At 41.7% G+C, this 72,089-nt stretch overlaps 2 protein-coding genes across 2 annotated transcripts in view; both read right to left on the bottom strand.

Annotated features, from left to right (window-relative positions):
• Nucleotides 1-1,617, bottom strand: part of LOC311241587 (actin, cytoplasmic 1-like) — a 5,492-nt gene extending 3,875 nt beyond the window's left edge. The window contains exons 1-2 of the mRNA XM_084330459.1: nucleotides 1,492-1,617; nucleotides 980-1,219 (exon numbers count right to left, since the gene is read on the bottom strand). Of these exons, the coding sequence (XP_084186585.1) occupies nucleotides 980-1,219; nucleotides 1,492-1,614 (363 nt within the window). The 5' untranslated portion in view covers nucleotides 1,615-1,617. The remainder of the gene's footprint in view (nucleotides 1-979; nucleotides 1,220-1,491) is intronic.
• Nucleotides 1,618-22,589: 20,972 nt separating this feature from the next.
• On the bottom strand, nucleotides 22,590-61,607 carry LOC311241705 (tetraspanin-8-like). Its single transcript, XM_084330584.1, has 9 exons — nucleotides 61,532-61,607; nucleotides 57,739-57,858; nucleotides 31,539-31,601; nucleotides 30,038-30,157; nucleotides 29,796-29,870; nucleotides 29,587-29,682; nucleotides 27,159-27,281; nucleotides 26,792-26,875; nucleotides 22,590-22,801 (listed from the first exon to the last, which is right to left on the bottom strand). The coding sequence occupies exons 2-9, from the start codon at nucleotides 57,793-57,795 to the stop codon at nucleotides 22,730-22,732; spliced, it is 690 nt and encodes a 229-aa protein (XP_084186710.1). The 5' UTR covers nucleotides 57,796-57,858; nucleotides 61,532-61,607; the 3' UTR covers nucleotides 22,590-22,729.
• Nucleotides 61,608-72,089: the final 10,482 nt, after the last annotated feature.

The raw sequence follows: 72,089 nt of genomic DNA, 5'->3' as shown, positions 1-72,089 counted from the left end.
CGTGCGTGTGCGCGCGCGCGTGCGCGCGGCGTCATTATCCTGCGTGCCGGCTCAGTCCATAATAACAACGCAACACTGGGTACAGGGATGATGGTAGACATCTTGAAGCAGGCAGGGACCACTGACTCCGCCAGGGATCGATTAAATATGGCGGTGAACACAGGGGCTAGTTGCACGAGGGTTTGCTAAACATTTTAAATAATTTTAATAAAAGTCAACTTCAGCTAAAACTGCTTTTCAAAATGGCTGCCTTTCTGCATTGTGACATGAGTGGTGTGCCAAGCAATGCAAAGAAAATGCAGAAGGAGGAAGGCAGCCATTTTGAAGGAAAGCAGTTTTTAGCTGAAGTTGACAAGTTTATTAAAATTATTTAAAATGTTTATTAGCAACAGCAAGATTTCAAACCCCTAGTACCGAAAGGGGCTAATGAGCTCTAATACTATGGTGCTGGTCTACAGGTTGAACTATCATCATTCTTTATGGCCACAAGTGCAGAGAAAAGCAGCACACAGTCAATAGAAGACCTGTAGTTTCCAGAGAAAGACTGATAGATCATCTTATAGGAGGGGCTCCTGGAGAAGAGGCGGGAGAAGTAAGAATAGAAGGAGGAGGGGAGCTCCAGTAGCTCACCACGTACCGCGAGTGCTATTTCAGCGCCGTGGACAACCGCGCTCGCGCGGATCTGGGGCTGAGCGCGTTCGAATCCCGGACGGCAGCCGTGCCTTTCCCAGAGTGTCTACCCCCCCATCTGAACCCTTTCAGCCTGCTTCTGTCGGTCGAACTTGACCAAGTATGAATGAGAAGAAAAAGCGATAAACGCTAAAAGAACCAGGTGACTGGTCAAAGTTTTAAAAGAATAGAAGGAGGAAGAGGAAAACCAAGAAGGAAATGGCCTATAGTTCTGAACTAACATCTAACAAAAGATAGTATGAAACTTTAAACGTCAGCCATAATGAACATGCGTGTGGTGGGTTTATACCTGGGTCATCTTCTCCCTGTTGGCTTTGGGGTTAAGGGGGGCCTCTGTGAGCAGGACGGGATGCTCCTCGGGGGAGACTCTCAGCTCGTTGTAGAAGGTGTGATGCCAGATCTTCTCCATGTCGTCCCAGTTGGAGACAATACCGTGCTCAATGGGGTACTTGAGGGTGAGGATACCCCTCTTGCTCTGGGCCTCGTCACCGACATAGCTGTCCTTCTGACCCATACCGACCATCACTCCCTGGGCAAAGAAAAGAGTGATATGGTTAGATTTTATGTTTATATAGCCATATACCACCATTGAGCCAAGATTAGAGATCATTTAAAGTCACTGAAAAGTGAAATCCAGTACTGTATGTCATTATGTCCCAAATAACAATTAGCTCGACAGTGGTGGAAAGCATTATGTCGAGTAATGTGAGAATTAGCATAATACCACGATTTTAAAATGTAGCTAGTGCCAATACAACCTTTTGTTTAAGCTAACATTGGTAACAGCCCGGGTTTTCTCACCTGATGTCTGGGGCGGCCGACAATGGAGGGGAAGACAGCACGAGGCGCGTCGTCTCCGGCGAATCCGGATTTGCACATACCGGATCCATTGTCAACAACCAGTGCGGCGATTTCGTCTTCCATGGCTGAGCTGTAAAAAGTAAGACAACCGTTTAAGTCAAAGGCTACTTCTTTTATGTGGCGTGAAGAGTCAAATCCACATCCGAACAGCGCCCCTATGACGCAGCAAGTTCTCACTTCCTGTTGCCGACAACTGCAGTTCACGCGCTAAACCACAAGGTTTCCGTAATTTGCTTCCTTTAGCCAACAATAGCCAGATTCCATTTCCCCTTGTCTGTCTTTTTGGGCGTATGATTGTGAGTTGTTACTACATAATTTCCTATATGTTTTTAATGTTTGCTTTTATGTTGTTTGCAACACTGTATTGCTGCTATCCTAGCCATGGCTAGCTAAAAAAGGAGATCTTGTAATCTCAATGGGAATCGCCTGGTTAAATAAAGGTTAAATTAGTACGATTATATTGCAGCCGTTACGGAGTCCTATGTGGCTAATTTGGTTGATCGTGATGATGATGCATTAAATAGCCATACCCTCTATAGGATCTTATTCATCTACTGCACATGCTATTGCTCGTCTTGTACAGTATGTGGCACCATCAGACCAGCTAGGGCATGACGTGTCTCGGAGGAGAAGTGCTGATCTAGACCTGGGCATGTCTGGTATGCAGGGGTGTAAAGTACTTGAAGGGGGTGTAAAGTACTTGAGTAATTGTACTTTGTTACAATACTGTTTGGGGGGATTTGTACTTTACTCAAGTATTATTAGGTTTGTATATTTGTACTTTTACTCAATTACATTTCAGAGAAAAAAATATATACTTTTTACTCCTTACATTTAAAATGCAGACCACAAAGTACAAATCTCGCAGGTTCAACCATTTTAATTGTTAACGTTATTAACTTATTAATTCTGCCGCTGCACTTAATTTAAAAACAGCCAATCAAATCCCCATCAATGGAAAATTAACCCGCCCATACCCATGCTGATTGGTCCTTGTGTGAGCGTATGCTTGGTGTGACAGCCACACACTTTGCCGCACATCAGCACTAATGTCGGTAACCACTACACTCCCTCACTACACTCCCTTTCTTTTCATTTTGTCCTTATGCATTGTTAACATCCATAATACCCATACACAAATCAAATAATGACACCACACATCATTATTGTTTCATATACCATACTTCCATCTTTATTTGCATTATGATATATTACAAGGTCCTAAGTTAAGGGCGGTTAGGTGGTCGAGCGGAGATTGCGCTCGTCACCAGCCCCGGAGCTGTGAGCTTGGTTCGCCTGTTCGAATCCAGCTCACAGCTCCGGGGTTGTCACCAGCTTGGCTGGCCGTCTGCACTGATACAATTGGCTGTATCAGAGGGTGGGAGAAGCTGGCGGGGTGGGTCCGGGTCGTTGTAAACAGCGACTCCTAGTTCGGTCGGGGCGCCTGCTAAGCGCGGATTGGACGTGAGGGGGATAGTGTGGTCCTCCCACACGCTACGCCCTCTCAATGAGAATCCGCGCTGCCAGGTGAAAAGAAGCGGTGATTGGCTGGACGTGTGTCGGAGGAAGCACGTGGTAGCCTCCACTCTCCCAAATGATCTGACTGTGGGGGGTAAAGCGCAGCGACCAGGAAGGGACTGGGAATTGGCATACGACTAACATTGGGATGGGAGAAAATCGGAGGAAAATGGAGGGGAAAAAAAAAAAAAAAAAAAAAAAAAAAAGGTCCTAAGTTAGTGCACACTTAGTTTACATTGTTTTGTTTATCATAATTGTTCATTTATCATTAGTTTGTATTTGCTTATGCTGTTTCTTTGTCTTACATCATCATGTTTGTTTGGTGTTCCGGGCGGTGCTCTGCTCTTCCTGGTGGCAACTCGCAAAGGACCAGTAATTGGAAGAGGCTAGATTTAAATACCAGCAGGAGAGGCTTGCCGGGAGATACCAACTCCCTGAGAAGAGGGGGGGGGGGGGGGGGTAATTAGACAATGATGTTCTACTATGATTTGTGTATGTTTTAGCTTGACTCAGTTATTGTAACCCTACATAAATACATAGTATTCTTCAAACTAACTGTTAATTATAAATGTAATTTATTATTGATGATTTGTCTTTCCCGATGTGTCTGTATTGGTTTGGCCAACCCGTATAAATACCTCCCTCTTGTCTCAGTCTGTAGGTCAGTTTTGTTTGGTTCAATTGATATTTGTGTTAGGTATTTTTAATTTGTTCTGTTTAAGTTGACCTGAGTTCTGCTGGGCCCAAGAACAGCTTTTTATAGTTTGGTAATGGTTATTTGTTATTGTTGCACTTTTTTGTGTTTTTTTTGTTCCCTGTATTTATATTTTTGGGAAAAATAAACCTCCTTTTGAGCACTCTACCTACGACTCCTCATGTCTAAGCTGTTTGGTCCCTCACACTTGGTTTCATTCCAGCCGTGCCTAAACACCAGATCACATTTGTGCCTCCCTCCCCAGTGATATGGACCCAAATGCAATTTGCATACAGGCCAAACAGGTCCACTGATGATGCGGTCTCCCAAGTACTGCACAGCACCCTCTCTCACCTAGACCGCCAGAAGGGGGGCTATGTGAGACTGTTGTTCATTGACTACAGCTCAGCGTTCAACACCATAGTCCCCACCAGACTGGTGGACAAGCTGATCGAGCTGGGTCTGAGCTCCACTCTGAGAGCCTGGATACTGGACTTTCTGTGTGAGAGGCCCCAGGCGGTCAGGGTGGGGGGTCAGACCTCCAACACCATCACCCTGAGCATCGGGTCCCCCCAGGGCTGTGTTCTGAGCCCCCTGCTGTACTCACTATACACACATGACTGTGTGGCCAAGTTCAGCTCCAACTCCATAGTGAAGTTTGCGGACGACACAGTGGTGGTGGGGCTGATCTCGGACAACGACGAGAAGGCCTACCGGGAGGAGGTTGAGGTACTAGAACACTGGTGCCAGGACAACAGCCTGCTCCTGAACATTGGTAAAACCAAGGAGCTGATTGTGGATTTTAGGAGAAGCCAGCAGGGGACACACACACCACTGAGGATAAACGGGGCCACCGTGGACAGGGTGAGCAGCTTCAAGTACCTGGGGGTCCACATCTCAGAGGATCTGACATGGACAAAGCAGCGCCTCTACCACCTGAGACAGTTAAGGAAGTTCAGAGTATCTGGGAAGATACTCCAGTCCTTCTACTCCGGAGCTGTAGAGAGCATCTTGACTGGAAACATCACTGCCTGGTATGGAAACAGCACGGCACAGGACAGGAAGGCCCTACTCTAGATGATCAACTTTTCTTTATTAGTTTATAATATTAAACTTTCTATTTAAGAAACCCTGTGTTAATATCTCAGTTGCCGCTTGTGCATTTTCCTTTAGTGTCCACATGGGGGCAGAGCTCGTCTTTTCTATAGTATAAAGGTCACAAGATCCTGTTTGTTCTCAAGAGACCTGTCACTAATACAGGAAGTAACCAAGCGAGAACGTCGGAGCAGACAGCGAACTATATAGAGTACCAGGACCTTACTTCAGTAATTAACACCCCTTGGTAAAGCGGAATAAGTTTTCACTGTAACTGCCCCCCGGCATGGTGATGAAATAAAGATGCGGTTATGTTTCGTACAGGTGCTTTTATTCATTTTCTCTTTTCTTTTGCATTTTAGCATAGCAGCACTGTAGCTTTTCTTTAGTAGTCGTCGTTGCACCGTGGTTTTACAGGTGCAACCAAATTTACTAATTTGTAAATGTTATACAAATATAGTTATAAATTATTTAATAATAATTTACGAATGTATATAAATGATTTGTTCATGATTAGTTCATTATCTACAAATACCTTATAAATGTATTATAACAGGGTGTTATTATAAAGTGCTACCCATTTATTTTAAATTACATTACATTTACATGTATACTGTCTTTGGCCCTTTGAGGGCACCCATAATGCTGACATGGCCCTCTGTGAAAATGAGTTTGACACCCCTTGTCTACACCATCAGCCATTATACAGGAGGAGAGGAGGAGGAGAAAGGCACAGATCTAGTGAAACGTACAATTAGCATGTTTTATTTGCTTGTTGGAAGGACTCTGTTGGCATCAGCTCTCTATTAAACCATGGACTCTGCATTAGCTCTCTATTAAACCATGGACTCTGCATTAGCTCTCTATTAAACCATGGACTCTGCATTAGCTCTCTATTAAACCATGGACTCTGCATTAGCTCTCTATTAAACCATGGAATGAGGGACCCTGATGGAAACAAGACAAACGTCTTTTTCAGGTCTGCATCCCCTTAACAATTGTGAGTATTGAGCCGTACTATATTGTACCCATTCTGCAATCTGTTAAATAAAGTTTTCATTCATCTGTTAAATAAAGTTTTCATTCATTCATTCATTCATTCATTCATTCATTCATTCATTCATTCAAGAATGGAACCACGTGACAAGTACATTTTTCAATGTAAAAGCCATGCACGATCTAACGTTAACGAATATGTATAACGTTATGAATAAATACATGCATACAGATCTATACCAGGGTAACGTTATGATACATACATTTTGTTTTGTGCATTTCATTTAGACATGATATTTTATGTGAAGTAATAGCCTAATAAGGGAGCATGTCTATGTTCGCCGGGTCCTATGTTCCCCGCTTGATTGAAAATTTTAGACCACCAGCCCTGATTCCAAACTCTAACTTTAACCAACTTCGAAAGAGGGCCTAAGCTTAACCAGTTCGAAACAAGGCGGACATTAATAATTAATAAAATAATAAAAATGTATAAGATTTTCAATCAATTAATCAATAAAGCGGGGAACATAGGACCCGGGGAACATAGGGATGATCCCCCTAATAATATGGAAATAGCCTGTGTGGTCTGTCCCAAATAGTGTTGTCTAAACGCATGTTATACAGATGATTCAACAGAAGGTTTTGTAGATACAGTACTATGAGGGCAGACGTTCCACTCTACTGGTTAAAATTACTTACTTGTGAGTAGTACGTTCGTTGATAATGAACAATTATGTAGACAGCCACTCCAGTGTAAAACAAAGATATCCAAATGGATGGTCCAAAGATGCACACTGACCTGGCTGAGAGAATTGCTGAATACTGTATATAGATACACAAATGTTCTAGAAGGTTCGGTCATGACATCACCACAAATGTTCTAGAATGTTCGATGTTCTAGAATGTGCGGCTATGACATCATCACAAATGTTCTAGAATGTTCGACCATGACATCATACTGTGACATCACAAATGTTCTAGAATGTTCTATTATGACAATTATATAATACAATAACCTAAATATAGCTTTGGCTCCAGGAACAAGTACTGAATTCTGCCATCCGGACACATGCAATTTGAAATATGATTATAGAATATACTTCCCTGTCAAGGCTAGTTTCAGATGTTAATGTCGCTCAGTTTTGGAGATATGGGGTTTGCAGCTTGCCATGTGCAGTAACTTCAAATACAATGTTGTTTTCCCTCCAGCTTTCATAACTTAACCTAGCCATTTTATTTGGATCATCATCATTCCAATATATTCAGGTGTTAAATTTAATTTTCAAAGTGGCTAGGTTAAGTTATGAAAGCTGGAGAGAAAACAACATTGTATTTGAAGTTACTGCACTTTGTCTGTACATAATTGTATAATTATTATAATTATATAAGGAAATCGTGCAGCAGAGTGCAGTATCTGCTTTTTTGGGGTTAATTAAAATAATTATGTCATATTTTTGTATGCCTAAAGATTACTTCATTAATACATGTTAAATCTGGGTACTATCATCTATCTACCTATAACACATTTTGGATGGCAAGTCAAAAAACTTTAAAGCCATTTTTCTCAGTTTCACTGTTTGGAAGTTACTGCGGTCTGCCTTGACAGGGCAGTATAGAATATCAGGCATAAAATGGTTATGCGATTAAAATGTGATTAGATTAATTAATTACAAATCCTGTAATTAATTAGATTCATTTTTTTAATCGCCTGACAGCACTAGTTTAAATATCAACATCATCTGTCCACCCTCAGTACATTTACTATCAATATAATATACTCGTCTGATGACTTCATCATATCTTTTCAAACGCGCACACACACAGAGGGAGAATCCCCCCCCCCCTCCTTCCCAGTCCTCCTTCCCAGTCCCCACTCTGCTGTGTCGCTCTGAACAGGGTTTTAGCTTGTTAGCTTATGCTAACGGGACGTTAATTCCGGTCTTAAACACGACGTGGTCATAAAGGAATGGCAAGGATTGCAAAGCATGTTATATGCATTTGACCCGTTGCGGAATAAAACGGCAGGGATTTGTTTTGGGTCGCGAAAACACTATACTTGCTCTGTTGCAATGTGCGTGTTCCAGACGCTACTGCTACTGACTGAGACGCTACTGCTGTGTGGAGATGCATCCTATTGGCTGTGTGCTGTAGAGCGGATATGAGTCACGACACCACGGATTTTCAAAATAAGAGTATCATAATGAACTGAACGTTGCTAGCTGTCGGAGCCTAGTTATTATAGCTGGAGCTGCGCTTGGGCAGAAATGAGACCCGCTACAGGATTTCCAAAATAAGACTGTTGTCATTCTATATTTTTAAAGAAACATTCCCAGGCATCTCGCGGCACCCCTGGCAGCTCTCAACCCCTGTTGAGAACCGCTGCTCTATTCTATTATCAAACATTTAGAACTTTATTAGCCACTTATTTTTTGCCGGCGGGACATTTACTGAGGACCAGCACACTGTGGATATAATGATTTAACAAATCTATCTGTCCAGGAGGAGCAAGGAGGATTATTGGCCAGGTAAGAAGCTTGGATGCTAAGTTACTAACGTTATGGCTAGCTTGGATGCTAACTAACGTGATTGGTTGATTGATTGAAAACTTTATTAACAGATTGCAGAATGGGTACAATACAGTACAGCTCAATACACACAATTGTTAAGGGGATGCAGACCAGAGAAAGACTTTCGTCTTGTTTACATCAGGGTCCCCCATTTTCAATTCATAACATTCAAAGGGGCTATCTCTCTCTCTGATTCATAATCAAACCAGACCTCCTGCAGGCAACCACTGTGTGTGTGTGTGTATATATATTTGTGTTGTGTGTGTGTAATATTCAGAAAGAGAGGGAGAGAGAGAGCGAGGGAGGGAGAAATATATTATATATATTATTTGGCTTAAATATGAAAAGAATTCTACAGTCCCCTCCCCATCATATGTATATACTCCGTCAGGATCTATGGGTAACAGTACTGTATATTTGAATATCGTATATGTCACAAATGTAACAGTACTAAATACCCGATTGATTGATTGATTGAAAAGTTTATTAACAGATTGCAGAATGGGTACAGTACAGTTCAATACATACAATTGTTAAGGGGATGCAGACCAGAGAAAGACTTTAGTCTTGTTTACATCAGGGTCCCCCATCAGGGTCCCCCCTGTATGTCATGTATGTCCCTATGCCATAAATGTCATGTATGTTGTGTATGTCCCTATGCCATAAATGTCATGATGTCTTGTATGTCATAAATGTCACTATGAATTGAAAATGGGGGACCCTGATGTAAACAAGACAAACGTCTTTCTCTGGTCTGCATCCCCTTATAAAATTGTGTGTACTGTATTGTACCCATTCTGCAATCTGTTAAATAAATAAAAATAAAGTTTGACTGGCCGTCGAGCCATACTGTAGTGTACATGGTGACTGCTTGACTTAAATATAAAAAAAAAAAAAATATATATATATATATATATATATATATATATTAATAAAAAGATTTAATACTTTTTTTTTAATATATTTTTTTGGCATCCCCTGTTATTTTACCCACGCGACGCCACTGGTAGTTAGAGACCATTGACCGGAGGTTGGAGGGAGCTGTTCCCCTGTTGTATGGTATGCCAGGTCAAGAACCTTGAAGCGGAGTTGCACGGCAATGGGAAGCTCTCCAAGAAGTGGGGTGACGTGGGCCTTTGAATGTCCCATAACAAAACCACAACACTGAAAAGTGTCTTAGGGTGCTTTCACACCAGAGCTGTTTGGTCCGGACCAGACGGACCAGAGTTTGTTTCCTCGGATAGTCCGCTTGGTTTTGGGTGGTGTGAATGCTCTGAAGAACTCTGGTGCGGACCAAACAAGCAAACTCTGGTCCGCCTGAAAACTTAGGTCTCGGTTCGCTTCCAAGTGAACCCTGGTGCGTACTTTTTTGGTGTGAATGCTCATCGGACCAAACGCAACACGAAATATAGAAAGTACCCGATAAACTGCATCTTGGGTAATACGTTTTTTATTATTATTATCTTGGGTAGAAGGAAACAAAACAAACACTGCGGGGCGCATTCACAAACAAGCACGCGTGAAACATGTCTCGTGGACAGACGTGGGCGAATGACGAGGTAAAAGCCCTGATAGAAATATGGTCAGATGAGCAAATTAAACAGCTGCTTGTGGGCACTCACAAAAACAAGGTGTATAAGTTGTTTAGCGAGAGAATGATGGCAATGAGCTTCAATCGAACAATGGATCAATGGCACATCAAAATAAAAAAACATGCACACACGTTAGGGCTCGCAGTCACACACACACATTTCCACTCTCTATTGTGTCCAATAGACGAGCACCAGTGGCGTCGTTAGCCCTGGGCTTCCGGGGCTTTAGCCCCGGATGTTTTTCTCCTAGCCCCGGACCTTTAAAAAAAAAAAAAAAAAAAAAATTACTTTTTTTTTTTTTTTTTTTTTTTTTTTTTTAAGATGTCAGCATCCCCATTGTCTGTGCTGAATGTTTGTTAGTGTTTGGTATTTTTTTTTGGTTTTAAGTACTTTTAATCCATTTTTAGTAAGTAGTTTTCATTTTATCCTATAATTCTTTCATTCACCGATTTGTGGACTTTTTTTTTGTATCCTGAAAGGCGCATTATAAATCAAATGCATTATTATTATTATTATTATTATTATTATTATTATTATTATTATTATTATTATTATTATTATTATTATCATCCAGGAGGGAAAAGACACTTTGGATAGTAGGGACTGCATCTCTGCCTGTCCTGACCAGGAAACACTTTGCAACTGTGATCTCCTCTGGCAATAGTTGGATATTGTAATGTGTGGCGAGGGGTTGCAGCAATTCCACTGAGAGAAACTGGTCTGAGGCTGGATAACATGCCTGTGTATGCCTCTCATAAGTTGTTATCCAACTCATGAGAACCTGGGCCCCGTTTCATGTACCGGGATAACCGAGTTAGCCGGATAACTTTAGCTGGATAACTGGGTTAGCCTGACTTTCCGATTTCATGTACCTGGATTTTCCAAATCACCATGACAACATATCCAAAAGTTTGAGCCTGGTCGAAAGCAGAGTTCAAGTTCAAGTTAGCCTGAACTATCGCCACGCCCCCGCAAAGAAGTGACAGCCCGTTTCCTGAAACTATTCCCACAGTCTACGATCTGCATTATACCATTCTGAATTACGTTTTTGTGCTCCATTCTTCCAGAGGGGGCTTTTGAAATGTAAAATAGACCCAAAATGCTGATATTAAATTCACTTTGTCCTAAATAATGCACGTTATATATACCGTGGCGACGGTGGCGCTCGCTCGTGCGACGTACACATGATGTGGTTATTTTAATTGTAACTGGGATTAAGATGTCTGATGAGATGCGCTGTTTGACGGATTTGAGAAATTGAATGAGCCGTTGACGTCACATGAATGAATGAGGATAAAGAAATAAAACTTCATTCAAAATAAGGGATATTCTAAACACGGGTCTCTCGTTCATTAATGTATAAACAATGAATCTATCCCATCTGGCACAGTGGCCCAGCGGTAGCGCTCAAGTCTCCCAACCTAGCGATCCGGGTTCAAATCCCCGTGTTTCCAATATGATTTTTTTGAATATAATATTAATGATTATACGCCAAAGTAGCCTGGTTTTAAGTTAAAATATTATAAATCTACATGCATTGAGGATGTCATTCTTTATATAGCTCTCAACGTGCACCAAATTGAATTATTCCTATATTGCAAAAAGAAGGACCCCGGTCTTGAACCCGGGTCGTCCGTGTGGAAGTCAAAAGAACAACCCGTTGGACCACAGTAGAGATAAGTTAAACATTGACTATACATCAATCAATGGGCAAGAAAGCAGTCTCGTAATTCTGTATAACAGTTAACTAGTTATTTTCGCTAGCAAGATCTCATTTGATTATTCAATCCAGCAGGCAAGTTTAAAGAAATATAATCTGATTGATTGAGGTAATGAGGGACTTAGAATTAGCCTATAGATAACGCATTTAACTTGTCGGCGAGGCGATTGAGCCTATTGCAATCTGTCAATAAAGTCTTAAATCAATTAATCAATCAATGCCGTTGAGAATCAGGGTCTCTGCCATCGATACGTGCTGGCTTTCCACCTAAAACGGGAGCGCGCATCTAGCCTGACTTGAGCCTGACTCTCAAGTCTGGCTTGAGTTAACGAGACTGAATCCTCCTTTGTGAAACAGGAAAATCCCGGCTTTGAACATCGGGTTAACTGAAGCTGGATAATGGACATGTTGATCGACTTAGTTGAACCACGTACATGAAACAGGGCCCTGCTCTCAAGCTCTGGATAGAACAGTCTCTGTCTCAGCTGATCTCCTGAGCTGAGGTCTGAGCTTGTGCCACAAGATGCCATTACATATGGCGTTTGTCCTGTCATACATGTCCACTGCCATCTCTGAGGTGCGATAACCTTTGAGTGTGTCCTGCACTGTGCTTTTAAATAGTACAGATAGGTATTGAAGATGTGCACTTTAACGCAGCAGCACCTGGAGCCTCCATACCCATGTCCAGTGTCCACTGACAAAGACATGCTCATGATACTGTGATAAACTATAATAAGCTTTAATCGAACCCTGGTTCATTTCCTCGGATAGTCCGGTTGGTTTGGGGTGGTGTGAAAGCTCATTCACTCTTGCAAGTGAACCCTGCATTTGAGATGTGAATGCAAAGCGGACCAAAGGCAGGAAAATACCCAAAAATCTAATATCTTTTTTATGAGACTTTTTTTTTCGATTGCTTAAGTATGATTTTTAAAACGGGGCCCGGTGTTTCAAAACACACAATTAGCACAACCACACACACAATTATCAGAACACCTCAGATCCTTTGCTAAATTAAACACTTGTCAAAACCATACACTAATTTAAAAAAACTACATTTTGTTACTATATGAAACACACGTTTTATATGACTTAATTCTGTTTGAACCAGTTACTCACACTGCTGTCCTTAACCTAAAACACATTTAGCTATTCTACTTCTCAGTGATTAGAGTACTGTAAGTGAAGTACGCAGAGAATGTGCAAATATACAATAAATTCACCAAACACTACACAAGACCAATGCTGCAGACTGATGAAAATATAATTTATTTATCTACATATACCCAAATCAATGATGCAGACTGATGAAAAAAAAACATTTTCTCTCCATATACCCAAATCAATGATGCAGACTGATGAAAATATAAATTTTCTCACCATATAACCAAATCAGTCAACATTTCAACATGGAGAATCACAACAAAACATGTCCCAGTTTTCATGCTACTATGTGCATAACACTGTAAGCTCAGCAAATATCAGACAAACATAAAATACTGTATCCAGTAGGCCTACAGGTTAAAATTACAGTAAAACAAAAACAATTTTGAAAAAATTTAAATAGAGTACAGAAAATACTAGACATTATCTCTTTGCCTAGCTGGATCTGGCAAGATACTTTTTTGCTCTGTGTATTGTTTTGCAAAAAGTGTGAGGCTGACATTGTGCTTATAGAGGTGCACATCTGGGCCTATGTTTTGCTCCTTGAGTGTAATGTTTTGATAATTGTGTAATACTTTTGATTTGAGTGTTTATGCAATTGAAGAAAACTCTTGGACCAGATCAATGTTTTATCTGGCTAAATAAAGGTTAAATAAATAAATAAGAAACTGATGATTTGGTCCTGTTAACTTTGAATTTTCTATGGGGACTGCCCAGATCCCTCTCATGGACATGGACCTCACTTTGAGAACCTCTAATGATTCTAGTTCTTCAGTATTCATCTCTAATTACTCTAAAATTGCGTATTACTGTGTTTAAACCCCCCCCCCACCCCCCTGGGCTGAAGCCCCCAATGTTTTCTAACCCTAAAAACGCCCCTGACGAGCACCCTTTTCGACCGTGTGGCATTCAGAAAGTTTAGTGCGCTTGACAAATTGCAGTGTGAATGCAGACCGAACCAAATTAAGAATGCAACAACGTTGCAACTTGACCCCCCGAATCGCACAGAGTCCACCAAAACTATATGTGAAAGCGCCCTCAATCTTTAAGTGTTTATTTTGTAGCCCAATGTGCTTCACACAGGAACAGGAAGCACATGAAAGGCCTCTAAAGGAAGGACATTGGGTCTCATTCTCCAACGGACTTATGACAAAAAGGGCTTTCTCTTAGGGCCATTTGATACCTTTTCAGGGAAGACATGAATATAGACAATAGTGCTGTCAATAGATTAAAAAAAAAAAACTAATTAATCTCACAATTTCCTGTAATTAACCTAGATTAATCTAGATAAAAAATAGCATTTTTCTACTTACAACCAAAGCTTGTAACAGATTTATCATGGAATTAATGTAAAATCAACAAAGAAAGTATATTTAGATTCAAAGAATAGCTTTCTTTGAATACAGTTTCCCTCCTGTGAAATACAAATGTTCAACAAAACCATCAACATTGACTCAGCTAGACCTCTTTCTTATATCCACGGCGCTAAGATTGAAGAGTTTTCACTCCATAGATTAATCTAGATAGTTATTTTAATGCTTTAATACATTTAAATTAATCTCCAAAGTTAAAGCATTAACTTTGACAGCCCTAATTATAATATAATATTAATTATATGTTTTATTGGGATGGTTGGTAAATCCCCAAATCGTCCAGAAAAGGTCTCAAATGGCCCTATAAGAGAAAGCCCTTTTTGTCATAAGTCCTTGGAGAATGAGACCCATTGAGCCCGTGACCCTGATGTGTTGGACGTTTGACATTGTCCTTTCAGAATGGACACATTGGATCTTTGCCCAATATTTCCCTTTATATGTGGATATAAAAGTTGGACCAGAAACAAGTCAAAGCAGATTATAGAAGACATGACGCCCTTCAACTCTGTGGCCATAACTTAGAGGATCTATGGCCCAAATTAAGAATTCAGGTTATTACTCTGGAATTCTCTTTATAATGAGTTGAAGTACTGTAAAAATATTTTCCAACTTAAAAATACTTTTAAAGACAGAACAATGAGAACATATGAACAGCAGGTATAAATGTCTCTATCTGATTTTATTAAATTTCTCTCTTTTCCATGCATCTGGGGCTCGTGACGCAGGTTCTTTTTGTTTCGTTTGTTTGTTTATTGGTATCTAGCAATACAGTACTATGGGGGAAGACGTTCCACTCTACTGGTTAAAATTACTTACTTGTGAGTAGTACGTTCGTTGATAATGAACAATTATGTACACAGCCACTCCAGTGTAAAACAAAGATATCCAAATGGATGGTCCAAAGATGCACACTGACCTGGCTGAGAGAATTGCTGAATACTGTATATAGATACACAAATGTTCTAGAAGGTTCTGTCATGACATCACCACAAATGTTCTAGAATGATTATTATTATTATATGGTATGAAACTGTAAGGTGCACTTGAGCTGACCATTATGTTAAAATAAATATGAAGTTTGGAAGGGGCAGGAAACACATTTTCTTCATCATGCTCCTTTTCGGCCATGGGCGTATCATGTAAAAAAAAAAAAACGATGTTGGTGATATTGTGCAAAGATGAACTGTACCCCCATGTACGAAACTAAATAAAATGAATGAATGAAGAAGGTCCAAACGTATTAGTGAACATGAACAACTCTGTGCTGAAACTAAAACATGTGATGTCAGCAGGTATAAAGTCTAAAGTTGCTCCATAGACAATGAATTGGGAGAGGTGGTAAAGGTGACACTGAGCACCCCAGGAAAATGTTCTGAATATATGATGGTAAAGATGACCGAGCATCCAGGAGACTGTCGAGTATTATCTGTACATTTTCTGTTTCAGAACCGAGAACACTAGGATAGAATAAAGCTCATTTGGGTATAAAAACACATTCTATGGGTCCACAAAATCAGTCTCCCATTCATCATCTATGGACCAGCTCCAGAGTTAATACCCGATGACATCAAAGTTTGATTCCTACTTATGGCTTTGGTAGAGAGTAGCAGCTCATGTTCACACACATTGATTGAACCTTCCTGGACCGTGGAAATAACATATTGGAATTCCTGATTTGGGTGCTGATCCCCTATAACGAGTAACCCAAGATCTCCATAGCAAATACAATAAAAGAAATAAAAGAATTCCATAGTTTTTACAAGCAGTCAAATCACTAGAATTTATATAAATTTCCATAGTCCAAAATTACAGATTATATGTAATGGTACAAGCCAGCAGGGAAGATGCAATGGATAACATAATGGAGGGGGGGTCGTCATCACATTCCGCCATTAAAACATAATTAGTACTTGTCATGGTCAGAAATTACTCTAGTACTCTCGTCATGGTCGGGAGGCATATCCCTGGAGGGCCGCACAGACCTCCACGTGCTAGCCAGAGGTACCATGACTGCCATTAGGTACCTGGATGAGATCCTCAGACCCATTGTCAGGCCATATGCTGGTGCAGTGGGCCCTGGGTTCCCTCTCTCTCATGCATGACGATGCTCGGCCTCATGTGGCTGGAGTGCGTCAGCAGTTCCTGCATGACGAAGGCGTTGATGCTACGGACTGGCCTGCCCGTTCCCCAGACCTGAATCCAATTGAGCACCTCTGGGACATCATGTCTCGCTCCATCCACCGACGCCACGTCGCACCACAGACTGTCCAGGAGTTGACTGATGCCCTGATCCAGGTCTGGGAGGAGATCCCTCAGGAGAACAGCCGTCGTCTCATCAGGAGGCTCATCAGGAGCATGCCCAGACGTTGTAGGGAGTGCTTACAGGCATGTGGAGGGTTAGGGTTAGGGAGTGCTTACAGGCATGTGGAGGGTTAGGGAGTGCTTACAGGCATGTGGAGGGTTAGGGTTAGGGAGTGCATACAGGCACGTGGAGGGTTAGGGTTAGGGAGTGCTTACAGGCACGTGGAGGGTTAGGGTTAGGGAGTGCTTACAGGCACGTGGAGGGTTAGGGAGTGCTTACAGGCATGTGGAGGGTTAGGGTTAGGGAGTGCTTACAGGCATGTGGAGGGTTAGGGTTAGGGAGTGCATACAGGCACGTGGAGGGTTAGGGAGTGCTTACAGGCACGTGGAGGGTTAGGGAGTGCTTACAGGCACGTGGAGGGTTAGGGAGTGCTTACAGGCACGTGGAGGGTTAGGGAGTGCTTACAGGCACGTGGAGGGTTAGGGAGTGCTTACAGGCACGTGGAGGGTTAGGGAGTGCATACAGGCACGTGGAGGGTTAGGGAGTGCTTACAGGCATGTGGAGGGTTAGGGTTAGGGAGTGCTTACAGGCACGTGGAGGGTTAGGGAGTGCTTACAGGCACGTGGAGGGTTAGGGAGTGCTTACAGGCACGTGGAGGGTTAGGGTTAGGGAGTGCTTACAGGCACGTGGAGGGTTAGGGTTAGGGAGTGCATACAGGCACATGGAGGGTTAGGGTTAGGGAGTGCTTACAGGCACGTGGAGGGTTAGGGAGTGCTTACAGGCACGTGGAGGGTTAGGGTTAGGGAGTGCTTACAGGCACGTGGAGGGTTAGGGTTAGGGAGTGCTTACAGGCACGTGGAGGGTTAGGGTTAGGGAGTGCTTACAGGCACGTGGAGGGTTAGGGTTAGGGAGTGCATACAGGCACGTGGAGGGTTAGGGTTAGGGAGTGCTTACAGGCACGTGGAGGGTTAGGGTTAGGGAGTGCTTACAGGCACGTGGAGGGTTAGGGTTAGGGAGTGCATACAGGCACGTGGAGGGTTAGGGTTAGGGAGTGCATACAGGCACGTGGAGGGTTAGGGTTAGGGAGTGCTTACAGGCACGTGGAGGGTTAGGGTTAGGGAGTGCTTACAGGCACGTGGAGGGTTAGGGAGTGCATACAGGCACGTGGAGGGTTAGGGTTAGAGAGTGCATACAGGCACGTGGAGGGTTAGGGTTAGGGTTACACACACTGAGCCTCATTTTGAATCGTCTTGAGGAATTTCCACAGAAGTCGGATCAGCCTGTGATCTGATTTTGCCACTTTTATTTTGAGTATGATTCTGAATGCAGAACTCCATATGTTAATGATTTGGATTTCCATTGATCATCCTTATATTTTGTTTTCAACTCATTCCACTATGGAATGCATACAGATTTTCAACTGGAATATTTAATTCATCGAGATCTAGGATGTGTTGTTTAAGTGTTCTTTATTCTTTTGAGCAGTGTATGATTATAGTTGGAGTTGAGGTTATTTTTAACATTTGCTTAACGGTTCTGGTTAAGACATAAAGTTAAGGTTCCAAATGTTTTCTGACAACGAAGAGTTTACATTCAATTTGTAACGTCCACAAGTTACATTTGCAATACGTAAATATATTACTAGTACTTTATTTACATATTTTAAGCGAGATCAGGCTGCATGCAAGAACCACCAGATACAATCTCTGGACGCAGCAGAGACCGTCTTGCTTTACTCGACAGGTCACAGTTTCCAGGGGTGTAAAAAGTACCCAGAAATTATACTTAAGTGAAAGTATGGGTACCGTCTCAATGTTAATCAAGTAAAAGTCAGAGTATCTGGCTGAAAACACAATTGAGTAAAAGTCAAAAATGTTCTGCTCATTTAACTCATTGACCGCCACGCTGTTCTCTCATCTCTACTCAATGGCGCCAGCGTTATCGACCATTTTAGCGATGTTTGCGGACCCATCGTGTGTTCTGCATTATAGCTATGGAGACAATAGTATGGCTCATTTGACAGGCACTATTTATAGTACAATAGGGACGAAACAGTTAATTTCTACATCCCTTCGTTTGTGCACTATACCACGGTAAACATCGCTTACCTTTTCAAAATAATCCAGTATTTTTTCCTAGATTGCGAGATATGACGCGTTATATGCATTATAATAATAATGCATTTTATTTAAAGGCGCCTTTCTGAGCACCCATGGTCGCCGTACAGGGTTAAAAACAAATACAATTACACAGTAAAAACAGAGTATTACAGAGTTACATAGGGGAGCAGTTAATATTATGCCCAAATCGTTCGGGTCGCTCGCCTGGAACTACAAATACTTCCAAAACAAAGGCTCAAGCGTTGGCGACAAAACACGAGTATAGTCGTTTTTGGCACAGAAAGAGTTAAATGTACAAGTACTAAACGGTAAACACTTTTATTCCCGGGCAATAAAATGTTCCGTTTGGTCCTCTTCATCACTCGTGTTATTGTTTGTGTCCATCTTCTGTAGCTCGTCACTGACTGTCTATTCTTCTGATAGCAGGTGTTTAATCAAAGATCCCTGCTTTCTAGTCTTGCACAAGGACCAATCAGCATGGGTATGGGCGGGTTCATTTTCCATTCATGGGGATTTGATTGACTGTTTTTAAATAAAGTTCAGCCGCAGGATTAATAATGTTAACGTTAGTTCGGCCAGAGAAACAAATACAGTACTTAAGTATTGTAAATAAGTACAATTACTTAAGTACTTTACACCCCTGTCAGTTTCTCAAGGTCACTTGACCTTGACCTTACTCCTAGAAACCACCTCACCCCTGGCCACTTTGACAACCTAGGATGGCTTAGAGTAGACTACAGAGTACAGCAACTTGCAATGGGCCTGGTCTACAAGATAAACTATACGACTAAAGTACCCATGTACATGTCAAAATACTTCCCAAAGGTCAGTGAATACCACGACCACAACACCAGAGGGAGCTCAACAAATCATGTTAAACCCAGATTCGGCTCAAACAAGGGACTAAACACGTTTCACAATTATGCCACATCAATGTGGAACACCCTACCCAAAGCTGTAAAGGAATGTGAATCACTACCCACTTTCAAAACCACTCTCAAAGAGCACCTACGGGAGACTGCTATTCGAAACTGGCCCCTGTAAATGTACAGTAAATGTCCTAACCCAATAATACACAAGACCCTCTTCTTGGGACCAAGTAAGGTTGTCGATATTCCAATGTAGTTTTGCTTACAGTTGTAGTTTCCCCTACACAATCCCCCCCCCCCCCCCCCCACCACCTCCAATGTAGTCCCTCCCCACCTCCTCCAATGTACAGTTTACGTCAAATGTATATACTTTTTTTTAGACTCTTTGTATCACAAACAGTACTGTATTCGTAAATCTGGTATGTCATATATTTATAGATGTAGCAGTACTGTCTCTGTATGTCGTGTATGTCATATATGTTATGATGAATTGAAAATGGGGGACCCTGATGTAAACGAGACGAAAGTCTCTGTTCTGCATCCCCTTAACAATTGCGTGTATTGAGCTGTACTGTACCCATTCTGCAATCTGTTAAAGTTTTCAATCAAACAGATCAGTTTTCACTTTTTTTTTTTACATTTTAAGAAAAATACTTAAGGTGCTTTACTCTAGTGCTCACAAAGTAAGAGTTGAATTTACTCCATAGGGCTCAAAGTAAGATTTCAGTGAGCTTTGGTCAGCTTGTACAGACGGGAACTCACGTTAACTTTGCATTGGTTTGTGGCCAACTAGCTGGAGCTAGCATGAGGAACAGCATGGATTGTGCCGAGAAAGGACTCTGACCAACATCATCATTGGTCAGTAAGAAATAGGGCTAGGATTCTAAAAATAACAACTATCCCATTAAATTAGGGGTGGATTTATACATGATTCCACGTGTTTAGGCTACCAATGTGAAAAAGAAGTCTTTATTGATCATGCAGATTTAACACAGGCATGCAATGTGCAACCCACAGGAACACAGATCAAATGTCCGTCCCCCCAAATGTCCGCCCCCCCCCCCCCCAAAGGGAAGCCGGGGCCATGCCCGGGGACCAATCCAAGTGCTCCCGTCAGTCGTAGTCAGGGACGCAACATCGTTAGCGATCTGTTTAACAACGCATCATCTAAACTCATTGCACACACACACTTTTAAACAAACTCGCCTTAACGCTCACTTTAGAAACTTTCATAGATAAATATAATGTAGTGTTAAGAGATTTTCACTACATTCATACCTCATTTGCCACTTAGCTTAAAGTTTTGTACCTCGTTTTCTGCATCGTACCTCACCGTTTACTCCTTTTTATTCCTCTTTACACTGTATGAAGCACTCAGGGACTCATACAGAACCAAGCATTTCACCGTAACGTATGTGTATTTTATTGTGACAATTAATAAACGAACTTGAACTGTTGTGCATGTTTTTCCATTGGGTTTATCGGGAGGGGAAACCCTTGTGAGCACGGGGAGAACATGCAGACTCCACACAGAAAGGCCTGGGAGATACCCCACCTGGGTACCTGGCAACACCGCAACCTGGTCCCCAAGCGGGAATCTAGCTGTGAGGTGACTCACTACACCACCACTGTGTGATCATCTGCCAGCTGAGGACACAGCGTAGAGACGCAGCTCCGTCTTCTACTGTGATTCTATTTCGGGCAAGTATACCTTTGTTTTCAGTTCACCGCCATGCAGCAGTGATAGACAAGTTTATTGATCAGTATTGATCGGTTTATCACCACGGTGACGTCCCAGGGTTTATAGCAGGCAGTGATCAATAAACTTTCCATTCTAAAGTTGTTAAACAGATGATAGAACATGTACTTTTCATCCACTCTCATGTACTTGTTAACACTTTGAGTGCCACTCACGAGATTTCTCTGTTTTTTTTATAGGTGGTTGCGTGCCACTCACGAGATTTCTCGGAATTTTTTATTTTAAATTTTTTTTGCGATCTGAAAAATTATTGCATCACAGCCTACCCGAGTATAGCCGAGGGGCGCCAGCGATCACTGTGGAAAAAAGCGCCCCCTGTCGTCTCCCAGATGACATAAGTGATTTTGGAATGGACTCAATGAAAATGGGGAAAAAATCCGGTACTCCACATTTTCCAGTTCACTGATCCAGCCGGGGTTACCAGAGTTCATTCTGGAGCCTCAGAGCCCCGCGGATCATGGAGTTCTACTGTATCGCGTTGGATCCATACACGTATCGATTTTTTCGAATGGTGATCAGGAATTGGAATATACCAGTTGGATACCATCTGATGTCAGGTAAGGACTCTGTTATCAGTGGTAGGATAATCAGAGTAAGTTTGATGAAGTTATAAGCCGTTTGGTGAAATGTCTTTCGGTTTCACTGTAAAACTCTGTGAGGAAATCAACGGAGCGATTATCAGTGCGCGGCCGTAATGTGCTTGCGTGCACGTATAATATTGATCATCTAGCGTTTATTTGAAAACGATTCATAAAAAGGCAGACGAATATCAACGTTGTGGAATATTCCACTAAAAGACGATTTTCATAGAATGCTCCAGAATGAGCTGTTTTTTATATCAAACCGGGGGCTTTTCTAACTGCTCTGAAAAGGAAACGACGCGATAAAAAAACAATCTGCCTTCACAGCACTGACTGGAAAATAGTATTTGATAATGCGATGGGCAGATTAGACACAGCCATAATTTAAAACATAGATTAGGCGATATTAACGTTAACATTGGCGCCGATGGTGGCATTCAAGCGGTAAAACGGAAAACCAGGCGTGGCGCTCAAAGTGTTAATAGGCCGAACATCTGTTCTCATGCACTTGAGATGACCGTTTACTTCAACAGAGCTGGACAGTAAAACCCTTTTCATGCCAAATGTTTTGCAATATTCAAGAGAAAATCCAGTTCACTGTATTGAAAGTGAATTGATCCCAAACCCCTCAGTAGACAGCGGTGGGTCAGAAACTCAGAAATCAACACATCTTTGAGAATAATTATTTAAAAAAAAAAAAACTTTATTTGTATTAATAATACGATCAGGCATAATGTCTGCAGTGAGGTTATGGTTGGGTAAGGATTACATCATAGCTTGGCCAGGAAGTAAAAAGCCCCCCCTAGGCCCGTGTGTGTTTTTGTGGTCCCTTCAGGCAGTAGTGGGTCCATCCCTCTTGCCGATCTGGCAGTAGAGAGTCATGGCGAACGCCATGCCAAAGATCTGCAGGAGACAAAAGACACCACTGGTCCATCAGGCTCGGGACGTGGGACGGTTGCTATGGATGCTGGTCGCCTTTTTTTTCGAGGATCACTCGCAGCCATTTGCAGTAAATGGCAGAAATGTATCAAAACTAGGGATGTCCGATATTGTCGGCCGATATCGGCATTAAAATGTGATATCGGAAAATATCGGTATCGGTTTTCAAAAGAAAAAGAAATTTTTTTTTTTTACATTTCTAGAACCTTTATTTACCCAGGCAAGCAAGTAAGAACAAATTCTGATTTTATTTATTGTCAAAAGTATGCATAATGTTGTGTTAATTCCACAACAAGAGATATGTAATGTTAATTACCTGAAATTATTCAATTTTTTGGGGGGGGGGAAACCCTGCATATATCGGTATCAGTAATTAAGAGTTGGACAATATCGGTAAAAAAGCCAATATCGAGCATCCCTAATCAAAACTAAAACGAAGGAATGAATGGAGAAACAGGTTTCTCCCATGATGGTGGAGAGATTGCCACACAACCTTCTTTTAACCCAGAAAGCTGCCCGTCCACACAGACACTGGAGCGACCCTCTACAGGTGGCGACTTGACCCAGAAAGGTTAGGTTTAGTTTATTTGTTCAAGGAGGACAGTGTACATTAATAAACATTTTGAAAACGTAAATGCACCCAATTTTAGCCAAAGGTGACATTAGGATTCCTTAACACATTCCCCGCCAATCCCGTGTCAGCGTGTTTGCCGGCCATGCGAATTCTACCAGACCACGCTGTACAGCGTTATTGAGATCATATTTCATTTTTTCACCATGGCATTCATAATTCCACCACCCAGCCTCTGGTGATACAGTGGGACCCTGCACAATAGTGCAACACCTCAATACCGCCGCCTGGTGGATGATCGGGCGAGTTACAACCGGAAGTGGCCATCGGTGCATCTGGGAAATACGTCAGGCAGTCACATATCGTTGCGGGACTCCAGACATACACTTGCGTGCATATGGATCGCTGCCATAACTCAATAATCGATATGATTTGGGCATTTATTGCGCCATACAAACCGGAAATGGATGTAGGAGATAGACGTCAAATAAGTGGGATCTTTTTCCTCCAGTCTCATCGGCGAACGGTAAGGAACGTTATTTTCAAGCCGATTGTACATTTTTTATTTACAAACCATCTGATCAATAAATCAACCCATACTACATAAAGCATTTACTGACGATCACGGAATTATACGACCCCCCCCCCGTTCATCCGCGCATGATTAGGCATAACGTATAGGATCATATACAGTTGAATTTTTTAATATAGCGTGTATCGGGAATAAACGGCAGTTGATAATCTATATATGCGTTTATGCCTATAACTCACGTTCAATGAATTACTGCAGAAAACGATAAAAACACTTATATTCTAGAAGGTATTTTTGGAAGAATCTATGAATGAAAAAGTATAACGTTCCTACATCCTGAACGATAGATAATCGATGTTGAATGGGCCATAGTAATGTCAATTTAGCAATACAATTTAAAAAGTTATAGCCCTGCAAAGAAGGTGAACATCTCCATAGGCTTTGAGTGCTGGCAGTGAGGCTACATTGATGGATATAACCGTGGCAGGGAATGTGTTAAGACACTTATTTCGCACATAAATCACACACATCCCAAGGCTCTAAACAGTTTCACACACATTAATTTAGTTCGACAGTTATTATAGTAAATGAGTTTAAATATGGCCACCAGTGATGTCATCGGGGACATCGACAGCTACAGCTTTTTCATCTACATCATTTCATGGAGGTGTAATGAACATAACACAATGACTCAATGTCCCCTATGACATCACTGGTGGCCATATTCAAACTCATTTACTTTCAATAATGGTCAAACTAAATGAACGTGTGCAAAACTGTTTAGAGCCTTGGGATGTCTGAGATTATGTGCAAAATAAATAGGCATTGTTTAAGGTGAAGTGGCCCTTTAACATGGAGAGGAATAAGATTCATGGAGACAATTGAAACCATTATGTTCAATATTCTGATGTTCTTCCACTTCTAATATTCAAATCCCAGAACAGTACTTTCTGAACAACTAAACAAACATGTACAAAGGGAACTTAATTCATATCCGTTATTCCTCAGGTCTAAGACAGTCCAGACTGTCAAAAGGTTCAAATTAATGAACATGAACAACTGCCTCCCAAATCAAAAAAATAGAAGGTCAGAAGCCGCTTCATAGACAATGACTCTGTAAAGATTGTAGCGGTGACAATGAGCGACGCCCAGGAGGATGCTGTGGGTCCACAACATCAGTCTCCAATTCATCATCAACAAAGCAGCTCCAGACTTTATACCAGATGACAAGTTTTAAGTCTTCTCTGGCTTCATGAGAGAGTAGCTCATGTTCACAAAATTATTATTAACGGACATTTATTGAACTTTCCCCAGGCCATGAGAAACATTGGAATTCTTAATTTGAGTGTTGTTGCCCATTCAAAAAGGTTCATGTTCAAGGTGTTGGTCCTTTAAAAAAAGGTTTACGTTCAAGGTGTTTCACACAGGGCTTTGATTACATTTATTTTACAAAACACTTACTATACATGTCATTCTGAGAATGGTGCCATTTCATGTAATTCATAAATCTAAAAGTCTGATTTACCGTGTGTGAACCAAATATAAGCCTAAAAGATTCTTAACTGGCACCGGCCTGGCCCCGGGACATTTTAAGGACGATTTGCCCACCGGCACGACATTTAATACAATATAATATATATAGAATTAAAGCCCTATTTGTTGCCTGAATGCATTAGAGTCAATGAGGAAATGGTTTTCTGCAGTGCTTTTTCTCACTTTTTACCAAAATCGCTCCTAATCACTCATTTCTGAACGGATTTTTATGAAATTGCCATGAAGATGTCAGGCTATGGACTCAGGGTGTTTTTTTTAGCCATACCAATTTTTTTGGAAATATACTTTTGGATATTGCAATTACAGAGACATTTTAGTAACACGTTTTTCTACAACTCATGTTCAGGCCTATGTTACTCTATTTCATTAGCACTAACAGCACATTCTTTATTGTATCAGAAACTTCAGAATGTTATCTTTCAAAAAGAGACCAGGCTCATGCATGTGCTATAAGTATAAATACAAGTATAAAAATTGCCACTTTTGGGGGCGCCAGTTAAGACGTTTGTTTTTATTTCAGACTATTGAAATAACCGTGAAACCGCTTTTCAGGGGGAGCTCCCGTAGCTCACTGCATATCTCTGCGCTATTTCTGCGTCGGGGAAAACAGTGCTCGTCACGGATCTGGGGGACACGAGTTAGATTCCCGGACCCGCCGCCATTTCTCAGAATGTCTTCCCCTGCTCTACATCCCATTTCAACCTGTTTCTGTCGGTCATGCTTGACCAGAAAAGCGATAAACGCTAAAAAGTAGTTAAAAAAAAAAAAGCTTTTCAGGTAGTTTTCTAGCTTCCAACAACGAGGACTGTTGGTTTATTCAAAAATGTTGTACCATCAAAGAAACATGCCAACATTATGGGAAATGTGCTTACAGTCTTCTCCAGAGTCAGACAAGAAGATTTCCTCTGTGCGTTCAGTAGAAAGCTAACCGGCAGCAAGCTAGCCTAGCTTGGCACAAGAAAAAATTATGGAAGCGGATACGGACCAGCTAGCTTAACTGTTGGCCAAAAACACCTCTTCCGGAGTTTTAAGCTAGGCTAGCTGGTCCGTATTCACTTCCCTTCATTTGTGCTAAAATAGGCTAGCTTGCAGATGGATAGCCTTCTACTGAACACAGATGAAATTGGTATCCATCTTCTTGTCCAACTCTGAAGAAGACAGTAAGAGCCATGATTTCCCATGATGTTGGCATGTTCCTTTAAGGAATGTTATACATAAGAATGTACATGTGCTTTGTATATTGTTGTTCGTATGTTGTATACAGTAAGTGTGTGCGTGTGTGTTGACGTGTACCTACCATAAGAACGGCAATGCCAAAGGCGATGCCCAGAGCGACCAGAGCATTTTTCTCAATGAAGGACGTCACAATCTTCACACAAGGCTGCAGAACACACAATCACAACAATTAAAGAGGACATTTTAGTGCGTATGCACCATAGGTCTTCACACATCTTTCAAGTTTTTTGGTGAAAAAAACTAAAACTCACAAATATCATCATACCGCAAGCCTGTACGGTCAAACCAAATTCAGATCCATCTTTCAGACTGGATGTTGCAGATCAAATATGACTCCAGATTCAGCCCCAACATAGCAATCTAGTTAAACATTTAGTCAATATTAAATTTTTATTTTTAGATGGACACCCTCACACGCATCTCCTCACCGTGGAGTAGACTTGGCGTCCGGATACGGCCTGACAGGTCTGCGAGACGTCTTTACAGTCACAGGAAGACGGAACGTTGTTGCCCCAGTCAGCTGCTCCATTGATCAGCCCACAGCACTTGAACTGAGAGACAAGAGTGGTGCATAATATGTATTTATCTCTGCGATTGTGTGTATGCATGTCTGTGTGCATATGTGTGTGCGTGTGTTGGTGTGTGTGTCTGTGTGCATATGTGTGGTCACCTTGCTTATAAATCAGGACCAGAGCACTTAGTACATTGGCTGTTAGACATTACATCATCCATTTATAGACACATGACTTCATCCAATTATACAGAGTGAGTGAGTCACAGGGAGAGAAAGAAAGAAAGAGAGAGCGAGAGAGAACGAGGACGCAAAGGAAATAGAACAAAAGATCAGGAGGATGACAACCTGTGTGAGAGGCTGTTCTTTAAACCTTTATATGGAACAAGCTCATCATCAGCCCTGGACCACACTAATCAGAGGGCCTGGATGCGTGAACACTTAAGGCAAACAACTTGCACTTCCGCATTTCTCTGATTGGCCGAGCGCGCGCATGCGCATGAGCCGTGACGCGCTCCTCAGAGGCAGGAATACTAAGCTCCCCCTTAGGCTCCACGAGAGAGGAGAGAGGCTGAAAACCCGCAGTTCTTGCCCGACTGATGAGAGCCGGGAGCCGAATCCCGGATCCGATTTGTCTGATGAATACCCCCAAAACATGGAGGTCCCGAACGCATGGAAGTATTGATTGCGTCGTAACGAATAATTAAAAAAAGATACCGTTAACTGGAATATGTTGTGCCTTTACACATATGTTGGATTATGTAATTGGTTTGTCATGACAAATTAAAAAAAAAAATCGCGATTTACCCGGTGGCTACAACAACACAGTGACTACATGCAGTAGTGTTGTCACGAACTACAACAATTTTCATGACGGAGGGAGGGGGGAAGAGAGAGCGAGCGAGCGAGCGAGCGAGCGAGAGAGAGAGAGAGAGAGAGCTATGCTCTGAGCATTTAGTAACGTTACATTTTCAACAAGATTGCTGCTACTTAAACACTTCATGGAAACGGGGTAACGTTATGTCGAGTTCATACGTGTACTAGTGTAGTTAGTATGAACTCGACTTAACGTTACTCAGTTTCCATGAAGTAATTATAAAGGTGGCCAGCTAGCTAGCATAAGCTAACGTTAGCTAATGGCTGTATCGTTAGCACTGCTCTGTAAAAACGCTTGCAAATGGGCATCGTGGCATCTTTAGCTTTTCCCGAAACTGGGTAACGTTACGTCGAGTTCATACGTGTACTAGTGTAGTTAGTATGAACTCGACTTAACGTTACTCAGTTTCCATGAAGTAATTATAAAGGTGGCCAGCTAGCTAGCATAAGCTAACGTTAGCTAATGGCTGCATCGTTGGCACTGCTCTGTAACAACGCTTTAGCTTTTCCTTCGTCGTTTACTTCAAACCCGAAGTACTTCCAAACAGCACTTCTGCTGTTTTCTTTATCCACAAGCACAAGTTGCGGAGGCTCTGCACTGGCCATATTCGGAGCTAAAATCTTTTGCTTACAAACTGAAGACAGGTCTGCGAGGGGGAGGGCTGCAGCGGAGGAGGAGGAGGGGCCAGCGTGCTCTGCAGCAGCAGTGTGTCTGTCTGTCAACAACTTGCGGTAGAACACTGCGAGCAAGCCAGCTGGTATCGATACTTCTTCGGTATTTCGGGAAATGAGTATAGAAACAGTTTTAAATATTCAGTATCGATATTTTTGACAACACTACCAGACAGTGTGATTTAGTTCCATCTGTTGTAATAGGTAGCCAGACAGCGTGATTTAGTTCCATCTCTGTTGTAATAGGTAGCCAGACAGCGTGATTTAGTTCCATCTCTGTTGTAATAGGTAGCCAGACAGCGTGATTTAGTTCCATCTCTGTTGTAATAGGCAGCCAGACAGCGTGATTTAGTTCCATCTCTGCTGTAATAGGTAGCCAGACAGTGTGATTTAGTTCCATCTCTGTTGTAATAGGTAGCCAGACAGCGTGATTTAGTTCCATCTCTGTTGTAATAGGTAGCCAGACAGCGTGATTTAGTTCCATCTCTGTTGTAATAGGTAGCCAGACAGCATGATTTAGTTCCATCTCTGTTGTAATAGGCAGCCAGACAGCGTGATTTAGTTCCATCTCTGTTGTAATAGGTAGCCAGACAGCGTGATTTAGTTCCATCTCTGTTGTAATAGGTAGCCAGACAGCATGATTTAGTTCCATCTCTGTTGTAATAGGCAGCCAGACAGCGTGATTTAGTTCCATCTCTGTTGTAATAGGCAGCCAGACAGTGTGGTGGAGAAGATGCCTTTTGTATCGAAACATATTTCAGCTGTAATATCTGAATGTCATGTGGTTTAGTGTTTACCTCTTCCTCTAGTTTCTTTAGGTCAGCCTGGACCTCAGCATCCTGACCCGAAAGAGGCAGCATGGCCTGCAGACGCTCCTTCACAATCTCCTCAGCCTACACACAATAATTATACGTTAACCTGTTGTAATATGATATATAATGTATGTAGCCAGACAACATGCCAAGTCAATATGGTTAGGGTTCATAGGTCATGTGTTAGAGGCTACCTTGGTCTCCCCTACAGCTCCCATAATCCCTGCTACCAAGAGGAGGATGAAGATGAGAAGCAGCCCGATGAAGAACTGGTGGAGAGAAGAAACAAGTACATTAAAAACAAAATCTACATGAACATGTGTAGTCAGTGCTGAGCAACATACATGTGAATATCTAAATAAATATATTATACACGCATGTGTTGCGTCACCAGCATCAGTAAACGTAACATGTGAATATATATGTTGCGTCTCACCAGCATCAGTAAACAGCGGTTATCTCGGATGGCTCCACAGCATCCCAGGAAGCCCAGCACCATGATGATGACTCCTACAGCAATCAGCAGGTCTACGAAGGGCACGTTCTGATCAAATACCTAGAGACGCAGAGAGGGGGTGAAAGAGAGGGGGCGGGGGGTGAGAGAGAAGTAAAAATGTTAAGTTGGATTTATCATTTATTAGGATAACAAGGTGCAATATTCGACAGATGCGTTTAGATAACCTAACCCTAGATAACCTGATAGGCCCGGTACCGGACCAAGATGTATTTAACGTAGCACAAATAGATCAATACAGTCCGTATTAAGTGATGCGTTTCAGTTTCGAATGTAGCCAAGAGTAAAGACCCTAACCCTTTCAAAACAGCAGTCAAAGTGTATATTTTCAGCACTACTTTTCTTTAGCAATGATTTTAAGTGCCATTAGCGAAATATGAGCTTATAAAAATGTCCGCGCAGTGCATCGTAATTCGTATGATTTAGATGATAGAACAGGAAGCACTCATGAAATTGTTGTAGTCCAGAGAAAGAAACCCGGGGCTTTCGATGAAAGAAAGACTACACTACCCAGCTCACACCAGCCAACGGACAAATAATTTTCTCTTCTTACAAGCATTGACTGAAATATTGTGTTTATATCTCACAGGTCGAACAAAACTCAACGTTATTGCCATAAAATACAACATATATTGTTTCTTTACCCTTCTGAACGTCTAGAAAAAAATAAACTGCATCTCAATCCAGTGATGAGTCTTTGCTGCACTATATCGGGCGCCTGGTGGTACTAAATCGAGATTTAACTCTGCCATTGTGAAGAGGAAATCTGTGCTGATGTATGACTTGGCCATAATAAGGTCATTTATGGGCCTGATATTCTATATTCATATTGCATGTGTCCGGATGGCAAGTACTGCATCTACAAAAAAAAACTGTAAATCATCTTTTCGCTTCGTCAATGGGGTTATTCACCGTCAAAGATGGGTTCATTACTATTTACTCAAGCATAAGTAACGGACACTATTGGACAGTGGGAATACATTCCCCGAGGCCCATAGATGTCTAGAGATACGAGGAACATGCAGCTGGACCTTGTAGAAGTAGAGCAATCTTCCATTTACTTGGGTATGTACTTTTAGGCAAATTTTCTGATTAAGGTGAAGAGGTTAAGGTGCAGTATGGATTTATAGTTTACTACATTTTCAAACAGAGCTAAATGTGATTATGTCAGTGGCTGATGGCGGGTATATCAGAGATATTTTCATGAACATTCCATAGTGCAGTTTTACTATACATTTAATGTTGCTCGGGTTCATGTCTCTTAACCATTTCACCATCACACTACCAAATGGTTAACCCCTTCACTGCGACAATACAGAAGGTCAACACTTTCACTGCCACACGACAAATGGTTAACCTTCTGTAGTGTGGTAGTGAAAGGACTTAAAACTAGACCGTGTACCATTAATCTGGCCGCGCCTACCTTGTTTTTATCCTTGGTGACTTTCAGGTAGATGGACACAGCAAGGATGATACATCCACTGATCTAGAAGAGAGGATAAAACATGACGTCATTCAATCAAATGTAAACAGAAAATAAATGTGCAATCGAAATTGGTGACAAACTGAATTATTCACCCCAAAACGAGGTGTGAGACAGGGCTGCAGTCTGAGTCCAACACTGTTTAACATTTACATCAATGACATAGCGGTGCAGTTGGAACAGTCTTCAGGGGCTGTTCTTACACTTCCTGACATGGAGGTCAAATGTCTTCTCTATGCAGATGACCCGACCTGCTAGAGAAGTACTGCCAGCACTGGGCCCTGGGAGTAAACTTTAAAAAGGACCAACTTTATCGTCATGCAGAAAAAGCCCAGATGTCAGGAAAACAGACACTTATTCACTCTAAGTGGCGCCCCAGAGCACACCATGTTCTATAACTACCTTGGGCTAATCATTTCAGCATCAGGTAGCTTCAGAATGGCAGTGGATGAACTAAAAGAGGAAGCTTGTAGAGCACTCTATGCAAAAGACAATTCTATATTAACATATCTATATAGTTAAATCAAAATGTGGTGCAAATTATTTGACAGCATAATTCAGCCTGTTGTGCCATTATGGTAGTGAGGTATGGGGTCCACATAGCTACATGGGACAAACACCCAGCTGAAGCCCTATATGTAGAATTCTGAAGAAACGAAAAAACAGAATAGGGCAGAATTAAGACTAATACATTTTGTATTCGAAAATAAGCCCCTCAAATGCACTTAGATCAAAAGCCATTATAACCCAAGAGCTGAACCCTGAGACTTAGGACTTAGAAGTCAACTGAGACTTAGGAATCAACAAATCACTAACACAAACCAGTCTCAGACCAGCACTGCCAAAATAAATGTTCAATCCAATCATCAAACAACCGTCAAACATCTTATTTGGAACATTGGCAAACCAAAACAAAATCAAAACACAAAGTAAATTGCAATGCTATTTGGGATTTGAGTATCTCTCTACTGTCAGATACTAAGCAGAGATGGATCCTTACCAGGTACAGGCCCGGTGACTATAGTCTAACCATAACACTTACCAGGTACAGGCTAAGTGACCACAGTGTAACCCTTATCAGGTACAGTGACCACAGTCTAGCACTAGCACTAAACCTGAGAGAGAGAACACCCATCAAAAGTGAAGAAATAAAACTTAAAAAACAAAACTCAAAGTGATATCAGTCCTCTGGGGAAGATGGCCAATAATATGTTGGAGTTTGATATTGTACACAGAATATATCCACAACAGTAGACCAAGTCTTAACTTTTCCCATCAACACCAAAACACAGCAGTAAGGGTGTCGTCCACCATGCGTTGGTAAAACTCTGGTGACATCTAAAGGATGAAATGTGCAACAGCAGGTCAAACTCCCACATGGTTTGGTGGCTCTCATCTCTGCTCAGAGACTCAGCACAGAAATATAGCTCCTCTCTCATCTCTGCTCAGAGACGCAGCACAGAAATATAGCTCCTCTCTCATCTCTGCTCAGAGACTCGGCACAGAAATATAGCTCCTCTCTCATCTCTGCTCAGAGACTCCGCACAGAAATATAGCTCCTCTCTCATCTCTGCTCAGAGACGCAGCACAGAAATATAGCTCCTCTCTCATCTCTGCTCAGAGACGCAGCACAGAAATATAGCTCCTCTCTCATCTCTGCTCAGAGACCCAGCACAAATATAAACTTCAGATTCTCCGTACAGAAATAAAAAAGGTTCCCCCTCATCTCTTGAGCACATAATTAAAAGGTTCTCCCTCATCTCTGCTCAGAGACCCAGCACAGAAATACAAGTGCCTGTCTGGCGAGTTGCTTTGATGTAGTTGGTTCATGTAACCGCCAATTATTCTGAGTGGAGCCCCATTTCCAAATTGCACTTGTGATACTCGCCTGGTTATTGTAGACGCAAACCAGAAGCACTTGAAATGCGGTCAGTTACACCTGACAGTACCAAGTAATTCTGATAACATGATTCCCATTATAACCCTGATAACAGTGGCTCTGTTCCACCCGGTTAATGGTTCCGTTCTTAATGTTCCCTTATCGCACAGTTCACACTGCATATTGATGACTTATTAATTATTAATCTGTCAGACCAGTTTCGGTCACACCTATTGTTCATTAATGTTTGAAGAGAAACGGTCAAGGTGGCACCAGGTAGAGGAACATTAGTTCCGTCGGTCCCACACTTTCCATCTAGGACATGCGCCAGGTAGGGCCTAAAAGAAAAATAATAATTTCCGGTTGCCGACCGACCCTGCCGATTTAGGTGCGGCCCAATTTATTTTATGAGTTACATTTTATTTATTTTTTAAATAAAGTTTCATAAAAATCGTTGTCAAACCTTTAGTATTATGGATATTAAACATGCTGGCAGAGTACATGCATCCATGTTTTTATAAAGAAATTCCCCATCCATAGTCACCGTGGGAAAGAATAAAATAAAAAATTAAATAAATTCCCTACCTACCCATGGCCTTAACTGACAAACGGGAAACGAACAATATTTTCTTTTATGCCTAGAGGAACATTAGTCCTGGTGCCACACTGCAGTCAGGATATGTGACGGGTAGAGGAACATTAGTCCTGGTGCCACACTGCAGTCAGGATATGTGACGGGTAGAGGAACATTAGTCCTGGTGCCACACTGCAGTCAGGATATGCGACGGGTAGAGGAACATTAGTCCTGGTGCCACACTGCAGTCAGGACATGTGACGGCTGACGGGTAGAGGAACATTAGTCCTGGTGCCACACTGCAGTCAGGACATGTGACGGGTAGAGGAACATTAGTCCTGGTGCCACACTGCAGTCAGGACATGTGACGGGTAGAGGAACATTAGTCCTGGTGCCACACTGCAGTCAGGACATGTGACGGGTAGAGGAACATTAGTCCTGGTGCCACACTGCAGTCAGGACATTACCCTGTATATACCATTAAACAAAATATTATGAATATTACCCTATACCATTAAACAAATTACCCTATATATACACCATTAAACGAATATGTGATTATTACATGGCGTTTAACATTCGCCAAAATGCTTGATTGTGATTGGTCAATAGCGCTCGGTTGCCCCTAACAGCGGTCAATTATTTCTCGATAATTCACCGCTGCTACGGGCAACGCGCAATAATGACCACTGTTAGGGGCAACAGAGCGCTATTGACCAATCACAATCAAGCATTTTGATCGCAGTCACGAAAGCTAAGCTTTACCATTATGCACAGCTGCACTACATCAGGTGCAATCAGACCACACACCTGCCGGCGATGACAGAGGAGCCACAGAATAACTGCGTCTGCATTTGATCTCGTCTGTCGATGGTGTAAAATGAATTACGTATATTGTTAGTAAGTTAGCCCTGTAATAAGCGGGATAATGTATAGCTATACTCTGTCATTGTCGCAAAATAATTGACCCATTTCCAGAAGGCAGTGTCGGTCAATTATTTTGCGACAATGACCTTGTAGCTCTACATTATCCCTTACGTACTATATAGTATATGGTTGTGCTTAACTCTGTTACTCGACATGACTGTAAATGAGGGAAACCTCAGTTGTCTTTCGAGTTTAAATAAAGATTTGAAATGATCTGTCTATCTTTTTATGCCTGCTTATGCCTGTATTTTTTACTGTTGTGAAGCACTTTGAACTGCAACCTCTGTATGAAAAGTGCTATACAAATAAAGTTATTATTATTATTATTATTAAACTAAATATTACCCTGTATACACCATTCAACTAAATAGTATGAATATTACCCTGTATACACCATTCAACTACTAGTATGAATATTACCCTGTATACACACACCATTCAACTAAATAGTATGAATATTACCCTGTATACACCATTCAACTAAAATAGTATGAATATTACCCTGTATACACCATTCAACTAAATAGCATGAATATTACCCTGTATACACCATTCAACTAAAATAGTATGAATATTACCCTGTATACACCATTCAACTAAATAGTATGAATATTACCCTGTATACACCATTCAACTACTAGTATGAATATTACCCTGTATACACACACCATTCAACTAAATAGTATGAATATTACCCTGTATACACCATTCAACTAAATAGCATGAATATTACCCTGTATACACCATTCAACTAAAATAGTATGAATATTACCCTTTATTACATGGCGTTTTCACATTCGCCGAAATGCTTGCTTGTGATTGGTCAATAGCCCCCCGACAGCGGTCATTATTTTTCAATAATGACCTCTGTGGGACAATAATGACCGATGTGCGCAGCTGTTCGCAATCAAGCCCACATCAGTGCAGCAAATCAGACACACCTGCCGCGGCTGCACTGACAGCGGAGTGTGTAGATTACAGCGGAGCCAGAACAGAGGCTGCCCGCGATAATAATAATCACTTTATTTGGGCTGACGGAGCCACAGAACAACTGCGATTTGTCAAATGAATTAGGTATATTGTTAGTAAGTTAGCCATGTAATAAGCGGGATAATGTATAGCTTTACTCGGTCATTGTCGCAAAATAATTGACCTTCACTGACGTTTAAAACACCTCGACGAGGCGCCTCGGTATTCTAAACTACGTGTCGGTCAATTATTTTGCGACAATGACCTCGTAGCTATACATTATCCCTTACGTATACACCATTCAACTGAATAGTATGAATATTACCCTGTATACACCATTCAACTAAATAGTATGAATATTACCCTGTATACACCATTCAACTAAATATTACCATGGAAACCAAGCTTTACAAACACAACCTTAAAAACAGGACTCATTATCCTGACTAATGTCTGCATTGCATGGCTCACACACACACACCAGTGATTCACCACCATGGTATGAGTCACAATATGATTTGTATGAAACACAATTGATCCGAGTTGTAAAGATGCGTCTAAATCAATAATTAATCGGTCAAACAATTAGTCGACACAAACAGCTCTGAAAGCAGATAGTTGATGAATTATTGATAGACATCCCGTCAGAAAAACAGGTGGAGGAGGGTAGTTCACACACTGGTACATAGTAGGTTACATGCTATAGACCAGCGGTTCTCACTTTTGATGAGGGCTAATTCAGGGACCCACCGTTAAGATTGCGGTGCCCAAGACATTTCTATGTAGCAAAAATGGCAATCACTGTAATCACTAGCAAAACATACCCACAATGATGAGCGTATTCAGTCTTGTGAGTCATACACGAGTAGCCTAGCAAGCTTTCAACAAGCCGTCATTACCGACGGCTTGAAACTTGAACCTGAAACTTGACTGTTTAGTCCAAGGAGCACAGTTGTACCTTCTTAAAAGAAAAGCACTGTGTGATGAGGTATAGGTTGGTTTTAAAAACGCTATTGGAACCGGATCAAATATGACGCATGCATTTCCACCTTAACAACTCAAGCCAGTGGAGGCCCACCGGCCTCGTCTTAATACCCGAGACTGGGACCAGTTGCATAAACTTAGATTTCAGACACTGCCACAGAGTGAGTACGACATTCTGTTGACTTCCTGTACATTAATCCCTCAAGCTGAACCATCGCCATGCCCATGATAACTATAACCCTTTCCTTAAAAAGGAAGCTGCTCCCAAACTGTGGAATGCCCTCCCTTTCTCTCAAGAGATCAGTAGAAACATGAAACTTAAAAAATAAAGCTAAAAACGCTACTGTTCAGACAGGCATTTGGCTAGTTTTATCTTGGTCTTTGTATTATATTTTCTAGTTAGTGTGTTTGATGGTTCCATGTGTTGTTTTGTGTTCTTTTTTTTCTGATTGGAAAGCACTTTGTGATCTTGCATCTAGAAAGGTGCTATATGTAGGCCTACTTACTTACTTTCCTTTAAACAAAACCCTTAGTTCTCCCCTTAAAATAATCATTTTAACCCTTACCTCAACCTAAATCTAATTATAAACTTAAAAAAAAAAAAAAAAAAAAACTGTTTGTTTCCTAACAAAGCCTGAGAGTCCTCACCAGTCACCACTGGGTCTTATTTTCTGGAGTTTGTATTGCAGTGGATACATTTGGACCCCGCAAGATGGTAGAAACATCACACACATACACTGATGACTACATTATGATGATGGCTTCCTGTTGTGCCAGGTAATTTCCTGTTCTGCAAGTCATTAGCAGGCTAACTGGTGTACTGCCCCTCAGAACTAATTCATTTATATCAGACAAACACAATTCCTGGTTAGTCTCGTATACAAAACATGCACACACAATTTTGCACACAAAGCATTTAGACATGTCCACACCACACACACACCCCTATGCTGGCTGTTTGTTGTAAAACAATGTGCAGGGTGTGTTTAACAGACAGTGACTCAGCTAAAGCAGCTGGGTGTTGTTCTAAAACACAACTCCTAAAACTACTTTTTTTTTTTTTAAATCAAACCAGCAGGTAAGAAAACACTACTGTAATAATCACTCACTCGACACAGTTTTAACCACCGTAGGTTCTGCATTTTTAAATGAACCAAAGCGCATCAGTCATCTGCTTGTTGAAATGCCTTCTAATAAAAATAAACAATGTCATGAGGGTACAGAGGTAAGAAAATTATTCCCACATGTTTTTATGCTTTTTTAATGAAATTCTTAGTGGCCCATACGATTGTGGTTCTCCTGGTTGTGATGAAAGATGTGAATGAGAATGAAGTATTTTCCTTTCAGATCTACAGTCTTGAGATGTGAATAATGAGAATGAAGTATTTTCCTTTCAGATCTACAGTCTTGAGATGTGAATGAGAATGAATAGTCATTTACTTTCAGATCTACAGTCTTGAGATGTGAATAATGAGAATTAAGTCATTTACTTTCAGATCTACAGTCTTGAGATGTGAATAATGAGAATTAAGTCATTTACTTTCAGATCTACAGTCTTGAGATGTGAATAATGAGTGAAGTAATTTCCTTTCAGATCTACAGTCTTGGTGTGAATAATGAGTGAAGTAATTTCCCTTCAGATCTACAGTCTTTATTAAAAGGTGATTATTTGGCTGGCACACCTCAACATGGCTGCCACAGACTGTTTAATGTTGTCATGGAAACCAATGTTGGTGAGTCAAATAATTAAGGACAGCCGTAGACGAGCATTCCCACTTCGATTTAAATCAGACTTAAATTGCCATGCTTGTGAACCACCACCAAGGGGCAGAGTGGCTAACTACACAATAATTGTGTCGAGTAAAAGTCTCACTAATTGCAGGCACATTATCCAGAAGCATAAAAGCATGCACAATCCAGCGTGTATCCACATCCACTCTTACAGGTTATAAGGCTCTCAACACATCCATTCTTACAGGCTAGAAGGCTCTCAACACACCCACTCGTTTAGAGACACTGTGCGCACACCATTAGCTGAAGAACACCGTTCTTAATGGAAGTCATTTGTCAAAGGGAGTTGGAGAGGAGAAAGCTAAATTGTTGATTCCTGTTGAGTTTCATACAGCAATCAATCCTCGTCCTCCTCCCCCCTAGCCCCTTTCGTGACTGATGCACGCCAACAAGGTTTGGCCGAGTGAATCCACCTGTCCTGAGGGGGACACCATGTTGCAACACACATTTAGTTATCAAACACCACCCACACAGCCACGCCCTGCATGTTTATTAAGCCACACTTGTCCAGGATGTCTTCACAACTCATTGACAAAATGCACACAGCAAGGGCCTGGGGAGGAGTTTAACCCTCTGTCCAACCCAATGCATTTCCCCATTGCCCATTTCTAAATAGTCTCGTTTAAAACAAATAAAGCATTAACATTGGCATGGTGTACGTTTCTGTCCTTATTCATCCACAATCTATTGCTCAACATGAAAATATTCACAATTAATCATGAAAAAAAATTGCCACATTTTATTTCAACCAAAAATGCTTATTAATGTTAGTGATAGAAGGGAACTCATTTTGTGCAAAAATGGAACGTTTTTCTATTTCCATGCGGCAGAATTGTTACAATAGCCGATAATCCATTTTCCCAATGATAAATGCCTATACGGGTGGAACAACCAGTGACGTCAGACTACACCTCCCTATAACCACAGTCTTCTGTTGCCCAGTGAACCTGGTGAGAACAGTTGCCTTGCTCTGCTACCTGGCTGGATATACACAATGATATTTATACAGAGTAGTTAGTCATTATATTTATACAGAGTAGTTAGATATTATATTTATATTATTACACAGTTAAGTGCGTGTGTGTAGGGGAGGGGTTGGAGCCACACACCCTGCTCAAACCTGAACAACCACATTGCTCCGTATCATCACGTCACCTACAGCAAACACACACCTCGAAGGCACACAACCAGAGAGACCACAGGTCATAGAACCAGAATGAGAAGAAGGGACACATTGTTGTGACGTGTGGTGGCCGGAGCCCAGACGGCTGCTGAAATGCGAATGGCTCATCTGGAGTAACACAGCTCAGGCAGTCTGATCTGGCTTAAAATATGTAAATAAAGTACTATGCATGTAAATGACTGAGGTAGAGGCCTAAATCATGTTTCTGAATGGGAATGTCCCTTCTAGAAACTTAATTTCTATAGACAGAGCACACAGTGGCTTTCGCCATGAATGATGTCACTCCGTGACACGTTCCAGAAACATTCCCTTGGTCAAATAAGGGGTTTAGGATTGTTGTAGAACCAGAAGTACAGGTTTGCATACATGCCTGTTCATAGGCGGCGGGTGTGTAAGGCTGGGGCAGGCTGTGCCTTCCCAGACCAGTCGACATTATTATTTATTTAATTTTATTTTTTTGGCCTTTATTTTTTTCCCTGTGTACCTGTGTGTGTGGGGGGGCTGGGGTCAACCGACAGTCAATGGATAGGTGTGGTGACACTTAACATTCCAGACGGCCTGAATACACTGAAGACTCTGGCAGGAGCACTCATTCAAGGGTACTATGACACTTAGCAAAAGCGAAAGGCCTCTCCTCTGTACTGATTCTCCTAGATCTATCTGCAGCCTTCGACACAGTCAACCATCAGATCCTCCTCGCGGCCCTCGCAGGAATGGGAGTGGCTGGATCTGCGCTGACATGGCTGACATCATACCTCAATGACCGCTCCTACCAAGTGTCATGGAGAGGGACTCTGTCAGCCACCCGCCCCCTCCGGACGGGTGTCCCCCAGGGCTCGGTCCTAGGACCCCTTCTCTTCTCCCTCTACACTAAATCACTGGTTAACATTATCACGTCTCATGGCTTCTCATATCATTGTTATGCAGATGATACTCAACTCTTCCTCTCCTTCCCTCCCTCAGATATCCACGTCTCTGAGCGGATCTCGGCCTGTCTGTCCGACATCTCCGCCTGGATGACGACCAACCACCTCAAACTGAACCTAAGCAAAACAGAATTGCTCCACCTGCCGGCCAAATCCTCCCCCCTGACAGACCTCTCCATCACAGTCGAGAATGCAGCTGTGACCGCGTCGCCGACCGCCAAGAACCTTGGTGTTGTCCTCGACAACCAGTTGAACTTCTCTGCTCACATCGCAGCGACAACCAGAACCTGCAGATTCCTCCTGAGCAACGTCAGAAGGATACGCCCCTTCCTGACAAAAGAAGCCACCCAACTCCTCGTCCAATCAACAGTCATCTCCCGCCTCGACTACTGCAACGCACTGCTAGCTGGCCTCCCGGCCACTGCCACCAAGCCTCTTCAACTCATTCAAAACGCAGCGGCCCGCCTGATCTCAAACCTACCGAAATCGGCCCATGTCACCCCACTTCTTAGGGACCTGCACTGGCTCCCCATTGCTGCACGTATCCGCTTCAAGGCCCTCGACCTAGCATACCGTGCGGCAAAGGGAACCGCTCCCGCCTACCTCCGGTCAATGGTCTCTAACTACACACCCTCAAGACCCCTACGCTCTGCATCTTCTGGCCGCCTCAGATCTACTCCTATCCAAGCTCCCGGAGGGTCATCAAAGAGAAGCCGCCTATTCTCAGTCCTTGCCCCACAATGGTGGAATGAACTACCCATCCCAGTTAGGACAGCCGAATCCCGTCCAATCTTTCGCCGTCGACTAAAGACTCACTTCTTCAACCATTATCTGAAATGATAAAAAAAAAATCTAACCCCGACTAACCTTACTGTCATGCACTTGTCCTAATAAACTAACCTACACTGTAACACGCAACACTTTGATGAACATTGTTACTCAGCTGATAAGAGTTATACCCTTCTTGCCGTCTTGTCGCACAGAACTTGTAAGTAAATGTAAATATGCTTGCACCTCATGGTACCAAAGCACCTCAAAGGCACTAAAAACCAAATGCACCGGCAACTCTCATGGTTAACGGTAGAGAATAGGCTGGTTTTCAACACAGTTAAATTTTTCAGGAACACTGTCTTTTCATCTCAACCTGTTTTCTCATACAAACAAATTGTTAGATGCAGTCAGGTTCATTCTTATTTTACTAGGTCAGCTGATGATGGACAGATTATGTTACCACGTCCAAAATCAAATGCTTTAAAGAGGACTGTTGTTTATCGTGCCATCAATCATTGGAATAACTGCCCACTGAACATAAGTAAATTGAATAGTAAAGTGTCTTTCAAATACCACCTGAGAATGCACTACTTAAATATGTGAGCAAAATATTCTGATGTTGATAATGATGTCTACAATGTTTTACTGTTTTTAGATTATCATTGTTAATTGTGATTGTCATATGTATCTCATGTTGTTATGTTTTGTGTTTTCTGTTGTCTTTCTGCGTGGACCCCAGGAAGACTAGCTCGCCACTTAGGTGACAGCTAATGGGGATCCTTTTAAACAATAAACAACAACAATAAACCTCAAAGGCACTAAAAACCAAATTACAAATATCACAAAACAAACTGGTCAGACTACTGCTTGACCTGACTCCTAGAACCCACCTCACCCCTGCCCACTTTGACAACCTAGGATGGCTTGGAGTAGACGACAGAGTACAGCAACTTGCAATGGGCCTGGTCTACAAGATACACTACATGACCAAGGTACCCATGTACATGTCAAAATACTTCCCAAAGGTCAGTGAATACCATGACCACAACACCAGAGGGAGCTCCACAAATCATGTTAAACCCAGATTCGGCTCCAACAAGGGACTAAACGTTTTGCAATTATGCCACATCAATGTGGAACGCCCTACCCAAAGCAATCACAAACAGTACTGTATTTGCAAATCTGGTATGTCATAAATGTATAGATGTAGCAGTACTAGGGCGGTTAGGTGGCGTAGCGGAGATTGCGTTCGTCACCAACCCCGGAGCTGTGAGCTGGATTCGCCTGTTCGAATCCAGCTCACAGCTCCGGGGTTGTCACCAGCTTGGCTGGCCGTTCACACTAATACAATTGGCAGTATTAGAGGGTGGGAGAAGCTGGCGGGGTGGGTCCGGGTCGTTGTAAACAGCGACTCCTACAGTTCGGTCGGGGCGCCTGCTAAGCGCGGATAGGACTTGAGTGGGATAGTGTGATCCTTCCACACGCTACGCCCTCTCAATGAGAATCCGCGGTGCCAGGTGAAAAGAAGCAGTTGATTGGCTGGACGTGTGTCGGAGGAAGCACGTGATAGCCTCCACTCTCCCAGATGATCTGACTGTGGGGGGTAAGTGCGCAGCGACCAGGAAGGGGATTGGGAATTGGCATACGACTAACATTGGGATTGGAGAAAATCGGAGGAAAATGGAGGGGGAAAAAGATAAAAAAAAAAAAAATGTAGCAGTACTGTCTATCTGTATGTTGTGTGTGTCATATGTTATGATGAATTGAAAATGGGGGACCCTGATGTAAACAAGACGAAAGTCTCTCTCTGGTCTGCATCCCCTTAACCATTCTATGTATTGAGTGTGTGTGGGGGGCTGGGGTCGGCCGACCGTCAATGGCTGGTGGTAGGGCTGGGCGATATGACCAAAAACGTTATCGCGATAAAATTATATTCATATAACTCGATATCGATAATTATCGTTGATATAATGTCTGTCAAGTTTAATTAACTTCTTATGCTGCTGCGAATGTCTCGAGTCGAGTTGATGTCGTCATCAGTACGCGCACGTTAGCAGTTAGCCGACAAGAGGAGTATCTCATGACAATGTAATAAATATGACACTAAAATACTCTCTTCCGCCACAATATATTGAAACGACGTCCACTGTATACCCCACACTACTATAAACGTGGCCTCAGAATTCACGCCACACACTCGGCACGTAAATATATAAAACAGCGCCGTGCAAGCTAGTTATCCTAGCCAGCCTGTTGTTTCTAAGCGGTGTATTCCATGACAATGTGCTAAATATGACACTAAAATACTCTCTTCCGCCACAATATATTGAAACGACGTCCACTGTATACCCCACACTACTATAAACGTGGCCTCAGAATTCACGCCACACATAAATATATAAAACAGCGCCGTGCAAGCTAATTAGCCTAGCAAGCCTTGTTGTTGAGCGAGTCCTACCTCTGGGTCTCCTTCCGGGTCTCCTTCGCTCTCGGCCATCTCCTTCACTGATTGGTTGTTAGTTCGTGTGCTCATATCCAAGCTTGGAAAATCGATATATCGAAACTTTGCGACCACGTTTCATGTTTATTTCGAGGAAATAATTTATCGCGATAGTTATCGTTATCGTTTTATCGCCCAGCCATAGCTGGTGGACACTTAACATTCCAGACGGCCCTGCAGGCAGGAGCACTCATTCAAGGGTACTACGACTATGCTTGTAGCCGCCCCCACCCACCCCCACTTCAAAACATGGTTAAGAAATAACTTGTCAACAACATCCCTGCAGAATAACACCATATGCTTGCCTGTACCCATGTAGAATTATTGTTTGTTTGTACATTGTCTGTACATGTCTGATGTAAATATTTAGCATTTATATATAAATAATATATGTGGGCATAATGCATAATTAGGCAGCCTGTGTGTGGGGGGGGGGGGGGTCGCCCGACGGAGGTGTCAATGGGTAGGTGTGGTGACAGTTAACATTCCAGACTGCAGTGCCTTCTCAGGAATTTAGCATGTCTATTTTTATCATGCACATTATGTCTTCTTAATACCGTTTTTTATTTTATTATTGTATTTTGCACAATCGATGCGGCATGACCACCCGCATTTCACATGACATTTCCCTGAATAAACCTCTTGATTCTCTAATAAATGTCCTTGAATTTGAAACAAACCTTGTTGTGTTGTTATTATATATCCTTTCTAATACTATTGCAATTGTATAGTTAGTTCATATTTCATGATCAGTGTGAACCGTTAATCATATTGGATGCCTTCATTTGAACAATTAATTTGCACTATATCCCTTGTGGCTTGCTGGTCATGAAAACTACTTTCTTGTGTGTGTGTGAGCACAGCGGTGTCTGTGTTTATTATTATTGCATGAAATTGGGAAAATATCTTCATTTTACATATATGTTCATTATGTCAAAGGCTTATAATTTGAAACACTAAAAAAAAAGTTATAGTGGTTAGAACCAACGGTGGGCCTGGTCATGTTTTCATCTCCAACCGCTCCCATGTTAAAAGGCATTTTTAATCTGCCATCATTCGTTACATTCTAGATAGAATTACCAAATGCATTGCATAATTCACAACCTCAGGACTCTGTCGAATTTTAAAATGTGCTGTTACCGATGTAAAACAAAAGGTGGCGCAATTCCTCTACAGCTCACTTTGCCAGCAACTCAGGGGAAGGTGGGAGGTGCTCAAGCCGGCCAAAGTGGCTGAATGTGGGGATATAGGCAATCGGCGGGGGGGGGGGGGGATGCGAGCGAATTTTCAACACAAGTGCACCATGAGAACCACCTCTGATCCACTCCCCCTGGTATATAGGGGGAACACGAGCCCCCCTGGCCCGCCTCGCTTCTATGAGGAAGTACATTTCACGGACGAGCTGTGGTCGTCTGCCGACCAGCGACCAACATTCTACCGGGAGATTTACTAATGATCGCCCGCAGGACTTTCTGGTAATAATAAGCGCCTACTAACGTTTAGCGTCTCCGTTATTTCTGACCGAATTAGTCAACCTCTCTTTTTTCTAATGGCAGATTCTTATTCAGAGGTATTTCGTCGAGTTTACATACGCTGTAATGTGGTATCAGAAATGTATAGAAATATGATAAATATGGCTATTTATCCGTTTTTTCGATAACGGACGTGGTATCAAACAAACACAGATTTAAGTGGTTACAATTCCGAAATATATGTAATTTGTTACAGATATTGAGATTAGGCTATTACTGTTAATCAAGGGGAAATTTTTTTTTTTTAAATAGTAAACAGTTAAAGTTATATGGCTTTGATCCAAGGCCAATTTTTGTCAAAATCTTTCAAAATCCTTAGGGAGTTACAAGGGATATATAAATGATAGGGCTCGCTGTAGTATAGCCTAATAGTGTGTGTGTGTATATGAAATCAGAACCTGGACAGTTTGCGTGCAACCAAAAATAAAAGGTCAAATTTTTCGCACTCCCCACGTTCCCTTTACAGCCTTCCCTGACCTAAAGCCCACGCGCCGCCTATGTGCCTGTTCCAAAGCACAGGAGTGATTTACTGAGTTAGTCTCTCCCTCCCTCTGTGAAATAACTACTTAAAGAGGACACGGCACTATAAACTAAAACATAAATTAACACAACACTACAGTACAAACAAACAAAGCAAAAACAAATAAGAAAATAAACACGTTCAATAAATTCAAAAGGGAGGGGGTGGGTAGCTGTGGTACAGCCAATTACATTTCAACAGATCACATAGTGTGTGTATGTGTTAACAGGCGTATTAATGACCATTAACTCCACTATGTAGTCACATTTACTACTGGCCAGGCTGAGCTAACACATGGATAAATACCTGTATAATTTCTAAATATACAGCGATATACATTTTAGGCCACAGGGCGCACCCATTGTTCTAACCTACAGAACCACAAGAGGTATTTTTTTCAAAAAGATGGGGATTAAAATCACTGCATTCCACACCACTGAGTCAGAGAGGGGCCTTCTGAAGAAACCTACTATAGACTAAACCCACTATAGACTTGATATACTATCCCGCTATTCACTGGGGGATAATGAAGAGATTATGTTCATTCTCTCTAAACACACGCCCCTGCTTTCCATACAGACTTGGCTGATAAGTGTGCTCAACTGTCTCTGATGCTCATTATTTCCCTTTGAGTGTAATTCCTTTAAGACTGGATAACGTATCACTAATACAGTATAGTATTACTCTTAGTTACTAAACATTTAAGATGGGATAAAGTATCTAGTACAGTAGTAGAGCTGTGAATCTTCACTGGCCTCACGATTAGATTACGATTCAGCTGTCCACGATTTTTGATTCTATGATGCAGCTCAATAATACTCAATATATTACATCCTCAATTTTATAATCTATATTACTGCACATGGCTACTTTATCAATTAATACAAGCAGTCATAGATTTACTTTTATTTAGAGAGTTGTTAAATCAGAATGTCAAAATAAATGTCTTTACTAGTGTTGCATGATAGATAGAAAGGTATCTCGATACCCAGCTGTTAAAATGGTTCAATACTCCATTTTATAGTTTATAGTTTTAGAATAACCTGATGCTGTATTTTCTATGAGTTGAGTGGATGCATGACCAGAACACTAGCTTTAATAATATTATATTTGATTTGTAGGGCGCTTTATAGTTGTGGAGCAAATCCCAAAGCGCTACATTGTAAAATAACATAAAAGCTAGCAAGAGTTTTTAAATTTTTTTCCCTCTATTTTATTTAGATTTTAATAATCGATTATGTTCCATCGATGCAGTATCGTCTAGTATAGAATCGAGAAATGTCCACCCCTAGTCTAGTATTATATATATATATATATATATATATATATATATATATATACACACACTACTGTATACAGTCCGTTGTTCTGTATGTGAGGTCATGTTGTCATTGTACCAATGTACCATGTGCGTCTGTTGTACTGTGTTCTGTATGTGAGGTTAGGGCTGGGCGATATGGAAAAAAATCATATCGCGATAACGATATGATAATTTTATTTTATTTCTCGATATCGATAATTATCGAATTGTTATAAGTATAAAAAAAAATAAAAAAATAAACATTTTTTTTTTTTTTTTTTTAACAACAGATGTATGTTTATTTTGCAGCAATTCTTTGTCATTGCCGCCATCTTTAGTGTTACATCCCCTCACACTCCAGTTCTCAGGCTGCAGCTGGTTTAAAAGCTAAAGTAAACCGGCTTCTCTGCTGGCTGTGGCTCCAGAGGAGTTGAACAGTTCTGGCTCTGCTCGTTTATTTTCGATCTTTTGGCGCTTTTTTGGTGGACAAACCACCGCACATGTGCACTGTGACTCGTGACTGGAGTCTAGTTCTGCTAGCACACATAGCCTACTGTGTACAGACGGTTTCAAAATGTATTTTAAATTAGAAAGCAAACAAAATAAATGGACAAGAGAAAAAGAAATCTGAATTTGGTCAGTATTGTCATTTGGACAAGCAAAGCCATTACTTTAAGTTGCAGGCAAGAAAGACAAGTCTGTCCACTGGCTCTGGTTTTAAAACTGCCCTGTTGCAGGTAAAAAAAAAAAAAACGATTTTTCGATTTTTTTTTAAATTTCGATATTCGATATCGATTATTAAAATATATCGCGATATTTATCGTTATCGTTATATCGCCCAGCCCTATGTGAGGTCATGTTGTCATTGTACCATGTGCGTCTGTTGTACTATGTTCTGTATGCAAGGTAAACAAAGGAAACTAACCGGTTGTGCTGGTTTGATTTCCTCTCACTCTCGTGTGTGTGTGGGTGTGTGGTTGTATCAACCAAACAGTGTCCGACTGGTTGTACTGGGCAACTCACAGGAGTGAATGTGTGCAACTGTGCGAGTGTGAAGCAGGGTGTTGTTAAAAAAAAATCCTAGCCTGGTTACTACTCAAGATGTTTTACCATAAACTAAGTCTACACTTATATTTCAAACTAGTGGTAGTTTAAACCTAGTAATATTAAACCTGCTGGTCTCTATGGCTAGTGGTATTAAACCTGCTGGTCTCTATGGCTAGTGGTATTAAACCTGCTGGTCTCTATGGCTAGTGGTATTAAACCTGCTGGTCTCTAGGGCTAGTGGTATTAAACCTGCTGGTCTCTAGGGCTAGTGGTATTAAACCTGCTGGTCTCTAGGGCTAGTGGTATTAAACCTGCTGGTCTCTAGGGCTAGTGGTATTAAACCTGCTGGTCTCTAGGGCTAGTGGTATTAAACCTGCTGGTCTCTATGGCTAGTGGTATTAAACCTGCTGGTCTCTATGGCTAGTGGTATTAAACCTGCTGGTCTCTATGGCTAGTGGTATTAAACCTGCTGGTCTCTAGGGCTAGTGGTATTAAACCTGCTGGTCTCTATGGCTAGTGGTATTAAACCTGCTGGTCTCTATGGCTAGTGGTATTAAACCTGCTGGTCTCTATGGCTAGTGGTATTAAACCTGCTGGTCTCTATGGCTAGTGGTATTAAACCTGCTGGTCTCTATGGCTAGTGGTATTAAACCTGCTGGTCTCTATGGCTAGTGGTATTAAACCTGCTGGTCTCTATGGCTAGTGGTATTAAACCTGCTGGTCTCTATGGCTAGTGGTATTAAACCTGCTGGTCTCTATGGCTAGTGGTATTAAACCTGCTGGTCTCTAGGGCTAGTGGTATTAAACCTGCTGGTCTCTAGGGCTAGTGGTATTAAACCTGCTGGTCTCTAGGGCTAGTGGTATTAAACCTGCTGGTCTCTATGGCTAGTGGTATTAAACCTGCTGGTCTCTATGGCTAGTGGTATTAAACCTGCTGGTCTCTATGGCTAGTGGTATTAAACCTGCTGGTCTCTATGGCTAGTGGTATTAAACCTGCTGGTCTCTATGGCTAGTGGTATTAAACCTGCTGGTCTCTATGGCTAGTGGTATTAAACCTGCTGGTCTCTAGGGCTAGTGGTATTAAACCTGCTGGTCTCTAGGGCTAGTGGTATTAAACCTGCTGGTCTCTATGGCTAGTGGTATTAAACCTGCTGGTCTCTATGGCTAGTGGTATTAAACCTGCTGGTCTCTATGGCTAGTGGTATTAAACCTGGTCTCTAGGGCTAGTGGTATTAAACCTGCTGGTCTCTATGGCTAGTGGTATTAAACCTGGTCTCTAGGGCTAGTGGTATTAAACCTGCTGGTCTCTAGGGCTAGTGGTATTAAACCTGCTGGTCTCTAGGGCTAGTGGTATTAAACCTGCTGGTCTCTATGGCTAGTGGTATTAAACCTGCTGGTCTCTAGGGCTAGTGGTATTAAACCTGCTGGTCTCTATGGCTAGTGGTATTAAACCTGCTGGTCTCTAGGGCTAGTGGTATTAAACCTGCTGGTCTCTAGGGCTAGTGGTATTAAACCTGCTGGTCTCTAGGGCTAGTGGTATTAAACCTGCTGGTCTCTATGGCTACTGGCTAGTGGTATTAAACCTGCTGGTCTCTATGGCTAGTGGTATTAAACCTGCTGGTCTCTATGGCTAGTGGTATTAAACCTGCTGGTCTCTAGGGCTAGTGGTATTAAACCTGCTGGTCTCTAGGGCTAGTGGTATTAAACCTGCTGGTCTCTATGGCTAGTGGTATTAAACCTGGTCTCTAGGGCTAGTGGTATTAAACCTGCTGGTCTCTAGGGCTAGTGGTATTAAACCTGGTCTCTAGGGCTAGTGGTATTAAACCTGCTGGTCTCTATGGCTAGTGGTATTAAACCTGCTGGTCTCTATGGCTAGTGGTATTAAACCTGGTCTCTAGGGCTAGTGGTATTAAACCTGGTCTCTAGGGCTAGTGGTATTAAACCTGCTGGTCTCTAGGGCTAGTGGTATTAAACCTGCTGGTCTCTATGGCTAGTGGTATTAAACCTGCTGGTCTCTAGGGCTAGTGGTATTAAACCTGCTGGTCTCTAGGGCTAGTGGTATTAAACCTGCTGGTCTCTATGGCTAGTGGTATTAAACCTGGTCTCTATGGCTAGTGGTATTAAACCTGCTGGTCTCTATGGCTAGTGGTATTAAACCTGCTGGTCTCTATGGCTAGTGGTATTAAACCTGGTCTCTAGGGCTAGTGGTATTAAACCTGCTGGTCTCTATGGCTAGTGGTATTAAACCTGCTGGTCTCTATGGCTAGTGGTATTAAACCTGGTCTCTAGGGCTAGTGGTATTAAACCTGCTGGTCTCTATGGCTAGTGGTATTAAACCTGCTGGTCTCTATGGCTAGTGGTATTAAACCTGCTGGTCTCTATGGCTAGTGGTATTAAACCTGCTGGTCTCTAGGGCTAGTGGTATTAAACCTGCTGGTCTCTAGGGCTAGTGGTATTAAACCTGCTGGTCTCTAGGGCTAGTGGTATTAAACCTGCTGGTCTCTAGGGCTAGTGGTATTAAACCTGCTGGTCTCTATGGCTAGTGGTATTAAACCTGGTCTCTAGGGCTAGTGGTATTAAACCTGCTGGTCTCTAGGGCTAGTGGTATTAAACCTGGTCTCTAGGGCTAGTGGTATTAAACCTGCTGGTCTCTATGGCTAGTGGTATTAAACCTGCTGGTCTCTATGGCTAGTGGTAATAAACCTGGTCTCTAGGGCTAGTGGTATTAAACCTGCTGGTCTCTATGGCTAGTGGTATTAAACCTGGTCTCTAGGGCTAGTGGTATTAAACCTGCTGGTCTCTAGGGCTAGTGGTATTAAACCTGCTGGTCTCTATGGCTAGTGGTATTAAACCTGCTGGTCTCTAGGGCTAGTGGTATTAAACCTGCTGGTCTCTATGGCTAGTGGTATTAAACCTGGTCTCTAGGGCTAGTGGTATTAAACCTGCTGGTCTCTATGGCTAGTGGTATTAAACCTGGTCTCTAGGGCTAGTGGTATTAAACCTGCTGGTCTCTATGGCTAGTGGTATTAAACCTGCTGGTCTCTAGGGCTAGTGGTATTAAACCTGGTCTCTAGGGCTAGTGGTATTAAACCTGCTGGTCTCTATGGCTAGTGGTATTAAACCTGGTCTCTAGGGCTAGTGGTATTAAACCTGCTGGTCTCTATGGCTAGTGGTATTAAACCTGCTGGTCTCTAGGGCTAGTGGTATTAAACCTGCTGGTCTCTATGGCTAGTGGTATTAAACCTGGTCTCTAGGGCTAGTGGTATTAAACCTGCTGGTCTCTATGGCTAGTGGTATTAAACCTGCTGGTCTCTATGGCTAGTGGTATTAAACCTGGTCTCTAGGGCTAGTGGTATTAAACCTGCTGGTCTCTATGGCTAGTGGTATTAAACCTGCTGGTCTCTATGGCTAGTGGTATTAAACCTGGTCTCTAGGGCTAGTGGTATTAAACCTGCTGGTCTCTATGGCTAGTGGTATTAAACCTGCTGGTCTCTATGGCTAGTGGTATTAAACCTGCTGGTCTCTATGGCTAGTGGTATTAAACCTGCTGGTCTCTATGGCTAGTGGTATTAAACCTGCTGGTCTCTAGGGCTAGTGGTATTAAACCTGCTGGTCTCTAGGGCTAGTGGTATTAAACCTGCTGGTCTCTAGGGCTAGTGGTATTAAACCTGGTCTCTAGGGCTAGTGGTATTAAACCTGCTGGTCTCTAGGGCTAGTGGTATTAAACCTGCTGGTCTCTAGGGCTAGTGGTATTAAACCTGCTGGTCTCTATGGCTAGTGGTATTAAACCTGCTGGTCTCTATGGCTAGTGGTATTAAACCTGCTGGTCTCTATGGCTAGTGGTAATAAACCTGGTCTCTAGGGCTAGTGGTATTAAACCTGCTGGTCTCTATGGCTAGTGGTATTAAACCTGGTCTCTAGGGCTAGTGGTATTAAACCTGCTGGTCTCTAGGGCTAGTGGTATTAAACCTGCTGGTCTCTATGGCTAGTGGTATTAAACCTGCTGGTCTCTAGGGCTAGTGGTATTAAACCTGCTGGTCTCTATGGCTAGTGGTATTAAACCTGGTCTCTAGGGCTAGTGGTATTAAACCTGCTGGTCTCTATGGCTAGTGGTATTAAACCTGCTGGTCTCTATGGCTAGTGGTATTAAACCTGGTCTCTAGGGCTAGTGGTATTAAACCTGCTGGTCTCTATGACTAGTGGTATTAAACCTGCTGGTCTCTATGGCTAGTGGTATTAAACCTGGTCTCTAGGGCTAGTGGTATTAAACCTGCTGGTCTCTATGGCTAGTGGTATTAAACCTGCTGGTCTCTAGGGCTAGTGGTATTAAACCTGCTGGTCTCTAGGGCTAGTGGTATTAAACCTGCTGGTCTCTAGGGCTAGTGGTATTAAACCTGCTGGTCTCTAGGGCTAGTGGTATTAAACCTGCTGGTCTCTAGGGCTAGTGGTATTAAACCTGCTGGTCTCTAGGGCTAGTGGTATTAAACCTGCTGGTCTCTATGGCTACTGGCTAGTGGTATTAAACCTGCTGGTCTCTATGGCTAGTGGTATTAAACCTGCTGGTCTCTAGGGCTAGTGGTATTAAACCTGCTGGTCTCTAGGGCTAGTGGTATTAAACCTGCTGGTCTCTAGGGCTAGTGGTATTAAACCTGCTGGTCTCTATGGCTAGTGGTATTAAACCTGCTGGTCTCTATGGCTAGTGGTATTAAACCTGCTGGTCTCTAGGGCTAGTGGTATTAAACCTGCTGGTCTCTAGGGCTAGTGGTATTAAACCTGCTGGTCTCTATGGCTAGTGGTATTAAACCTGCTGGTCTCTATGGCTAGTGGTATTAAACCTGGTCTCTAGGGCTAGTGGTATTAAACCTGCTGGTCTCTATGGCTAGTGGTATTAAACCTGGTCTCTAGGGCTAGTGGTATTAAACCTGCTGGTCTCTAGGGCTAGTGGTATTAAACCTGCTGGTCTCTATGGCTAGTGGTATTAAACCTGCTGGTCTCTAGGGCTAGTGGTATTAAACCTGCTGGTCTCTAGGGCTAGTGGTATTAAACCTGCTGGTCTCTAGGGCTAGTGGTATTAAACCTGCTGGTCTCTATGGCTACTGGCTAGTGGTATTAAACCTGCTGGTCTCTATGGCTAGTGGTATTAAACCTGCTGGTCTCTATGGCTAGTGGTATTAAACCTGGTCTCTATGGCTAGTGGTATTAAACCTGGTCTCTATGGCTAGTACCGTACTAGAACATCGTTCTTCCATCTCAGAAATATAGCAAAAGTACGACCATTTATTAATCAGAACGATGCTGAGAAGCTAATTCATGCATTCATATCTAGCCGGTTAGACTACTGTAATGCACTTTTCACAGGTCTCCCTAAGAAAACCACAGAGAGGCTTCAGCTAATCCAAAACTCTGCAGCCCGACTGCTAACTAGAACCAAAAGGAGAGAGCACATTAGTCCAGTCTTAGCTGATTTACACTAGCTTCCTGTAACATTTAGAATTGACTTTAAGGTCCTTCTCCTTACATACAAAGCTCTAAATGGACAGGGACCTAGCTACATCGCCAACACTAATAAATTACACACCAGCAAGAACACTGCGATCATCAGCTGCTGGACTACTAGAGGCTCCCAGAAACAGTCAAAAGAGGATTGGTAATGCAGCCTTTATCAACTATGCCCCAAAACTGTGGAACAAACTACCCCAAAACATCAGAGAAGCCAACTCGCTAGACATCTTTATAAGACAGCTTAATCTCTTTGCTCAGGCATTTCACTGTGGGGTAACTTGATGCTCTGTTGTGAGGAGAAGATGACTTTTGACCTAAATCTTTCAAAGTTGTTTAACATTCCAGTTAGGTACATGGTGTTCACCGCCTAGCCAAGGTTGATTCTCCTAACTGGGCCATTTTCATCTGATTGAACAATCTTATCACACTTTACTGTAACCTTGCTATTTACATTTAAAAATGTTATGCTCGCTTATGCCTGTATTTTTTACTGTTGTACGTCCGTTCTATTTTATAATTTTTAGACTATTTTTAAACTTAATCATTTTAAACTATTTTATTATTTGTATTAATGAATGAAACTGTAAACAGCCTATTGGGATGCTAGATCCTAATGTGAAACTCTGATTTACCATACCTTGCTATGCTCGCTCATGCCTGTATTTTTTACTGTTGTGAAGCACTTTGAACTGCAACCTCTGTATGAAAAGTGCTATACAAATAAAGTTATTATTATTATTATAGTGGTATTAAACCTGGTCTCTATGGCTAGTGGTATTTGTTCTGAAGGATCAGATTAAACCGAATATATATATTTATTTATATATATATATTTAATTGTATTTGTATATCCCCTGATATCCCTTGTATATTCCTTGTACAATATGCATTGAATATCCCTTCTAGTCTACTGAACATCCCATAATAGTCTCCATTCTACCATTGGACGAGACCTTGGTGCCAGGTCGCCATACCCCTCAGACCAAGTTCAATCGTACCGCTCAACATGTATGGACAAGTCCTAGTTCCGCGTAGGAATATGTCTACCGCACCACTAATGGTACTATTTGTTCATAGTGCGTATATATACTGCGCTATTAAAGTAGAGCTTTCTTTTAGTCCAGTTCTTTACCCTCCAACAGAGTGACAGACGCAAAAGCCTCCCCGCGAACCACGTGTGGGCAGTAAGGCCAATTCGGCCCAGTATCGGCATTGAGACATCGTGTATATTAATATTTGAATAGTCATATTTGGCACTATATCGTCGAGTTGGACGTATTCTATTAAGCTAATAATAGTCTATTCATATGTAGTGCCTCGTGCGGTAAGAGTTCTATAGTAATCAGCACCCCCATCGTTTCGGGCATCAGCTGGACGCTTATCCAGGGTGGTTGACCCCACGTGAAGCTGCACCCGAGGAGCTCCAGGCCAAAGAGCGAGTGGACCTGTATATTGGATTATTCTACCGACGACGGCTAGCCTTCCCCGGCTTGGATTATGCTTTGAGTACTTTGATTATTCTATGGATAAAGGCCAACACTGCGGTGTGTTGGAAATACCCCCCCCGGAGAGGACGACAGGTGAGAAGACGCTCTACACGACGAGGTCGCCTCACGTCTCTCCATCGTGGACCAGAGGACGCCGGCCACAGAGAGTCCAACTGCTTTCATCTGTGGATCGAGGATCGCTGGGCACCGGGTCGCACGACTGTGGGCTCTCCCAGGATACCCTCGGCCAGACGGGATACAGCCAGACTCTACCCCCCCCCTCCAGCTGTCCTACAAGCAGTCGGAACTTCCCCCTAGTGTATCCAGCTATATAATCATTCAAGTATCATTGCTATTGTTCCCTAAATATTCCAGGTTGTATATTTGCTTCCTGCGCAATCAGAGATTGGACATTCGATATTGATCTACCTACGAATACTCATTTGCCATAAAAGTGCATACTATTTCAAATCATAAATGTAATTAAGTGATCGTTGTACATACCTTTTGCTATGTATTATTATTAAACGCAGACTTTCGACTTGGTACATTTGTGTTGGATCCGTTTCATCAGGTGGGAGTGTTTATCATAATTATTTATACCTAGTACTGGGTGGCCAGAGTCTAAAGTACAAGAGGTAGTGGTAGTAAGTATCATATCTAACCATACAGTCAGGGAATTGTACCCCTCAGTTACAGTATTAAACCTGGTCTCTAGGGCTAGTGGTATTAAACCTGCTGGTCTCTATGGCTAGTTGCATTAAACCTGCTGGTCTCTATGGCTAGTTGCATTAAACCTGCTGGTCTCTATGGCTAGTTGCATTGCCATGGTTACAGAACACCCCATGTTGTTGACAGGTAAATACAATTCCAGCCTTTCATTGTTTAGTGTAACGTCGCTAGGCAACCAAATCCAGTTCCAGGAAGTAAAAATTGAATAATCAGGAGGCTTGAAATAGTTCCACATGCCTCAATGTCACAACCTTTATAGACGGCCTACAATGAGAGGATGAACCGTGAGGACTGATGGTAAACACTGGCTACTACGAGTGGCTCTGGATCAACTTAACATTGATCTACCATCGGGTGCAGACTGCAGAGAGGTCCACAACTCGGGATGGAAGACATGGAATCCTCTCAGACTGCAGTTCAAATACAGCCGACAACAGTACAACACATGTACAGATAATCTCTTAACTGTAGTTCAAATACAGTACAACATGTACAGATAACCTCCAACTGCAGTTCAAATCCAATAGCCTACATGTACAGATAACCTCTAACTGTAGTTCAGTTCAAATACAATACATGTACAGATAACCTTCTAACTGTAGATCAAATACAATACAATACATACAGATAACCTCTAACTGCAGTTCCAATATTGCCAACACAGTACAGGTACAGATAAGGGTTGCTAAACTGCAGTTGCAGCCACACCCAGATCTCGATGTGTGACAGACATCAACCCACAGAAATGTTTGAATTGAGGGCTATTTATTTAAGACAAGAGCTAGGACACAAAAAAAATACACACATAATAGACAACTACAGTAGCCTATACCCAAACAAACTCAAACGCTTTCATGTCAATTCCATCACTTCAAACAAAACTACACTCTAGGAGGTGTAGTTCAGAGGATCACCATCTCAAGTCTGTTTTCATTTGCCTTTTTCTTTTAAGAACAAATAAACACTTTAAATGTCTAAAATGTCAATTAATTAAACTCCCTGAAGTGGTTTCTTTCAGAACAGTCTCAAGTTTATAGAAGGAATGTTTTTGCTCTGTATCCTATAGTGACAAGATATAGCTCCAAGAAACAAGAGGTTAAACTTCTAATATCAAAACATTTAAAGGTTTGGCTTCAGGAGCTGTAGAGATTACCAATAAAAAAAAGGTAGGGGGACTCACGATAGGCCAAATACTTCAAAAAGAAACACGCAAGAGAGATAGAACTGGTGCAGATATCAGAATAATGTACATTAGACTGTTCTATTTCCAAGACGAACCCCAAAAAAAACTCAATGTCTGAACGTGAAGCATGGTGAGGCCAACGTAACACTTTCATGTTTCATTCCAAAACGAAATAAGCTCTTCCCATCCTGAACGATTAGAGATGTTACCCTTCTAAAACCAGGACAAGTTTTTAAAATACCACATAATGAATTGTTAAATTTCAAAATGCAACGCTATGTTGGGATGGATGAAGCCCATCATACTTAATTGTCATTTAGTTTTAAAACTCACCCAGAAGAGTAAGTTGAAGACGAAGAGGAGGTACTTGATGCATTTATTCACAGCCATGGTGGCGACGTCTCCGTTCTGTCCGCCGGGTGCTCGCAGCAGAAAGACAAATGCTGGTCGTGTCTGAGAGGAGAGACAAAGGTGTGTGAGAGAGAGAGAGTACAAAGCTACACTTCCTCAAACTACACTATAGTCGTCTGCTACACCTGTGTTCTACCTACTCCCCCTCTAGTCTCCTCCCTCCTCCTCCTCCTCCTCCTCTAGTCTCCTCCCTCCCGACTCCTGTGCGTGCTCTCCCTCCCCCTCTCTCCTGACTCCAGTGAGTGTGATCCCTCTCCAACTTCATACCATGATTAAGCATTACATACCTCTCGCTGTAACTTCTACACAATTTTACGATGATATTTTACAGCCTCTACTGCCTGGTGGTCTGACTAGAGTTAAACTCAGTCTGCCTGGTCTGGTTATACTAGAGTTAAACTCAGTCTGCCTGGTCTGGTTATACAGAGTTAAACTCAAGTCTGCCTGGTCTGGTTAGAGTTAAACTCAGTCTGCCTGGTGTGGCTATACTGGTTAAATGCACTGCTTTGAAAATGGAACACAGACAAACTGGAGCTCATAATTGCTCAAATGCTCCACTGTTGCAAATTGCAATATAGATGGATAATTTCAGCAACAGTTAAATATGTACACTTTTTTGTTTGAACTTTGTTCCGATATACAGTATATCTTACCGGGGACACACCGAGTCAGTCTACTGTGAGTGAGTTTCATTGACCAGGGTAACAGCCCAGCAAAGGTATTCCATTGTAAAGTGTCACACTTCAAACCAAATCAGAGATGCTCCAAGAGACTACAATTGTCTCGATTAGAGACTATAGTGTGGCCGAGTTCAGCTCCAACTCCATAGTGAAGTTTGCGGACGACAGTGGTGGTGGGGCTGATCTCGGACAACGACGAGAAGGCCTACCGGGAGGAGGTTGAGGTACTGGAACGCTGGTGCCAGGACAACAGCCTGCTCTTTTTGTATCACAAACAGTACTGTATTTGCAAATCTGGTACGTCATAAATGTATAGATGTAGCAGTACTGTCCACCTGTATCTGTATGTCATATATGTCCTGATGAATTGAAAATGGGGGACCCTGATGTAAACAAGACGAAAGTACTGTAGAGAGCTGTACTGTACCCATTCTGCAATCTGTTAATAAAGTTCTCAATCAATCAATCAAACTCCTGAACATTGGTAAAACCAAGGAACTGATCGTGGATTATAGGAGAGGACAGCAGGAGACACACACACCACTGAGGATAAACGGGGCTACCATGGACAGGGTGAGCAGCTTTAAGTACCTGGGGGTCCACATCTCAGAGGATCCGACATGGACAACACACATAGACTGTCGTAAAAAAGGCGAAGCAGCGCCTCTACCACCTGAGACAGTTAAGGAAGTTCAGAGTATCTGGGAAGATACTCCAGTCCTTCTACTCCGGAGCTGTAGAGAGCATCTTGACTGGAAACATCACTGCCTGGTATGGCAACAGCACGGCACAGGACAAGAAGGCCCTACAGAGAGTGGTATTGCACTACCACCCCTGTAGGTTCTATACAACAAGAGGTGCAAATCCAGAGCCTGCAGAATAATGAAAGACCCTTACCACCCCAACAACAGCCTGTTCATGCTGCTGAGGTCAGGCAGACGCCTGCGAACACCAGCTACTAGGACAGAGACTTCGGCTCAGCTTCTTCCCCCAGGACATCAGAGCCTTGAACACTGAACTCTCCACACAAGCACACATGAGCACACACTGTACACGCTCACACACTAGAAGCCTCTTTAACATGAGCAAATACACACTCATGCTGCACACTCACACTTATGGTCACTTTACAAAAGGAAAGGTCATTTTAAGAATAGTATAGTATAACTTGAGATTGTAAAATATAGCATGTACATAAAGATCCAGTGCCTCATCCGTAGCTAACAGTGTATTGCACTACCACAGGACCTAACATGTCCTACCATGCTCTGTAAATAACTCATGTACATATACCGATATGCCCTACTCTGTTTACTTGTTTTATTGCACAATGTCGTTCTATTGGATTCTATTATATATTACTATTGTATTATGCACATCGTTGCGGGCAAGACCCTCCACATTTCATTGTATACCGTGACAAATAAAACTCTTGACTTGACTATAGATGAGTTCAGAGGAACATCAGAATGGACAAGAACTCATAGTATTACCTCAGACATCTAGGTAGAATATTACCTCAGATATCTTGAAATGACAATCATAGACAATGAGGGCGGGGTGACATTGATGACATGAGAATGCTTAAATGTTGTGTTCACATCTTAAACATGTTCATTTTGAAAGCAATGTTAACTCATTGAATTGTATGATACATATGTAACGGAGGTACCGCAGTATATCCACAGTCACGGGTACAAGTAGTGACGTGGCTGTGGATGGTAAGCGGTACTGCAAGTAAACTCACTCCCCAGAGGCATCCAGACCCGGAAGCAAGCAGTGAATTCACTTCTTGCTTAGTGGTCTGTGATGCCGCCCGCGACGCCGGCGTCCGGGGTTCAACTCCCACTCAGGGCGATCCCTTAACAGGGGTTGAATCGACTAAAACACAACGCAGACAAGATCACACCGGCTACACATACATGCTTGGTTTATTATACACAAATCTACATTTTATATACATTTGATTATTTTTAATGCAATCTCTAAAACATAAATCATTAACGTGCATCTACCATACATCATTATAACCAATTATTTGGTGATGTCTAGTGTACAATCTTAAAATGCTGTCTTTTTTCATCTCTTTAATAATAGTTTAGTGTTAACTTGTCTTACTTAGTTGGCTTTTTTAGGTTATTTATGGCACTAATTGGTCTGTTTTGGCTAATCTGACCATGTAGCTCAGTTTGAGCCTCAGGTTTGAGGAAAACATGGTAAACATTGCACCTTACAAACGATCAAATGAATATTGAAACGTCAAGTTAGTGTCATAACGCAGCCAACAACTTACAGTAACTTACAGTTCACGTCTTTACTTTTACGTCGCGCACAATTATTGTCGAGCTTTGTTTTCTGACCTCCGGTATTTTCACCTAACCCTCACTATGCGATTGAGCACAGTATAGAGTTAGCCGGGCCCCTTTCGTGACTGATGCACCGAGTGAATCCACAGTCACTTGCTCCACAATACGAAACAAACCTAGATTTACCCCGAAGGACTGGTTCTAACCGAACCGTTCGTTATACAAGTATCACAGAGACATTTCAAAGATCCTCACAGTTGCACGAGGGTTTCGGACAGAGATACGGGATGGTTTGAAAGCTCGGCGTTGCTAATAAACATTTTAAATAATTTTTATAAACTGGTCAACACTGCATTATTTCCGGCGTTGGGTGCATGATGCGCATGCGCTGTGATCACAACCAGGCAGCCAACGCCGGAAATAATGCCGTTTTGAGCGAATTATAAAAATTATTTTAAATGTTTATTAGCAACGCCGAGCTTTCAAACCCTAGCGTATCTCTGTCCGAAACCCTCGTGCAACGTGATTCTTGTATAACGAACGGTTCGGCCAGAACCAGTCCTTCATGGTAAATCTAGGTTGGTTTCCTATCGAGGAGCAAATGACTGGATTCACTCGGTGCATCACAGTCACGAAAGGGGCTAAGTATAGAGTCAGATCATGAACCACCAGACAATTAAAAACCTAATTGTAATAAATTAAAGGTTAGTTAAAACACGTTCAAAATACCTTTGCTTGTGATACAGACTCTGGCCTGAGAGACTGTAAGCAGAGGGTCTTCTCTCGTGTCGTCCTCCTCACAGAGTGACAGTCCTCACTGACAAGCGAGGCGAGAGCCAACACACAGGTGTGGTGGGGGAGGAGCCTGTCTCCTCGTTAAGGCTGATTGGCCTCAGCTGCTGAGTGACAGTCCTCACTGACGAGCGAGGCGCGGGCCAACACACAGGTTTGGTGGGGGAGGAGCCTGTCTCCTCGTTAAGGCTGATTGGCCCTAGCTGCTGAGTGACAGTCCTCACTGACGAGCGAGCCAACACACCTGTGGTAGGGGAGGAGCCTGTCTCCTCGTTAAGGCTGATTGGCCTCAGCTGCTGAGTGACAGGTTTGGGTAAATACTTTACCTGTTTACCCTGTTATGCTGTACATGAGACAGAACTGTACACACATTTTAATGATGATGATTATGATGATGACGATGATTGTTATTATTTATTAGCAGTATTATTATTATTATTATTATTATTATTATTATTATTATTATTATTATTATTATTATTATTAGTAGTAGTAGTAGTAGTATTAGTAGTATTATTAGTATTATATACTTTTGTACTAAGTAATCTAATGTGCCTATTGTGCCAATATTACTATCTACTACTACTACCTATATAGTTATATTGATGTAATCTCAGTATAATTTAGTTTCTTGGAGAATGCCACATACAAGCCCCTAGAGGGTTTTTAGGCAATTATCCTTCACATCTCTTTGTGGATTATATTGTATTATATTATATAATTGTTGTGTAAATAAACAAAACAAACCAAACCTATCATGCTAGTATGTCTATACTACTATCCACTCAAGAGTGTAACACTCAACACTGTTTGACAAACAATATAACTGACCCTTCCTGCTGGTAAACAGATATCAAATATTATTTATAATAACACTGATTCTTGAGAGTCGGGACAAAACACTTTTGAATATTATATTTTGAGAATGCACACTATATTGATTAGAGTTGTATATTCATGTAGAGAAAGGTCTGAGCTATTTAACCATGTAAAGGTGCGGGCTCTACATAGAAAAACATTTTGAACAAATTCACATGTTTCCCTTTGAAACTTGATTTGGGTTAACTCCGTCAGACACACAAAAAAGTATATAATTCTAATTATTCCAGTCCAACAAGAATCTAAGGTTCTGAAGTATGTTGTAATAGTGTTTAGTTACTCTGGTATGCAATCAAATATAATATATAAACCTCAGGTGTAATTTCACACTATTCTGAAAACACAGATTTAGAAATATTTGCATTTTCAAACTTTGTTTTTAATTTTGATATGATAAAAAAAAGATCATTAAGTAAATAAGACAAGAGGATGAAGATCTGATGCTCCTTTATTACTTAAACAACATAAACTGAAGAAGAAATTTGTATTTTCCACAGAATTAACAAAAACAAACATCTGACGGTGTTGACAAAGATCTGACGGAGTTGACAAGAAACTGACAGAGTTGACTAAATTGTATATGCATCTCTGATAAATGAACACATGCATTTTTGTTGGAACAGATGGAAGTGACAATGATAAGAACTAATAACTCCTTGTTAATGTTAATACTGAACATTTTGTTAACTCAATTGTAATAACAACAAACTTTACATACACTGTTTCCAACTATTACAAAATGCACTGTTTCCAACAACAAAAACAGTCATGGAGACCAGGACCCCTTCTTCTCGTCCCTGTTTTCATCTACCCAACTTCCTGATCTCCACGTTCTCACCCTGCACTTCTCCTCTTCGTTTCCTTCTGCATTTCCGATTAGTTTCACTATGATGTCTTGAACTGGGCAGAAACAGAACCTTTTCTGTTGGACCATGGGGATGCAGAAATTCCACTTTTACATCTTGTTGATCAGTATCCACATCGATGATCTTGGCTAGCTACCAGTGGTCATCATATTAGGGCGGGCCATACTTTTGTGCAAACATGAATTTTAAAGAAATCTTAACATGAGGGGTGTCTAAAATATGTGTTTCTTGTGGGGAATTAAAATATAGGAAACATTTTCGGATATGATAACTCTAACTTACATCATTTTGTATTTCAAACTGGCAGATTTGACAATTTTTCACCCCTTTGCAGGGCCGGACTGGGGGAATTATTCAGGCCAGGAAATATAGTGCGAAATATAGCCCAAGTCAGGCAAATTTTTAAGCAGGGGGTCTGGGGGTCCCCCACCAGGAAGATTTTTGTTACAATGACTTAATTCCCTACATGCTGGTGCAGGACTTTTAAAATGTTTACCCTTTAAATGCCATTGTTTGTGATGGCATCACAAATTATTGTTAAAAAAACACACACATTTAAATATTTTCAATATATCAAATGCAAAGTGGATTTTTCTGGGGGGGATTATTACAGGCTAATAATTGTTATAATCATCATGTGTCAATGATTAGCAACAACACTGATTTTGATGGATTTTTAGTTTTTGTAATGTCAGACTTAACAACTCAGAAATCAGAAAAGTTAGAGTATTTCATTTTTAATCTGACATTACAAGAAAAATTTAAATGGTTATGATCAGGACTGAAGTTGAATAAAAGATTTATGCAGGGAAAAATGACAGGGGATGATGATGATGCATGGTAACATTAGCTATGTTAGCTAGCTAGCATGTTTATTTTTATCACTGACTAACCTGGTGGTCCCGTGGTGCAAGAAAACATTTGGTCAATGTTGCCACATTTAGCGGCAACATTTAGGGCGTGCCGTCTCTGCTCCATGCTTCCTCTTTTTTTCACTGTTGAAGTGTTGAAACATTTCATTTCCAGTAATTCCTATCTGACTGTTCTGTGAAATACAAGCAGTCAGCAGTATGTATTTTTCTCTCCCTCCCTCTCTGCCCCACCCTTCCTCTTTTTTCCACTGTTGAAACATTTCATTTCCAGTCATTTCCATCTGACTGTTCTGTGAAATACAAGCAGTAAGCAGTATGTATTTTTCTCTCTTTCCCTCTCTGCTCGACCCTTCCTCTTTTTCCACTGTCCATCTGCAAGCGCAGGTTATGCTTGAAATTTTTTGTCTTTCGCTGTCTCTCCCTGTCATTTTGCAGAAGTGCCATCTGCCATTCCATTCGCCATCTGAAGACATGGCTCAAAAGGGACTATACCTAGACACTTAGCTTAAGGCACCCTTGCATGTTGTATGAGTCTGTATGTATATAAATGTTAAATGGTATATGTGATGTGTTGTGATGTCACGTTTTGTATGATGCATGTTTTAAGCATCACATTCCCCCACCCCCCTACAAGGACCACAATGGAAATAAGCTCTGAGCTTTTTTGTGTTTCATCCTTGGCAGTATATCCCGACTGTGCTCTTCTGTCACATGTTTATTTTTTATATTGTCAAATAAAGTCATTCATTCATTCATTCATTCATCTCAACTGTCAATCAGTTGTATGGCCTGGTACCGCCTCCACCAATCACATGCGGCTCCCTTTGTGTGTGTGTGACAGACAGACAGAGCTCCTGATGGCCAGTCCGGGCCTTCGCCATACATGGATGCCAACATGAATCTGAAGGAAATCCTAACATGCAAGGTGTCTAAATGATGCATTTCTTAATGGGGAATTTAAATATGAGTAAATTTTTGGGATAGGATAACTCTAACCTACATAATTTTGTATTGCAAAATTTTGAAGATTTTAAAAGATATGGGAAATAATTTATAATGACAAAGCCATCATTAGCACTATCCATCATCACACATCGTCACACGTGCAGAGTTCAGGAAGAAATCCTCGACATTCTGTGTTACACCCTGTATGAATGTTGGCTTTTTCTGAGGATGCTCCCTTTCTCTCATTAACTTATAGGTTAACCCAAAGTCTTTCATTTGTTGAAGAAGACGATACTTTTTAAGAATCGTGCCTGATGAACTCAGTGCTGGTTTTTGGCGCCGTGGGCCAGGAGTTTGTTTGTTTGTCTTCAGCTCTCTTCTGAGGATGTGGTGGAATAGCAGGGCCTTTTGGATTTTCTGATTCCTTACTTTGCTTCCTGATAGCATATTCTTTGTTTCCGTGCCTGGAGAGTCCAGTGGTGATGTACAGTATTTGTAGCCGTTTTTCAGCACATTATTGTTTTTCTCAGGTTGTTTTGTTGCTTTGTTACATTTGTAATCTTCTCTTTTAAAGTTTGTATTTATCTTGAATGCCTTTTTCGTGTTTTACTTTGTTTCTGTTCCTGTCTGAGAGACTCTCTGCGCTGTCTGGCATTGTTATCTAGAATATCCTGATCTGGGGGGGTGTCTGCCTCCAGCACCGCACCTTCACAGGACCTTTTCTATCTGCACCTTTTCTGGACCTCTCCAATATTTTCTCCGATACCTCTGTGCCCTGTCTCCCATCTTGTCTATTTCTATTACTTTTTTGTCTTGAACCCTCTTTTTCCACCTTTGTCTTTCCTGCTCTTGCATGACATGTTTGCTCTCTTCGTCACTGTGTAATTCTTCTCTTCTCTTTCATTGGTACTCTCTATTTCTTCTCCTTCGCTCCTCAACTGACAATTTCTGTCTAGCCATGCTTTCCTATAATACAAAAGTCATGAAAATGTATTAGAATAAGACTATAAAATCAGGTGTCTATTTACTAAACATGATTGATTGACGTTAAAGCTGCAGTGCGTAGTTTCTACATGTTGCAAACATCTTCACACTGGCTTGTGCAGACAAAATCCATGTTCAGTGGAAGCAGTGGGAGAAAATTCAAAGACATTCATTCCAATAATCCTAGGGTATATTACAACTAGTGCTGTCAATGGATTAAAATATATAATCGTGATTAATCGCATGATTGTCCATAGTTAACTCGCGATTAATCATGAATTAATCGCATTTTTTTTAACATATCTTTTTTTATCTACCTTAAACAGATATTTTTCAAGTTCCAAGTTTTAATAATCTTATCAACATGAGTCAACAAATGCTTGCTTTATGCAGCCATTTAACACAAAAGGATGACCCTCATGCATTGCAAATTTGCATCAAATTCAAAACAGAGTGATGCACAAAATAACTTAAAAGAAAATAATAATTTAAAACAATGAATAAAGTGTGCATGAAATAATAGGGGAAAGAAAACGTTAGGAACTTGTTACATTCACCCACACAAGGGCTGAGTAATCACACACCCCCCCTCTCTCTCTCTCACACTCACACTCTCCCGGCTCTCTTTCTCTCTTGCCCCTTCCTCATCTCTCTCACCCCCCTCTCTCTATATATATATCTCACACACACACACACACACACACTTCAGAAACAAACATAGTATCAATGAGAGCATCAATAATACACCTGAGTGAAGTCTAGTAATACAAAAATAATAATAATCTTAAAAGTTAATCGTGAGTTAAAAAAAATAGTGGCGTTAATAGAATCGGGCGATAACGCGTTAATACCGTGTTAACTTTGACAGCCTTAATTACAACTGATAAGATTGTGACAACTGACTAGCAAAGAATTATCCTGTTGATCACTCCATACCATAATGTATTACACTATGGATGGAAAGTCAGAGAAAGGATGATGCAGCAATCTAGACACGCATGGACCAGTCCTATATTAAGAATTATTATAAAGATATTAAGATGAAATCAAATCAAATCAAATTTATTTGTAAGGCCCGACAACACACGTTAATGTCCCCATGGGCCGTACACGTCTTCTTTAAACAAGTCAAGAAGAAACATAACAATAAGTCAAGAACAGAACAAGAACACAACAACAAATTTAAAAGAAATGCAAATAAATGAAAGAATGCAAGCACTCCCAGACATACCCCACGCGAAGGTAAGGAACAACTCACTAAAACCTAACAAATATCCACAGTTTACCACCGTGCCCCTCTGCTCTGATGATCTAAGTAAACAGTATAATAACAAGAATAACTGTTTTCTTCTGTCTTGTATCTCTTCTGGGATATGAAAGGGCAACATGGAACTCCTTCCCCGCTCTATAAGAGGCAAGAGTGTAGATGTTTGGTAGTGAAAACTACACACTGCACCATATTTTACATCAATCAATCAATCAACGTAGACAAGTGATATATTTATATTTATTTATTAACACATGTGCTGGGAAAGTAAGACAATTATTCAATAAGCAGACCACAGCCTGCCCATGCTCTGATGCATGCTATTATATGCACACTTCTGTGCAGATAAAACTCTGAAATAACATTTAAATCCTTTACCATGTTCAAAAATAGTATAATAATAGCATATTATGAGGTTATTGATGGATTTGTCAACTCCATCAGTTTACACGTCAACTCCGTCAGACACACAATCTGATGGAGTTGACGTCTGACGGAGTTGACAAAAGGGCACACATTTTCCCTCCAAGCCTGTATTGTGCACTGCAGCTAGCTAGTTTTTTTGGCAGTTGCTAGCTGTCTTAATAATCTCACTGAAACACTTGAATTCAATCCACTATTGTTTTTTTAAAAGTATAATAACGGAGAGACGGTGTTGACATGTTCCAGCTGTGACCATCGGAATATTGACATTGTTTGTCTAAAATATCAAAAAGTGTAAAACTTACCAGACCATGTGTGGTAGTGTTGCATTCACCACATTCAGGGGAAGGAAAAGGGGTCCTCAGGGATAGAGATAGCCATGCTATTGCCTGATTTAATTAGGTTTATGAAAAGGTCTGACAGAGTTGACATAAACTGAGGACACAACTTTGATAGGTAGATTTCTATGGGCAATATTATTTGAGTTTCATGGCATGCATTGTTTTATACATGTATAACCCTTATCTTTCATTTGATATGTATGTTTTCACAAGTGGAGAGGTCTTTCAAGCTTTTTTGGGCTGGTCAATAATGTAACCCCTTGCTGAGGACAAGATAATTAACATGGGAGCTTCTAACCACAGATTATACATTTAAACAAATATCCCCCAAAAAACAAATATATGTGCTAAAACATAACATCAGTATACACAATACCTTTAGATGTAACTTTGTGAGTATATCACTCATTATGAATTTCTTTATTTTTTATATAAATTAGACTTTTCTATGTAGGACATGTTTTGTCCCAACTCTCAAGAATCAGTGATAAATAATAAATCAACTACTGCTGCTGGTAGTGGACTATTAATACCGTAGTACCAGACAACAGCCACTAGAGGTTGCTGTCTGACTGCATATTAGGCAGCTACCTTGAGCAGCTACATTGCAGGTGTTTTAGCTGGCATGGCCACCAATAAGCAAACTGATGATGAGTTGAAGCATAGCTCTGTCTCCTAGACACACGTCAAAACAACCAAAACAACTGTTAGAATATGGATTATTTAACCGCTTCAGAGGAGACTTTAATAATACAGTGCTTCTTAACCTTTTCTATGTCAATTGATACACATTACAACACCTGGAATGCCCTCCAACTGACTCTGAAGCTGAAGGTTCTTCCTTTTCTTGCTGCATTTAAAAGTATGATCTCCAACCACTGTGTACTCGTGTACATTTCTGGTAGACTATATCTTGTTTTGTAAGCTTGTTGTTGCTGTAAATTAAGGTAACCTCAGTGTCTCACGAGTTGTAATACAGGTTTGAAATTAAATTAAATGAGGCCATGGACGTCCATCTAAAAAGATTGTTGTTGTTAGAAATTATTACTGTAAGTCCTAACTTCAGGATGGTTAAATGCAGAGGGCAAATTTCGGATATATGTAAAAATGTACTTGACAATAAATATAACTTAACTTAATTCTATAACTGTCTATATAAGTTACACTACAGTTCAGGTTAAATGGTTCTACACTACAGTTCAGTTTAAATGGTTATACAGGTACGCTACAGTTAAATTAAAATACTTCTATGCTACAGGTCACTTTAAATACAGAATATGGGTGAAATTCACAGTGATGCATGTATCAATATGTCATTGTAAATATATGTAGCAATTGACAGCAAATATATGTAGCAATACATTGTAAATCCAATGTCCATATACCTTGGCAGGATTACTGCAGAAACATGAGAGCGATGAGAGATTGACGAGACCTTGACGACTCCATTGATATTGGATGCCGTATATAGGAAGCCTTTCCAAACAAAACCAGCTTCATCAACAAAAATAACTCCACATTCACCGTTAGAAGGGGATGTTTATCCTATTCTTCAAAACAAATCCCATGCAGGAAGCTGCATGGGGGGCGGGAACAAACAGCAACATCTCCTTTGCAACAGCAAAGGATCCATAGATCCAGGCCAATATGCTGGCACGAAAATGTTATATGTGTACTACAGACAATGCGAAAATAAGCCTGTTCAGAGCCTATTGTACTCCATTTTATACTGCACACCTCTGGTGTAATTATAGCACAGCACAATAAAAACAAAAAAAACTGCAGGTAGCATATAATGATGTATTTAGGATCCTCCTTAAGCTCCCAAGACGGACTAGTGCAAGCCATTTGTGACTAGAAATGTCCCCACCTTCCATGCTCTGCTGAGGAACTTGATGTTTAAATTATGTGTCGACTAAAAAAAAGAAAACAAGATAATAGGTGCCATTAGTGATGTAAAACAAAGTGATACAAGGGGCCTTGTTTCTTTTGTTATTGTATTCTTGTTGTTGTTTTGTATATGTGTAATATGGACGTTGAGTCTGAAATAAAGTCTTCTTCATAATCATCATCCATCCATCTAGGGTCCATGCAGGTGTGGTGGAGGCCCCTCCCCCCTCCTCCTCCACCTCTGTCCTTCACCGACCTCCTCTCACCCCCCACCCGCCCACGGTGGGCGATACCCTGGCCACGCTGAGGGAGGTCAGCAGCACCCCCTCCTCCCCCGAGCCCAACCGCCGCCCCCCTCCTCCTTCCCCCTCCACCGAACTGCCCCGCCTGGTCGTCAGCCCGCCCTGAACGTGGAGTTCAACATCACAGTTGGCAGGAAACCCCAGAGCGGCCTGGAGTCGCTGGACCGCCGTGCCCAGCAGGCCTCACAGAAGCCTGGGCCTCAGGTAGATCCCTCCCCCACCGAGGAGCACGCCGACTGGTGGAACAACTCCAGGTGATTAAATGGTTTCGATTGAATAGATTTCTGCCCATAGATTTGTAATCCCATAGGAACATTCTGATGCTTTTTATTGGGGTCTCTTTTTTTGAGTTTCTCATTTAGATATTAAGATATTTAGATATCACTTTTTGTGCTCACTGATATCTGAATCAAGATTCTTGTTTGAGACCATTTGAGAATTATTTGAGAAGTCGTTGATCTTCAATATCGTCTCATTAGGGTCTCTAAGTTCTAGGAGACATAAAAACATCCACACTGAGGTTTATTTGAGATTTCACTTCAATCTCATGTTCTCATTTGTACAGCTAGAGCTAAATGATACTTGTTTGAGAGGATATAAAGATCTCATAGCTTGATCTTGACCCAGCTTGACCCTGATGTAAACAAGACAAACGTCTTTCTCTGGTCTGCATCCCCTTAACAATTGTGTGTATTGAGCCGTACTGTATTGTACCCATTCTGCAATTTGTTAAATAAAGTTTTCATTCATTCATTCATTCATTCATCTAATACCAACAACATCAGCTCAGCTATATTTGAATTTGAGAAACATGAGAAAACGTCCTCCTTCTCATTTCGGAATCTAACAGATCTCTCTTTTTGTCTGGGTGAAGTAAATGAGTTGTAAATTAGACCTCGTCTTGGATTCTTCTGAGATGAGACTGATGTCTCCCTCGTCTTCCAGGGACGGCTCCTCAGTCTCCAGCTCTCCCACCCAACGGGGGCCAAAGCAGTTCCGTTGGGGTGTCCCTAAAGACGGTGGCTCGCCTCTGAAGCTCTGCAGACGGCAACTGTCCTTCCAGTTCTCCAGACGGTCTGGTTCTGGTTCTAAAGGTTGTGTCCGGAGCCTGCCGAGCCCAACGGCGCTGGACAGAAAGAGGAGAAGTCTCTTCAGATACCCTCCCCAGCCTGGCCAGGACGAGGCCCCGTGGGACCCGCATGCACAACACCACTTTCAGGCCACCACCGAGGAAGAGGACAGAGGCGAGAAGGCGGCCAAAAGACAGTCAAGAGAATAACTCCCAATCGCGGAACCAAGATCTCATCTGCATAACCTTACATCCTTCAACACACACACACCAATCACTGTTCCTCGCCACAAGAGCTGATCATATGAATGTTGGGTGTTTTAACATGGTGATCGACATTTATCTCTGGCAGGGGTGGCCCAAGCCTTTACGGGGCCCTAAGCTGATTTTGATTGGGTGTATTTTGCTGTGCTGTCTGGCACTTACCTCTTAATCTGCCCCTCTCTCTCCTTTGCAACTTGTGAGCATGAATTCCTTTGCATTGATACACATAAAAGGACTATATCCACAATGGAAATTAATTTAGAGAACATCTAAAGCCACATAAGAAAGGAACCTGCCGACATAGTAATAGCTGTATTTTCAAAAACAATACATAGGAAGTAGCATTTGCACACATACAGCTCCTGAGCTAGTATTGAGCTTAGTATTTTTTGT

Source organism: Notolepis coatsorum (genome assembly GCF_963971535.1).
Source record: "Notolepis coatsorum genome assembly, chromosome: 15".
Classification (NCBI taxonomy): domain Eukaryota; kingdom Metazoa; phylum Chordata; class Actinopteri; order Aulopiformes; family Paralepididae; genus Notolepis; species Notolepis coatsorum.
The sequence above is the reverse complement of the archived record's forward strand: the minus strand, read 5'-3'. Positions and strand labels throughout refer to the sequence as shown.

What these genes read in the sequence shown, in the direction of transcription:
- LOC311241705 (XM_084330584.1), bottom strand. Translation starts at nt 57,795, where the DNA reads ATGGCTGTGAATAAATGCATCAAGTACCTCCTCTTCGTCTTCAACTTA. An exon ending in GAGCTGTAGGGGAGACCAAG is followed by an intron (nt 29,683 to 29,795) that starts GTAGCCTCTAAC and finishes TATTGTGTGTAG; the next exon opens with GCTGAGGAGATTGTGAAGGA. An exon ending in GACGCCAAGTCTACTCCACG is followed by an intron (nt 26,876 to 27,158) that starts GTGAGGAGATGC and finishes TGTGTTCTGCAG; the next exon opens with CCTTGTGTGAAGATTGTGAC.